Source organism: Loxodonta africana, chromosome 21 (assembly GCF_030014295.1).
Source record: "Loxodonta africana isolate mLoxAfr1 chromosome 21, mLoxAfr1.hap2, whole genome shotgun sequence".
Classification (NCBI taxonomy): domain Eukaryota; kingdom Metazoa; phylum Chordata; class Mammalia; order Proboscidea; family Elephantidae; genus Loxodonta; species Loxodonta africana.
Genome location: NC_087362.1, coordinates 58,711,699 through 58,783,383, shown reverse-complemented (window position 1 = coordinate 58,783,383; position 71,685 = coordinate 58,711,699). Strand labels below are relative to the sequence as shown.

General features: G+C 43.0%; 2 protein-coding genes across 2 annotated transcripts; one reads left to right on the top strand and one right to left on the bottom strand.

The window, feature by feature from the left end:
- Window positions 1-24,673: 24,673 nt before the first annotated feature.
- On the top strand, window positions 24,674-40,628 carry CFAP263 (cilia and flagella associated protein 263). The gene is made up of 8 exons (XM_023556512.2): window positions 24,674-24,774; window positions 27,587-27,713; window positions 30,482-30,637; window positions 31,723-31,803; window positions 34,565-34,720; window positions 35,187-35,294; window positions 39,389-39,544; window positions 40,542-40,628. The coding sequence occupies exons 1-8, from the start codon at window positions 24,674-24,676 to the stop codon at window positions 40,626-40,628; spliced, it is 972 nt and encodes a 323-aa protein (XP_023412280.1).
- A 153-nt stretch (window positions 40,629-40,781) lies between these two features.
- Window positions 40,782-53,038, bottom strand: PRSS54 (serine protease 54). Its single transcript, XM_064273508.1, is given in 7 exon segments — window positions 40,782-41,148; window positions 41,150-41,626; window positions 45,869-46,000; window positions 46,612-46,870; window positions 50,624-50,795; window positions 52,914-52,962; window positions 52,964-53,038. Coding segments are annotated over 7 exon segments (1,431 nt in total). The 3' UTR covers window positions 40,782-40,881.
- Between the last annotated feature and the right edge of the window lie 18,647 nt (window positions 53,039-71,685).

Here is a 71,685-nt window from a genome sequence, read left to right as displayed (position 1 = left end):
ATTCCAAAGAAAGGTGATCCAACAGAATGCAGAAATTATCAAACAATATCATTAATGTCACACACAGGTACAATTTTGCTGAAGATCTTTCTAAAGTGGTTGCAGCAGTACATGAACTGCCAGAAGTTCAAGTCAGATTCAGAAAAGACATGGAACAAGGGATATCATTGCTGATGTCAGATGATTCTTGGCTGAAAGCAGAGATTACCAGAAAGATATTTACCCGCGTTTTATTGACTATGCAAAGGCATTCAACTGTGTGGATCATAACAAATGATGGATAACATTGCAAAGAATGGGAATTCCAGAATATTTAACTGTGGTCATGAGGAACCTGTATATAGAATAAGAGGCAGTCGCCCAAACACAACAAATGGATCCTGCGTTGTTTAAAATCAGGAAAGGTGTTTGTCGGGGTTGTATCTTTCACTATACTTATTCAGTCTGTGTGCTGAGCAAATAATCCGAGAACCTGGACTACACGAAGAAGAATGGGGCATCAGATTGGAAGAAGACTCATTAACAGCCTGCGGTATGCAGACGACACAGCCTTGTTTGCTGAAAGGGATGAGGGTTTGAAGCACTTAGTGATTACACCTCAACATAAAGAAAACAAAAGTCCTTACAACTGGACCAATAAGCAACATCATGACAAATGGAAAAAAAGGCTGAAGTTGTCAAGGATTTCATTTTACTTGGATCCACAATCAATGCCCACGGAAGCAGCAGTCAAGAGATCAAACAACACATTGCTTTGGGCAAACCTGCTGCACAAAAATCTCTTTAAAGTGTTAAAAAGCAAAGATGTCACTTTGAGGTCTAAGGTGCGCCTGATCCAAGCCATGGTATTTTCAATTGCTTCATATGCATGTGAAAGCTGGACAATGATTAAGGAATTCTGAAGGAGAATTGATCCCTTTGAATTATGGAGTTGGCAAAGAATATTGAATATACCATGGGCTGCCAGAAGAACAAAAAAATCTGTCTTGGAGAAGTATAGCCAGAATGCTCCTTAGAAACAAGGCTGGTAAGACTTCATCTCACCTACTTTGGACATGTTATCAGAAGGGACCAGTCCCTGGGGAAGGACATCATGTTTGGTAAAGTAGATGGTCAGCAATAAAGAGGCAGACTCTCAACAAGATGCATTGACACAGTGGCTGCAACAATGGACTCAAACATAGCAATGATTATGAGGATGACGCAGGACTGGGCAGTGTTTCGTTGGTTCTGCTATGAGTCGGAACCAACTCAACAGCACCTAAAAACAACAACAACCCCCTTTCAACCAGAGCACTCTCATATCCTTCCCCCACCCTTCCCAGTGAGTCAAAACTCCCACTTGCTCCGAGCCCTGTCCCTACAGGGTGTGAGTACATCTGATAAACTGATTTGAAACAAGGTACTGACTTCTTGCAAGATACCTACCCCTCCCAGGAGTGTTCACATTTTTTAAAAGGCGGCAACTTATTTACCACTGGGAATGTGGTGGAATCTCTGACACTGTCATGGGTTGGTGAAGGAAGTCATTTTGTTCTGGACAGCCCTCAAATCACACCTTACAGAGCTCCAGGACCTACTTGGAGGGGTCCAGCCCAGGGCCAGGCTGCATTCCTTCACTCTCCTGCCTCACATCCAATCCTAGGCAATTCCCTCCTCTGTTTACCCCAAGAACATGACCCATTCATGCTAGATGCTTTGGAAGCCCCAATCTGTGGCATGCTCAGGGGGACCATCTTCACTTATCAGTCAGACCCTCCCACCACCCTCCCCACTCCCACTGGTAGAGGCTCATGGTCTACAGGACATGGCTGGGAGCATCTTAGAATGTTGTGCAAAATTGGTTTCTGTGGAAGATTGGCTTAAGAAGTGCGACCACAAAACCACACTGAGGTATAATTTCATACTTGCTAGGATGGCTAAAATAAAAATGATAATAATAAGTGTTGACAAGGACTTGGAGAAATTGGAATACTCGTAGACTGTTGGTGCGAATATGAAATGGTGCAGCTACTTTTGAAACTGGTTTGACAGTTCTTCAAACTGTTAAACATACAGTTACCAGTTACCATATGATCCAGCAATTTCACTCCTAGGCATATACCCAAGAGAATGAAAAAATGTCTCTACAAAGACTTGTACATGAATGCTCATAGAAGCATTATTCTTAATAGCTAAAAAAGTAGAAACAACTCAAATGTCCATCAGCTGATGCGTGGATAAATAAAATGTGGTTATCCACACAATGGAATATTATTCAGCCTCACACAAAAAATGAAGTGCTGATATATGATACAACAGGGATGAACTTTGAAAACATCGTTGTTGTTGTTGTTAGGTGCTGTTGAGTCGGTTCTGACTCATAGCAACCCTATGCACAACAGAACGAAACACTGCCCAGTCCTGCACCATCCTCACAATCCTCGTTATGCTTGAGCTCATTGTTGCAGCCACTGTGTCAATCCACCTCATTGAGGGTCTTCCTCTTTTCTGCTGACCCTGTCCTCTGCCAAGCATGATGTCCTTCTCCAGGGACTGATCCTTCCTGACAATATGTCCAAAGTATGTAAGACCCATTCCTGCCATCCTTGCTTCTAAGGAGCATTCTGATTGTACTTCTTCTAAAACAGATTTGTTCGCTCTTTTGGCAGTCCATGGCATATTCAATATTCTTCGCCAACACCACAATTCAAAGGCATCAATTCTTCCTCAGTCTTCCTTATTCATTGTCCAGCTTTCACATGCATATGATGTGATTGAAAATACCATGGCTTGGGTCAGGCGCACCTTAGTCTTCAGGGTGACTTCTTTGCTCTTAAACACATTGAAGAGGTCCTTTGCAACAGATTTGCCCAATGCATGCATCTTTTGATTTCGTGACTGCTGCTTCCATGGCTGTTGATTGTGGAGCCAAGTAAAATGAAATCCTTTACAACTTCAGTCTTTTCTCCGTTCATCATGATGTTGCCCATTGGTCCAGTTTTGAGGACTTCTGTTTTCTTTATATTGAGGTATAATCCATACTGAAGGCTGTGGTCTTTGATCTTCATTAGTAAGTGCTTCAAGTCCTCTTCACTTTCAGCAAGCAAGGTTGTGTCATCTGCATAACGCAGGTTGTTAATGAGTCTTCCTCCAATCTTGATGCCCTGTTCTTCTTCATATAGTCCAGCTTCTCGGATTATTTGTTCAGCATACAGATTGAATAGGTATGGTGAAAGAATACAAGCCTGACGCACACCTTTCCTGACTTTCAACCAATCAGTATTCCCTTGTTCTGTCCGAACAACTGCCTCTTGATCTATGTAGAGGTTCCTCATGAGCACAATTAAGTGTTCTGGAATTCCCATTCTTTTCAGTGTTATCCATAGTTTGTTATGATCCACACAGCTGAGTGCCTTTGCATAGTCAATAAAACACAGGTAGACATCCTTCTGGTATTCTCTGCTTTCAGCCAGGATCCATCTGACATCAGCAATGATATCCCTGGTTCCATGTTCTCTTCAGAAACTGGCCTGAATTTCTGGCAGTTCGCTGTCAATATACTGCTGCAGCTGTTTTTGAACGATCTTCAACAAAATTTTGCTTGCGTGTGATATTAATGATATTGTTCTATAATTTCCACATTCGGTTGGATCACCTTTCTTGGGAATAGGCATAAATATGGATCTCTTCCAGTCAGTTGGCCGGGAAGCTGCCTTCCATATTTCTTGGTATAGACGAGTGAGTACCTCCAGCGCTGCATCTGTTTGTTGAAACATCTCAGTTGATATTCCATCAGTTCCTGGAGCCTTGTTTTTTTGCCAATGTCTTCAGAGCAGCTTGGACTTCTTCCTTCAGTACCTTTGGCTCCTGATCATATGCCACCTCTTGAAATGGTTGAACATTGACTAATTCTTTTTGGTATAATGACTCTGTGTATTCCTTCCATCTTCTTTTGATGCTTCCTGCATCATTTAATATTTTCCCCATGTAATCCTTCACTATTGCAACTCAAGGCTTGAATTTTTTCTTCAGTTCTTTCAGCTTGAGAAACAGCAAGTGTGTTCTTCCCTTTTGGTTTTCCATCTCCAGCTCTTTGCACATGTCATTAGAATAGTTTGTCTTCTCGAGACGCCCTTTGAAATCTTCTGTTGGGTTCTTTTACTTCATCAATTCTTCCTTTTGCTTTAGCTGCTCGATGCTCAAGAGCAAGTTTCAGAGTCTCCTCTGACATCCATCTTGGTCTTTTCTTTCTTTCCGGTCTTTTCTTTCTTTCCGGTCTTTTCAGTGACCTCTTGCTTTCTTCATGGATGATGTACTTGATGTCATTCCACAACTCATCTGGTCTTTGGTCACTAGTGTTCAATGGGTCAAATTTGTTCTTCAGATGGTCTCTAAATTCAGGTGGGATATACTCAAGGTCATATTTTGTCTCTTGTGGACTTACTCTGATTTTCTTCAGTTTAAGCTTGGACTTGCGTATGAGCATTTGATGGTCTGTTCCACAGTTGGCCCCTGACCTTGTTCTGACTGATGATATTGAGCTTTTCCATCGTCTCTTTCCACAGATGTAGTCAATTTGATTTCTGTGTGTCCTGTCTGGCGAGGTGCATGTGTATAGTCGCCATTTATGTTGGTGAAAGAAGGTATTTGCAATGAAGAAGTTGTTGGTCTTGCAAAATTCTATCATTCGATCTCCGGCATTGTTTCTATCACCAAGGCCATATTTTCCAACTACTGATCCTTCTTCTTTGTTCCAAGTTTTGCATTCCAATTGCCAGTAATTATCAATGCATCTTGATTGCATGTTGTTTTGGCATTATGCTGAGTGAAATAAGTCAATAACAAAAGATCCATATATTGTATGATTTCATTTATATGAAAAGTCCAGAAAAGACACATCTATAGAGACAGAAAGCAGATGAGTGGTTTCAAGAGAAGGCTGGGGGAAAATGGGAAGCGACTGTTAATGGGTACTGGGTTTCTTTTTTCCTGTACAGTTCCAGTTGTCATTGAGTTGATTTTGACTTATGGTGACCCCATGTGGGTCAGAGTAGAAATGTGTTCCATAGAGTTTTCTTTCTTCTTTTTTAAAAAATTTTATTTATTTTGTTGTTGTTGAGAATACATACAGCAAAACATATACCACTTCAACAGTTTCTATGTGTTCCCTTTAGTGACATTGATTACATGTTCAAGTTGTGCAGCCATCCTCACCCTCCTTTTCCAAGTTGTTCCTCCCCCATCAACGTAAATTCACTGCTCTCTAAGGCCCTATCTAATCTTTCAAGTTGCTGTTGTCAGTCTGGTCCCTTATAGTTCTTAAAAGAGCATAATGTTCAAAGCAGACATTTTTTTACTAGTTAAGCTAAACTATTGTTCATTTTCAAGAAGACTCCAGGGAATAATTTTGGTTTAAGGTTTAAAGATTATCTAAGGCAATAGTTTCAAGAGTTCATCCAACCTTCATGACTCCAAGAAGTCTGGAGTCCATGAGAATTTGAAGTTCTGTCCCATATTTTCCCCCTTTTGATCAGGATTCTTTTATAGAATCTTTGCTCAAAATGTTCAGTAATGGTAGCCAGGGACCATCCAGTTCCTCTGGTCTCATGGCAAAGGAGGCAGTCATTTATGAAGGCAATTAGCCACACATTCCATATCCTCCTATTCTTGACTCTCCTTCTTCTGTTGCTCCAGGCAAATAGAGACCAATTGTTGTGCCTTGGATGGCTACTTGTAAGCTTTTAAGACCCCAGACACTATGCAATGAGCTAGGAGGCAGAACAGAAGCACTAAATATGTTATTTGGCCAAGTAACTGGGATGGCCCATGAAACCGTGATACTAAACCTCCAAACCAAGAAACCAAATCCCATGAGGTTTTTGGTTGCACATAATCAGCCTTTTTTTTTTTTTTTGCCGTTTTTGTAAATATAGCTATCACACTTTTGCCAATTCAGCTTTTTACAGGTATACAACTTATCGACAGCAATTACAACAATTGTGCAACCCTACCCTCAATCAATGCAATATTTTCGTTGCTGTTGAATACCCCTGCCCTTTTCCCCCTCCCTCTCAGCCCAGGTAGCCACTAATAAACTTAGTTCTCTATACATTCTCCTTTTCTTGTGTTTTTATATAAGTAAAGTCATACGCTATTTGTCCTCTTGAGAGTGACTTATTTCACGCAGCATAATGTCTTCCAGCTCCATCCATATTTGTAGCATGTATCAAGTCATTTCTCCTACTGGTTGAGTAGTATTCCACCGTATGTATGTACCACATTTTGTTTATCCAGTCATCTGTTGATGGGCATTTAGGTTGTTTCCATCTTTTGGCTATTGTGAATAGTGCCGCAGTGAACATTGGTGTACGAGTCTCTTCTTGAGTCTCTCCTTTGGGTATATACCTAGGAGTGAAATTACTGGGTCATATGGTAGTTCTATTTTTAATTTTTTGAGGAACCAACACTCTATTTTCCACAACAGCTGTGTCATTTTGAATTCCCACCAGCAATGGGAAAGGGTTTCAATTTCCCCACATCCTCGCCAACATTTGTTATTTTCTGCAGGTTTTAATCTTACCCATCCTAGTGGGGATGAAGTGGTATCTCATAGTGGTTTCGATCTGCATCTCTCTGATGGCCAATGACACTGAGCATCTTTTCATGTGATTGGTGGCCTTTTGAATGTCTTCTTTGGTAAATGTCTGTTCAAGTCCTTTGCCTATTTTATGATTGGGTTATTTGTCCTTTTTTTCATTAAGTTTTTGAGGTTTTATATAGATTTTGATTATTAGATTCTTGTCAAATATGTAGTTTTTGAAGATATTTTCCCAATCAGTAACTTGTCTTTTCATTTTTTTGATAAAATCTTTTGATGAACAAAAGTTTTTAATTTTTGTGAGGCCCTATTTATTTATTTATTTTGTTTTTTGCTGTTTTCCATTGATGGTTTTGTGGAAGTCGATAGCCAGACCTTTTTTCTGAGGAACCTCTGGATGGGCTTGAACCTCCAGTCTTCTGGTTAACAGCCAAGAGTGTTAAACAGTTGCACCACTCAGGGACTTCAAAACAAGAATAAGATTATATATATAATTATGTATATTTGAGGTTCCCCCAAAGCAGACTATGAGAAAAAAATTCCAATTGCAAGTAATTTTTGGGAGCTAATCCCAGAAAATGATGCATTGCATCGGGCAAATCTACTGTAAAAGATCTCTTTAAAGTGTTAAAAAGCAAAGATATCACCTAAAGTGTGCCTGACTTAAGCCATGCTGTTTTCAATCGCTTCATATGCATGCAAAAGATGGGCAATGAATAAGGAAGACCGAAGAAGAATTGATGCCTTTGAATTATGGTGTTGGCGAAGAATATTGAATATACCATGGACTGCCAAAAGAATGAACAAATCTGTCTCAGGAGAAGTACAGCCAGAATCTCCTTAGAAGCAAGGATGACTAGACTTCATCTCACATACTTTGGACATGTTATAAAGAGGGATCAGTCCCTAGAGAAGGACATCATGCTCGGTAAAGTAGAGAGTCAGTAAAAAAGAGGAAGACCCTCAAGGAGATGGATTGACACCGTGGCTGCAACAGTGGTCTCAAGTGTGACAAGGATCATGAGAATGGCACAAGATCGGGTAGTGTTTTGTTCTGTTGTACATAGGTAGGGTCACTACAAGTTGGAACCAACTGGATGGCACCTAACAACAACAACAATCCCAGAAAATACTGTTTTGAGGAGTGGAGAGTGAGATAGGGAAGGGAAGGAAGCCAATAAATGATGCGTTATTAAGTCAGTTACCACTATGGGCAAGTAGATCTTGGTCTCGCTGAGGCAATCTAGGAGAATAGAAAATGCCTCAGAGTTATGCCAACAAAAGCATGATGAACCTAGGGCACTTACCGCCCAACTGCTTCCAAAAACATTGACTTTAGCACTCCTAGCTCTGTACTTGAGCCTGCGCTCAGGCCGAGGATGCTACCTGGAAGAACAAAGACTCCTCAGGAAAAGAGTGAGAGACATTCGCAGTAAAGAGCCTTGGATGGCACACAGGAGTAAATGCCAAGGGTTTATGGAAAGAATACCAGCAGTGTCTGCCACAAGAAGCAAACAGAAAACATATAAGAATTATCATAAATTAAAAATGTAAGAGCAGAAATAAAGCATTCATTGGAAAGCTGAGAAGGAAAAAGTTGAAGAAATGTTTCAGGAAGTAGAATATAAATCCAGAGAGATGAAAGAAAGGGGGAAAAAAAAAATCCAAGAAGCCCAATATCCAACTAATAGGAATTTCAGGGAAAAAAAAAAAAAAATAGGCCAGGAAATTGTTACAAAAGCAATTCGTAAAAAGTTGCCAAGAACACTATTTTCCAGATTGAAAGAGACCATCAAACACCAAGCAAAATGAGTAAAAAAATCCACATATAGGGCAGATCATCATGAAATTTCAGCTCACAGGGATTAAAGAGAACAGCCTAAAACCTTTCAGAAGTACAACATAGACCTTATACATAAGATTGGGAATGAGAAATATATTGAACCTGTCAAAAACCACACTAGAAAGCAGAACAAAACAGCTTCAAAAAAATTCTTAGAGAAAATAATTCCCAACACTGGAATTCTACACCAAGCCAAAGTCCTAATCCATTAAGTTTGGAGGCAGATTAAAAACATTTCCAAGCATAACAGGTCTCGAAAAATATACTTCTCATGCATCCTTTTCTAGTTACCACAACGGTACAGCAGTAGGTCATGTCCGTGGAGTCCCTAGGTGGTGCAAATGGTTGACACACACAGCTGCTAATCTAAAGGTTGGAGGCTTGAGTTCACCCAGAGGCATCTCAGAAGAAAGGCCCCGTGATACACTTCCAAGAATATTGGCCATTGAAAACCCTGTGGAGCACAGTTCTACTCTAACACACTTGGGGTCACCATGAGTCTGGGTCACCGTGAATTGAGGTAGACTAGACGGCAACTGTTAAGTAAGTGGTAGGTCATGTCTAACAGTGATAAACTAAGAAACAGCAGGATAAGTATCTTCTTGGGAAACATTGAGATTAAATCCCAGAAGAAACAGCTGAAAGAGCTGCAAGTCATTTTCTCAGTGGAGCAGAACTCAGAGGTAGGATGTATAATTGGGGGCAAAGAAGGCATTACTGAGTTTTATATAAACCTTGGAATATTATTTGACTAATATCATGAGCATGCATCCATCTGATCAAATTTGAAAAAAAGTAATTTTTTTAAAGGACAAAAGAAAAAATTGGAAACAACCTAAATATCCATCAATAGGAAAAGGCTAAATAAATTGCGATATATTCATTTGTCTCAGTGACAATGCGGTAGAGGTATTGATGGTTCAGTGGCAGAATTCTCGCCTCCCATGCTGGAGACCTGGGTTCAGTTCCTGACCAATGCACCTCACATGCAGCCCGTTGTCAGCGGAGGCTTGTGTGTAGCTATGATGCTGGACAGGATTCAGTGGAGCTTCGGGATGAATATAGACTAGGTGATTTACCTCCGAATATCACACAGCGAAACCCTAAGGATCATAATGGTCCATTCCACAACTGATCATGGGGGTGGCTTAGGGCCAGGCAGCATTTAGTTCTGTTGTACATGAGTCAGGGGCCAACTCCAGGGCAGCTAACAGAACACAATGATATAGCTTAGGACGTACTGATATGGAGGGATGGTTGAGAAACAGTGTGACTGCAACTGACAAATCATAAGCAGAATATCTCAGCATTTATATAAAACAGACACACACATACAAAACACAGCAATATATTTCTTATAGGAATAGAAATATGCACAATTAGAAACACACAGAGAAAGGCGGGCAGGAATACATAACCGAAGGTGAAGGAAGATTTTGTTCCGTTCCTTTTTATTTTTTTTCAGATAAGATCAATTCCTGCATTGCTTGCAAGATTAAAATTTAATTAAAAAAAAACTGAATATACATTATTAAAAAAACCTGCAAGGTTACACACCAAACTGCTAATAATGGTTTCCTGTGGAGTGTGGACTGAGATGGGAGCAGGGCAGGAAAACTTTCTTTTTTTACTGTATGTGATTCAGTAATATTTGTTTTTCTTTTACAAAGACTGTGATAATCTGAAAGACCTTTTGAATAGAAGAGGATCCTGGGGTCCTGGTAGTTCTGCCTTGGCAAGCTGACACGTGTCTCACACTTTTGACTCGGAGGAGGATGAGGGTTCCAGCTTGGCAAGGGCGGAGCCCAGCTCCAGGGGGTCTGGTAGAACCAGCTGTGAGGTCAAAAGAGCATGTTGACAGAGTGACTCACTTTTCAGGAGGGGTGGAGATGGCTCCCTCCTCTCTTTCCCTGTAAGCCGCCAGTGGGGCTGGAGCCTACAGAGCGTCCTGTTTCAGCAATCCTATAGAAAAAGGGACAATTTGAAACTGGGCCTTTGCACAGAACTCTCTTCAAGCCAGCCCTGGGTATTGTGCAAGGTTCATTGATTAGATCAAAGAGTGAACAGAAAGGAGTGGATTGGAGCCTGGGAAGAAGCTTGAAAATGGGAGTCTGGAGGCCTCTGGGTCTGCAGGGAAGAGAAGAAAGGTATTAATCATCCCTTGAGCTTCATTTGTTGTTGTTGTTAATTGCTGCCAAGTTTGCTCCAACTCACCGGGACCCAACATACAACAGATCAAAACATTGCCCTGTCCTGTGCCAACTACGTGATTGTTGGCAATCAGACAATGTTGTGTTGTAATCCATGGGGTTTTCACTGGCTAATTTTTGGAAGTGGATCACCAGGTCTTTCTCCCTAATCTTAATCTGGAAGCTCCACTGAAACCTGTCCACCATGGATGACCCCACTGGTATTTGAAAAGCCAGTGGCATAGCTTCCAGTGCATAGCAACATGCAAGCCATCACAGTATGACAAACTGACAGATGGGTTCCAAGAGCTTTTAAGTATAGCCATTTTCTTATTTGACCTTCAGGACCACCTGTGAGGTAGATGGAGTTGGTATAAATATTTCCATTTCCAGGTGAGAAGACTGAGGCCTAGAGAGATTAGATCCTTTACCTGAGGTCACAGGGCAAGTTAGTAGCTGAACCCAGTGTCCTCCCAACCTGGACCATAGCCTCTTTTGCCTTTTTACCTGTCACATAGTCCCTCCTTGAGAGCGAAACAGAGACAACACTGCCTCCAAGACTACAGTCTCCCTCCTTGGGATCCAATATGTCCTAGACCTATTCAGCAGCTGGTGCTGGGCTGGCAGGAATGGAGGAACTCTCATCCCCACATAGGCCTCTGAGCCAAGCACTTGCCTCCTTGAGTGAGTCATTCTGCCTTAATCCACTCAGCTTTAACTGAGCACCTCCTCTAGGCTAGGCAAGGCACGCAGTGCTTTACAAAGACAATCTTGGGTCAGTCTCACAACATGTCCATAATGTAGGCGACATTATTAACTCTAGGATGTCCATAAGGAGCCTGGGTGGTGCAAGCAGTTTGAGACTGGTTACTAACCCAAAGGTTGGCAGTTTGAACCCACTCAGAGGCTCCATGGAAGAGAAGACCTGAAAAACTGCTTCTGTAAAGGTTATAGTCAAGAAAACCCCATGGAGTAGTTCTACTCTGTAACGCATGGTGTTGCCATGAGTTGGGGGCTGGCCAGATGGCAGCTAACACCAATAGGCTGGCCATTACATCAATTTTTATAACCTCGTTTTTTACGTTTTTTCTTTTTTTAACAAGCAATAATAATAATAAAAGCAGTGACCCGATCTTTTTTTGATTCCTGTCTGAGTCTGTTCATTCAACACATGCTTTTTGAGCACTTGGTCTGTGCTGGTCTCTTGCAGGCATGGGGATACAACAGTGGACAAAACATGGTATCCCTGCTTCAAGGAGCTTATAATCTTCTGGGGTGGGTGTGGGGCAAAGAGAGCATAAACAAAGGTCATCATTCTTTGTCTTCATAACATCCGCATGGGGCAGATGGCGGGGTATAGGTTGTTACCTCTAGGGTCATGCAGAAAGCGCCTGGCAGAGAACTCAGCTCTTCTGTGGCCAAAATGGAAACAAATGGAAGCAAGAGGGAGAAGGAAGGGGCTACCTGTGGGTGCTCCAGAAGTCCTGAGGCCCCATAACACACAGTGAGTGGAGAACCCCAGATCCAGCAGTCAACCCCTACAGCCATGGCTTAATCTGACTCTCTCAGCAAAACTTTGGGGAGGGCAGGCAAAGTTTCTTCATTTAAGGGAGGCTCAGAGAAGCTGAGTAACTTGCTTGAGTCCCACCGCTATAGGAGACATAAGGGACAGAAGAGGGTTGATTGGCTTTGGACTCCAAATCTAGTCCCCTGCCTCACACCGTCACTCAATAGAACTCAGAGGAAGGTGGACAAAACCAAAATTAAGTGGGACTCTGACTTCCCAGCCTAGCTCCCTCCAACATGGTCTGGTGCTTTGAGGTTTACAAAGCACCCTGATGCTTACATCTTTGTGGCAATATTCTGTTCCTTCTTTCGTGGTTGATTAAGGCGGACCTCACCTCTACTCCAAAGGTAAAAGTGTGTATCAACAGGTGGTGCACTCCACTGGGTCCCCGAGGAGAATATGATAAAAGGCCTTTTTACCATGGAGAAGGTAGGGTCTAGGAAAACCAAAAAGAACTGGGTAACCAAGTATTCAAAAAACTTGAGGACTGGTCAAAAAGACACACGAGTCAGCTTGAAAGGGCTCCCACTGGCCAAATTTGGGGCCATTCAAGCATCAAATTAAATAATGATGGTAAAGGATTACAATTTATAGGATAAAAGAAGAACCCCCAAGTCCATACTTACATAAATAAACAAACTATAGTCTTGACTAATAAATGTAAAAAGAATGATGGAATTAGAAAAGTCACCATTTGGCGGCTGTCATAGTAACCATTTATTCCGCACGAATCATTGGTGAATGCTAAAACTGGTGGGTGAAAGTATGAGGGGAAACAGGATATTTAAAAAGTCTAAAATTAGCTCCCCACAAGATACTTACAAATTACAAAGGGAAAATAGTACCTTTATGGTGGAGGAACCTGGCCAACCTCAGTCTAACCAAGTGAACAAAGTTAAAATCACCACATAGGTCCCATGGGCCTCTTGATACACTGCAATGACAAGGACATACAGCTTCAGGTTTATTCCTGCCAAAGGCACAGAGCCTGAATCTACTCCTGAGGAAACATCAGACAAGCCCAACTTGAGAAGCATTGTATAAAATAACTGGCCTTTACTCTTCAAAAACCTCTAGGTCAGAAAAGACAAAGAAAGAACTCTTCCCAGTCAAAGGAAAGGAAAGAGATGTGACCACTAAATGAAATCCTGGGCCAGGAAAAATCACCTATTTTACTATAAAAGCCATTAGTGGGGCAGTAGACAAAAGTTGAATAAAGTCTCTTAGGTAACAATATTACATCAATGTTAGTTTCTTGATTGTTTTATAATCTTACGGTGGTTATATAAGAAAATGTCCTTGTTTTTAGGCAGTTCACATTCAGGGATGGGGGCAAAAGGACATTAGGTCTGCAACTTTCTCTCAAATGTTTCAGAAAAAAATATACATGTATACTAAAAAAAAAACAAAAACTCACTGCTGTCAAGTCAATTCCAACTTCCAACTCATAGCAACTGTAGAGTTTCCAAGGAGTGGCTGGTGGATTTGAACTACCGACCCTTTGGTTAGCAGCCGAAAGCTTAATTACTGTTCCACCAGGGCATATATATGTGTATATATATATATATTTGTATGTGTGTGTATATATTGTATAATAGTGTGTATGCATGTATATATATATATACACATTAAGATATGTGTATATACTAGGATACATATAGTACATGTTCCCCACGTGTCTGTCAGTTTGTCGTACTGTGGGGGCTTGTGTGTTGCTGTGATGCTGGAAGCTGTGCCACCGGTATTCAGATACCAACAGGGTCACCCATGGAGGACGGGTTTCAGCTGAGCTTCCAGACTAAGAAAGACTAGGAAGAAGGACCTGGCAGTCTACTTCTGAAAAGCATTAGCCAGTGAAAACCTTATAAATAGCAGTGGAACATTGTCTGATATAGTGCTGGAAGACGAGCTCCTCAGGTCGGAAGGCACTCAGAAGATGACTGCGGAAGAGCTGCCTCCTCAAAGTAGAGTCGGCCTTAATGACATGGATGGAGTAAAACTTTTGGGACCTTCATTTGCTGATGTGGCAGGACTCAAAATGAGAAGAAATAGCTGCAAACATCCATTAAAAATCAGAACCTGGAATGTACAAAGTATGAATCTAGGAAAATTGGAAATAGTCAAAAATGAAATGGAATGCATAAACATCGATATCCTAGGCATTAGTGAGGTGAAATGGACTGGTACTGGCCATTTTGAATCGGACAATCATATAGTCTACTATGCTGGGAATGACAACTCATAGAGGAATGGTGTTGCATTCATCGTCAAAAAGAATGTTTCAAGATCTATCCTGAAGTACAACGCTGTCAGTGATAGGATAATCTCCATACACTTACAAGGAAGACCAGTTAATACGACTATTATTCAAATTTACACACCAACCACCAGGGCCAAGATGAAGAAATAGAAGATTTTTATCAGCTGCTGCAGTCTGAAATTGATCGAACATGCAATCAGGATGCGTTGATAATTACTGGTGATTGGAATGCGAAAGTTGGAAACAAAGAGGAAGGATCAGTAGTTGGAAAATACGGCCTTGGTGATAGAGACAATGCTGGGTCTCGAATGATAGAATTTTGCAAGACCAACGACTTCTTCGTTGCAAATACCTTCTTTCACCAACATAAACGGTGACTGTACACATGGACCTCGCCAGATGGAACACACAGAAATCAAATTGACTACATCTGTGGAAAGAGATGATGGAAAAGCTCAATATCATCAGTCAGAACAAGACCACGGGCCAACTGTGGAACAGACCATCAATTGCTTATATGCAAGTTCAACCTGAAGCTGAAGAAAATCAGAACAAGTCCACGAGAGACAAAATATGACCTTGAGTATATCCCACCTGAATTTAGAGACCATCTGAAGAACAGATTTGACCCATTGAACACTAGTGACTGAAGACCAGATGAGTTGTGGAATGACATCAAGGACATCATCCATGAAGAAAGCAAGAAGTCACTGAAAAGACAGCAAAGAAAGAAAAGACCAAGATGGATGTCAGAGGAGACTCTGAAACTTGCTCTTGAGCATCGAGCAGCTAAAGCAAAAGGAAGAATTGATGAAGTAAAAGAACCCAACAGAAGATTTCGAAGGGCCTCTCGAGAAAACAAAGTAAAGTATTCTAATGACATGTGCAAAGAGCTGGAGATAGAAAACCAAAAGAGAAGAACTGAAGAAAAAAATTCAAGCCTCGAGTTGCAATAGTGAAGGATTCCATAGGGAAAATATTAAATGATGCAGGAAGCATCAAAAGAAGATGGAAGGAATACACAGAGTCATTATACCAAAAAGAATTAGTCGATGTTCAACCATTTCAAGAGGTGGCATATGATCAGGAACCGAAGGTACTGAAGGAAGAAGTCCAAGCTGCTCTGAAGGCATTGGCAAAAAACAAGGCTCCAGGAACTGATGGAATATCAGTTGAGATGTTTCAACAAACAGATGCAGTGCTGGAGGTGCTCACTCGTCTATGCCAAGAAATATGGAAGGCAGCTTCCTGGCCAACTGACTGGAAGAGATCCATATTTATGCCTATTCCCAAGGAAGGTGATCCAACTGAATGTGGAAATTATAGAACAATACCATTAATACCACACGCAAGCAAAATTTTGCTGACCATCATTCAAAAATGGCTGCAGCAATATATCGACAGGGAACTGCCAGAAATTCAGGCTGGTTTCAGAAGAGGATGTGGAACCTGGGATATCATTGCTGATGTCAGATGGATCCTGGCTGAAAGCAGAGAATACCAGAAGGATGTTTACCTGTGTTTTATTGACTATGAAAAGGCGTTCAACTGTGTGGATCCTAACAAACTATGGATAACACTGCGCAGAATGGGAATTCCAGAACACTTGATTGTGCTCATGAGGAACCTTTACATAGATCAAGAGGCAGTTGTTTGGACAGAACAAGGGGATACTGGTTGGTTTAAAGTCAGGAAAGGTGTGCATCAGGGTTGTATTCTTTCACCATACCTATTTAATTTGTATGCTGAACAAATAACCTGAGAAGCTGGACTATATGAAGAAGAACGGGGCATCAGGATTGGAGGAAGACTCATTAACAACCTGCATTATGCAGATGACACAACCTTGCTTGCTGAAAGTGAAGAGGACTTGAAGCACTTACTAATGAAGATCAAGGACCACAGCCTTCAGTATGGATTACACCTCGATATAAGGAAAACAAAAATCCTCACAACTGGACCAATGAGCAACATCATGATAAACGGAGAAAAGATTGAAGTTGTCAAGGATTTCATTTTACTTGGATCTACAATCAACAGCCATGGAAGCAGCAGTCAAGAAGTCAAAAGATGCATTGCATTGGGCAAATCTGCTGCGAAGAACCTCTTCAGAGTGTTGAAGAGCAAAGATGTCACTCTGAAGACTAAGGTGCACCTGACCCAAGCCATGGTATTTTCAATCGCATCATATGCATGTGAAAGCTGGACAATGAATAAAGAAGACCAAAGAAGAGTTGCCATCTTTAAATTGTGGTATTGGCGAGGAATACTGGATATACCATGGACTGCCAAAAGAATGAACAAATCTGTGTTGGAAGAGGTGGGGCCAGAATGCTCCTTAGAAGCAAGGATGGCGAGACTGCGTCTTACATGCTTTGGACATGTTGTCAGGAGGGGTGAGTCCCTGGAGAAGGATGTCATGCTTGGCAGAGTACAGGGTCAGCAGAAAAGAGGAAGACCCTCAACAAGGTGGATTGACACAGTGGCTGCAACAATGAGCTTGAGCATAACAACGATTGTAAGGATGGCGCAGGACTGGGCAGTTTTTCGTTCTGTTGTGCGTAGGGTCACTATGAGTTGGAACCAACTTGACGGCACCTAACAACAACAACAACTATATAGTACATGCATACATATATAGATACACATACATGAAAAGGAGAGATAATGATAAAGCAAATGTAGAAAAATATTAACATTTGGGGAATCTGGGTAAAGGGTGTATGGCAATTCTTTATTCTGTTTTGCAACTGAAATGATTTTGAAATAAAAATGTAAAAATATTGCGGTATTAAAAACATGTCTCCTGTATTGGGATTATTAATGTGATTACAAAAGGGGCAATTTATGATCTGAGGCAAGTGCCTGGCAAATTCATCATACATATTATTTTATCATAAAATAAGCTAATTGTCATCCCTGAAGGTTATAATTTGTTTTCAGGCCATTATTAATCATCGATAAATAAGTGGTGAACACTGTTGGGTCCTGTGTCATCCTCACAATCGGTGCTGCATTTGAACCCATTGTTGCAGCCACTGGGTCAATCCATCTCATTGGGGGTCATCGTCTTTTTTGCTGACCCTCTACCAAGCATAATGTCCTTTTCCAGGGACATGTCTTTCTCCAGGACAGGTCTGTCCTGCTAATATGCCCAAATAAATAAGTACATGATTGAAAAAAAATTGAGGTGTAATACATATTCAGTAAAGTACACATCTGCATTAAACGTATACAGTATATAGAACATGCATTTTATATGTGTGTGTATATATGTATATATACACACACACACAAAGAAACCAAATCGGTTACTGTTGAGTTGATTCCGACTCACAGCGACCCTGCATATATGGTGGTGTAGTGGTTAACAGCTTGACCGCTAACCCAAAGGTCAGGAGTTTGAATCCACCAGCAGCTCCTTGGAAACCCTATGGGGCAGCTCTACTTGCTATGAGTCAGAATCAACTCGATGGCAATAGGTTTGGGTTTACATATACATATATATATACTTAAGAATATATATCTGTTTGCAAACAGTAGAAGTATTCCCAGCCTCTCTCTGTCCCTCTGGCAGGCAGTACTACCATTGATGCTCATTCATTATCTAATCCTTACAGGAACCTGGACAGGTGAGCACCATTATGTTCATTTCACAGAGAAGGAAACTGAGGAAGGCCATACACTAGCAAGGGACAGAATCCAGATTCAAACCATGGTCTTTTGAATTCCAAAGCCCATGCTTCCAAGCACTCTGCTGTACTGATTACCAATGCTATGGTCCTCAACAAACTGAGTACCAGCTGCTTTATTTTCCTGTGCCTCAGTTTTCTCATCTGTAAAATGGGGATCATAATAACCTATGCTTATTGAGTTAAGATGAGTCACGTGCTCAGAACAGAACTATGTGCCTGCCCATGGTAAATGCTCACATGTGACTTATTATTACTTAGTGTTATAGATTGAATTATGTCCCCTCAAAACATGTGACTCCTAACCCCTGTACCTGTGGAGGTAATCCCATTTGGAAGTAGGGTTTTCTTTTTTATGTTAATGAGGCCATATCACTGTGGGGAATGACTTAAGCCAACCCTTTTGAGATATAAAAAGAGCAAATTAGACACAGAAGCAAGCAAGCACAGATGGGGGAAGATGAAGATCGCCAAGGAACCGAGGAACAGAAGGTGAAAAGAGACAAGGATCTTCCCCCACAGCCAACAGAAAGAGAAAGCCTTCTCTTAGAGCTGGTGCCCTGAATTAGGGCTTGCAGCCTCCTAAACTGTGAAAAAAATAAATTTTTGTTTGTTAAAGCCACTCACTGCTGGTATTTCTGTTACAGCTGCGCTAGATACCAAGACAGTTACTGTGCACAAGGCAGTGGGAACAGCATGAGGTCTAAGATGCATGCCCCTTCCTGGGGCTACTCCCCAGCCAGGAAGACTGCACGTGCCCACAAGGCAAACGTGCTGGACTGGCCTGCAGATCTCTCTTGCATAGAACCAAACAAAGGGATGCCTGGGAGGGAGCAGGACACTGAGATGGACACCCCAACATTGATCTTGGTCTGTGAGGAGCTATTCCTATTTGGCAGCAGTTCTCCTGGTGACACCCCAGGCAGCCTACAGCATTTCCAGTTCCACCTCACCCCCAACATGACCGTGACCATCAGTACAGTGGTCCTGGTAAGAATTACCCATTTGCTTGGAGATCCCCAAGGTGGCCAGGGAGGTCCCAGGGTCCAACAACGAAAACAACCTATTCTAAAGTGTGATTGCAGAAAATTGGACACACAGATGACGGAAGAGCGGGGAAGTCAAAGAGGCAACAACAGCAGCAAGCTACCCACCAGTTAGAGGTACAAAGAGAGCAGGTAATGGTATTGGGGCCCAGGGTGGGGGCCACCTGCAGAAGCTGGAACCCTGACAGGCCTGTCTTATGAGAACTGGAGCCATGGAAGAGATGCACCACAGCACAGAGTGGGGAAAACTGCCCAAGTTTTCCCTTCCTCCTGCTCCCTGGCTCGAGATGGTGCCTTCCAGTAAGGAGTGGCTGTCAGGGCACACAGGCCCAGGACCCATCCGTGGCCGTTCTGCCTTGGCATCCCAATGGCACAACCAGTGCCTGACCCAGATCTGGGCTTAATAAACGTACACAAACAAATGATTGTTTGGGAAGGAGGGCCTGATGCCCCACATCACTGGTGGTTTTTAAAAGTCAATGCCTGTTATAATCACTTTGGAAAACTGTGTGGCAGTACTGTATTTATTAAAGTTGAACCTACTATGACCCAGAAATTCCACTCAAGTATGTACCTAACAAGCCCCGGTGGCGCAGTGGTTAAGAGCTAAGGCTGCTAACTAAAAGTTTGGCATTTTGAATCCACCAGGCACTCCTGAGAAACCCTATGGGGCAGTTCGACCTTGTTCTATAGGGTCACTATGAGTCGGGTCTGGTTTTTTGGTTTTTTATGTACCTAACAGAAATGTCTATGTATGTTCACCAAGGACCTATACTAGAATGTTCATAGCTGCACTTATTGCAATAACCTCACACTGGACATTCCTGACATGCTTGTCAGCAGTGGAATGGATAAACATATTGTGATATAGTCCCTCAATGGAATACTGGACAGCAGTGAGAACGATCTATAAGTACCTGCAAAAATTCAGATGACTCTCATAAACATAATGTTGAGGAAAAGAAGCCAAACACAAAAAAGTAGGTGCTTCATGATTCTATTTATAGATATAGAAAAACCGGCAATGCTGATGACGGGCATCAAAAGTTAGGGTAGTGGGTAACCTTGGGGGATGGGGTGCGGGCGACTGTACGGGAGTATTTGGGGGGCTCCAGTGGTACAGGTAATGTTCTACCCCTTTCTTTTCTTTTTTGGCCTGTGGGTTTTTTTTTTTTTAAACAATTTATTTTATTTTTTGGTGTTGAAATATACATACAACATACACAAAGTGAACACTTTTTACATGGAATGTCTTGTTTCTTCACCCCTGTCCTGCTTACACAAGTGTGTTGAGTTTTTGAAAATTTGTCAGGCTGCACACTTACGATTTGTGCACTTTTTTTCTTCTATGTTATTCTTTATTTAAAAAGTTTACTTTGAAAAGAAAGTGAATACACCCTCATGGAGGGACCATGTTCTTTTCCCACTTCCTGCTTCATCCATCTCAGCCCACAGAACTTCCCTGGACACTGGATGAAGGAGAAGCTTGGGCCTGGGTCTGTGATTAAAGATGAGAAAGAAACAAGCCCAAAAGACTGGTCCATTCTTGCCTACCTAGACCCTGTGCTGAGCTCCTACCCGAGTGGTCCCGTGACCTCTTCTGGTGTGTGGGTGCACATAGGCATCTCTAGGTGGCAGCACTCTGATTCTGAGGAAATGAGGCTTAGCCAGGTGAGGTGGCTTGCTAGTAAGTGGCTGGAGCAGGATTTGAACCCAACTTTCGTTGGCTCCAGAGCCCAGGCTCTTAACCCCTTTGCTCTTTTATGATCCCAAGAGAATAGGAGACATAAACAATGCCGGCTAATCTCCTAGCACTTAGCTATGTACTTCCTGATTACTATTTTCAGAATGGAAGCTGCCTCATCAGCTCTGATGCTTTCCTGGGACTTCCTGCCTGCCTTACTCTGGATGGGACAAAGCAATTCCTAGACATTTTATGAGACACCAAAGACTCTGGTCATGCCTGATGTCCCCTCTGCTTCTGGATGAGAACTAAAGGCTTTGTCCTGGCCTTTAGATCAAGCCTAGGCAGAGCTGTAACTCTGAGAAGAAGGAAATTGAGGTCAACATAGACACCAAGAGAGCATGTAAATGACTCACACTAGAAATGGAGGTCAAAGGGAATACCAGAGTATGGAGAGGAACCCACTGGAAGGTGTGTACTACTAATCACCTTCTCTGCTCTGCTCTGCAATTTCCCAAGCTTGCTCTCTCTCTGCTCTGGGCCTTTGCATAAGCTCTGCTCTCTCCCCATATCACTCCCCCTTGGTCTCTGCTTGGGAGCTAAGGTAGCGATTAGTGTTTGTCTAAAGAATGTGACTCACCTGGATTCGAATTCTACAGTCTTCACATCTCAGCTTAGGCATCTCTTGATTAAAGAAGACTTCCATGGCCCCTTGGAATCTGGGGCACCTTGTACTTGGCCTGTTGTAACGTTTATCACCTGTTAACCTGTTGCCGTGGAGTCAAGTCTGACTCATAGGGCCCTATAGGACAGAGTAGAACTGCCCCATGGAGTTTCCAAGGAGTGGTTGGTGGATTTGAACTGCCAACCTTTTGGTTAGCAGCCAAGCTCTTAACCACTACGCCACCAGGGCTCTGCCCTTATCACACTGGGCGGTAATTGTTTATATCAGAGTGTAAGTTCCATGTGAGCAGGGACACCATCTGCCTTGCTGCTCACTGCTGTATCCAAGCACATAGTAGGCGCTCAACAAATATTTGTTGAAGAAAAAAAGTGTTCTTGTGGCCATCACACAATGGTTCACCTCATAGCACCAGGCTGTTTTCCATAGCTTGCAAATAGTCACTTGCCCTTGAGCCCAAGTTCCTTTACCTGATTTTTGAGCACCTTGCCCTTGGGGGAAGATGAAAACAGGCCATTCTTATTTGCGGTTGAAGTGTAATAGTTTGGCTGGATCTGATTCCATCATTCCTAAGTCAAAAGATTTCATGCCTCTAAAGCGCTGCAACAATGCCAGGCAGGGGCCAGTGTCCACCTGGAGATACTGGAGGCTGAGTCACAGAAGAGGGTACCAGAAAAGTGGAGGGAGTGGGAGGATGGGAGAGGGTGCCCTCTGAACTTGATGCTGCTCCAACAACCTTTCTGTCTGTAGCTGTTTGGATTAGCAGAGGCACATTCTCACTGCTTCCTGAGGAAGAAATGCTTCCTCCTAAAACAGGGCTTCTTGAGCTCACACTGCAAACATTTCAAGCCAGGTAATTCTTTGTTGTGGGCTGTCCTGTGCATTGTAGGGTATTTAGCAAGCAGCCTTGGCCTCTACACACTAGATGTCAGTAGCCCCTCCCTCTAAGTTTTGACAACCAAAAATGTCTCCAGACATTGCCAAATGTCCCCTAGGAGGCAAAATAGCACTCACTTCCCCCTACCACCTGATTGAGAGCCACTGGTGTAATGGGGACATATAATGACAGGGCAGCGTGGGATAGCCCTGGGTAAGAATTTTAGCCCCACCCCAAAATAGCTATGTGACCTTGGTCAAGTTGCCTAACTTCTTTGACCCTCGGGTTTCGCACGAATGAACTGGGGGACAACCAAGGTAACTGAATCTCACAGAAACATGCTGATGAAATCCATAAGGTGTAGGACGTGCTCAGCACAGCGTTGAGCACACAGCTAGCACCAATGAATAGTAACTGAAACAATAATTGTTATAAGTGGTTTTGTTAAGCAATAAGAATATTACCTAATTAGTAATAAATATGTTAAGAAGTAATAATGGCAATTACCATTGTCGTGATTTGAAGCCTTGCACGCTGAGTCAGTTTTTCACGTAATTATCTATTATGAACAGCTGCAAGCCGGGGCAGGGGCTCCTCCCACATGGAAGAGGTGCTGGGATGCCTATCTTGCTGCTGTACTTAGCAAACTACTACTTTCTTTTACTCTGTCTCATTTGAGCCTGATAGTAACTTTGCAAGATGTACAAGGTAGCCACTGAAAATGTGTAGTCTCCATGTTACAGAGGTGGAAACTGAAGGACAAAAACGTTGAGTGATTTCCTCAAGCTTGAGTGGCCAATAGCCAACCCAGGGCTGGAACGCTGGGTCAATAAACACACCCTGTTATCAACTCAATCCCTGGCAACCAACCACTTATCCTTTTACTATCTCTGTAGTTTTGCCTTTTCCAGAATGTCATATAGTTGGAATCATATAATATATAATCTTTCCAGACTTTCTTCCACACAGAAATATGTATTAAGTTTCCTCCACGTCTTTTTGTGGCTTTATAGCTTATTTCTTCTTATCACCGAATAATACTCCATTGTATGGATGTGCCATAGTCTGTTTATCCTTTCATCTGTCAAATGACGTCTTGGTTTCTTCCAATTCTGGCGGTTATGAATGTTGTTGTTGTTAGTTGCCAGCAAGCAGATTCCGACTCCTGGTGACCCCGTGTGTGTCAGAGCAGAACTGAGCTCCATAGGGTTGACAAGGCTGTGACCTTTTGGGAGCAGATCTCTAGGCCTGTCTTTCACTGTGCTTCTGAATGGGTTCGAGCTGCTAACCTTTTGGATATTAGTTGAGCGCTTAGCTGTTTGCACCACTCAGGGACTCCTGCAATTATGCGTTAGTGTGCAGGTTTTTGTGGGGACATACGTTTTCAATTCATTTGGGTAAATACCTAGGAGCATGATTGCTGGATCATACAGTAAGATTATGTTTAACTGTCACAAACTGCCAAACTCTCTTCCAAAGTGCCTGGACCATTTGACAGGTCCACCATCAATGAATAAGAGTTCCCACTGCTTCGCCTCCTCACCAGCATTCGGAGTTATCAGTGTTTTGGATTTTAACCATTCTAATGCATGGTTGGGAGCCCTGGTGGTGCAGTGGGCAAGAGCTCCTCTGCTGACCAAAAGGTCGGCAGCTCAAATCCCCCAGCCATTCCTTGGCAACCCTATGGAGCAGTTCTAACCTGTCCCATGTGGTCTCTGTGAGTTGAAATGGACTCCACGGCAATGAGTTTTTGCTTTTTGATGTCTGAGAAAAACTACAATTAGTATGTATGAAGCACCACATGGTGCACAGAGCTGGGGCCCCACAGGGAGGCAGGGGAAAGAAGACACTTCTACAAATTGTCCTAACTCTCTGGGTTTCAGTTTCCCAATCAGAGAATAAAGAGAATCGTATTTATTAGAAGGTTGTTGCAAGGATTTTCAAGATCTGTGCTTAACACGGCCCCAAGGACATAGTGCTTGGTAAACCGTGGCTGCTATTATTATTATCAATTTAAACTGTATTGTTGAAGACGTGAAAGTGTAAGAGTCTAGTCACCGCGAGCTCTGGTTAGCACGCAGTTTGGCAGAGGGTGAGCCGGGCGGGGCCCCCAAAAGCCCCGCCCGTCACTCCCGAAAGCGTCCCGTCGCCCCGGCAACGCGCCACCTGGTCGCAGCCTGGGTGACGCGCCGCCCCTAGCAGTAGGAGCTCCAGGGCGCACTCGGCACAAGCAAGGACCGCTTTGGCAGCGTGATGACCGATGAAGACTCCGAGAGCAACCTCACCGACTCCCAGACCGGGGACGAGAACGAGTTGCCGGTTATCCAGCTGTGCGGGCTGGTGGAGCAGCTCAGGTACCCGCCGGCCAGTCTCAGCCGGCGCCCTCTCCTCCCGGTGGGCCCTGCACCCTAAGTGGGCTTGGATCTATGGTCCAACATGGTGACGATCCAAGTCCGCGTTGACGTTGGGGAAACTGAGACCTCCAGAGTGGGACAGGAATTTCTCTTTGCCTCTTTACCCCTGTGTCTGCACCGCCACTGAGCTAACAAGCCGGAGATGGAGCCACATCAGGGAGGTGACAGGGGCTGAGGCCTGTGGTGGGAAACACCGAGAATAATTGATGAAGCCAAAGTTGCTAGCCTCAGCCCAGGTGGGTCTGTCTAGTGCTAGGCTGTGTGCTTAACCGACCTCCTAATCCATCTGAGGAGCCGGGTGGGACCAAGTGATCTCTGAGGCCCTTTCCAATGCTAAGATTCTATGATAAAATTAATGTGGCAGCAAGATAGAAAGGAGGCTATTGAGATGAACTTACTGTGAGGCCACTGTGTGTCTGAACCATTGGTGCAAGCATGGGACAGACCAATACCCTATATTTTTAGCAGCCTGTGTTATAGCTGCCCAAGCAAGTAAAACAAACCAAAAAAAACCCCAAACCTGTTGCTGTCCAGTGGATTCCGACTCATAGCAACTCTATAGGACAGGGTAGAACTGCCCCACAGGGTTTCCAAGGAGGGGCTGGTGCATGCAAACTGCTGACCTTTTGGTTAGCAGCTAAGTTCTTAACCAATGTGCCACCAGGGCTCCAAAGCAAGTAAAGGGGATATCAAAATTCCAGCATGTAGTTGAGGTAAATTGTACAATTTATTGGTCTCACTTAGAATATCCTGGGTCTGGAAGCTGAACTGATGTTACTTCTACAATCTGGAAATAGTTTAGATCAGCACTGAGGTATTATTACGATTTGTGGTTATTATTGTTATGTGCTGCCAAGTTGGTTCCATCTCATAGCGACCATATGTACAACAGAACGCAACACTGCCCGGTCCTGGGCCATCCTCACAACCATTGGTGTTTGAGCCCGTTGTTGCAGCCACTGTGTCAATCCATCTCATGGAGGGTCTTCCTCTTTTTCGGTGACCCTCCACTTTACCAAGCATGGTGTCCTTCTCCAGGGACTGGTCCCTCCTGACAATGTGTCTCAAGTACGTGAGATGAAGTCTTGCTCCTCGTTTCTAAGGAGCATTGTGGCTGTACTTCTTCCAAGACAGTTTTATTATGAATAGCTACAATTACGTGCCAAGTGTTTTGTGTCTATGAACTTGTTTAATGACACAGTAACCCTAGGAGGTAGGTATGGAAAGGAAGAGACACAGAGGTTAAGTCACTTCCCTAAGGTCACACAGCTAGTCAGTGGTAGTGTTGAGATTCAAACTCAGGCATGACCTCACAGCCCACACTGGGAACATGATATATACTGAAGAAGAAAGGTGCTTTGATTTATCGGGCTTTCCAGTCAGCCTTTTCACAATCTTAAAATTCAGCCAAATAGGAATCAGCTCAATAGTATATGAAAACATCAATGCTACTCTCTTCTTCCTCTCTTTCTTTTATATATGCTGCTGCTGTTGTTGTTGTTAGTGCCATCAAGCTGATTCCAACTCATGGTGACCCCATATGTGCCAGATAGAAATGTGATCCATAAGGTTTTCAAGGCTGTGACCTTTTGGAAGCTGATCGCCAGGCCTGTTTTCTAAGATGTCTCTGGGTGGGCTCAAACCACCAACCTTTCAGCTAGTAGCTGAATGCAACCGTTTGTGCTACCCAAGGACTCCTTCTGTATGTGTGTATTATACGTATATATATGTACACACACATACATAACATACATGCTATATATAAGAAGTTTAAATGGTCATAATCTTGGCATAAACAGGATGAACTAGGTTTGTCATCTCTAGTTGTTTAAAAACCATCTGTTCAAATCTTTCCCACCATTTATAATAAACTTCCTGTGGATTATGCATCTGTTGGGTACTGAAAATAAAAGAGCTGAGAAACAAACCAAGGGAAACATCTGAAGGCTGTGGGTGTGTATAACTTCGAGAATATAGTAATTCGGGAGGAATTTCACACATGAAGATGAAACAATAGCTCCGTTTCAGCGACAGTTGTCCATATAATCCCAGTATTCTGAATTTTGTGGCTCATTAAACACTGCAGGGTCCCTGGGTGGCGCAAATGGTTTGTACTCAACCACTAACCTAAAGGCTGGTTGTTCGAACCCACCCAGCAGTACCATGGAAGAAAGGCCTGGTGATCTGCTCCTGTAACAATCACAGCCAAGAAGACCCTATGGAGCAGTTTTACTCTGTAACACATGGGGTTGTCAGGGGTTGGAATTGGCTTGATGGCAACGGGTTTTGTTTTTTATTAAACATATTAATAAACACATCACATAATTTAAATAGCACTTACTATGTGCCAGTCAGAGTCCTAAAGACCTTACATTCCTTATTGCAACCCTAAAAAGTGGGTGTTGTTATTATTGCCATTTTACAGATGAGAAAACTGAGGCACAAAGAGATTAAGTGTCTTGCTAAATTGATGGTTACACATGTCTAGTAGGTGCTGTTGTTGTGTGTCACTGAGTTGATTCCAATTCATAGCAACTCTGTGGAACAGAGTAGAACTGCCCCCGTAGGGTTTCCTAGGCTGGAATCTTTATGGGTGCAATCTCCAGATCTTTTCTCCCATGGGGCAGCGGATGGATTCAAACTGCTGACCAGTTGAGTGCTTAACCATTGCACCACTAGAGCTAGATACTAGTTATTTGGGGTTTAAACTCTTGTATCAGAAGAACTTACTTGGGTACCCCCTGTCTTGCAGCTATGGAAACTCCGTTCTCAGAATTGAGACAGAGATGTTTGAGAAATATTACTATAAACTGGAGCCTGGGGCTCATCGACATCCACGATTATCCGATATTAAAGTATCATCCTCTGAATTTTCACAGGTACCCAACGGAGGCCTAAGGATTCCTTTATTCCACTCTACTCTGTAGTTGTGAGTTGTGTCTGACCTTCTTAGTGTGCCTCTTTGGCCAATGGACAATATGACTCTCTCCCTGTTCTACTCCTTTTTGTCTCTCTGAAAATTGCTTGATGTTTTTTCTCTCGCTCTGTTTATTATCCTTGTTAAAACTTATGTAACACAACAGTTCAACGTTTTCATGTGTACGATTTAGTGACACCTATTCCCTGTTCTTCTTTGGATTCTTCCTTGCCCTCCAAAGTTTCTCTTTCAAGTGAATGTGAAGGGAATTGGGTTCAATCAGTGGACTGACTCTCCCAGAATACCTTAGTCTGTTAAAAGAATTCCCTGAAATTGGGGGACTCAAATGTTCTCAAGGGCCAGCCAGCCACATGAAGGAGCGAAGTAGGCCTAGCGCGACTGCTGAAAACACTTCCCTTGTCAAAAAGGCTCAGCCAGGCGACCTAGTGTTGTCAGAGGAACAGATCTTTCAAAAGAAGCTGGAAATCTGGATTTTTGGGGGGGGGGTAGAATTTCCTGATTTTAAAAATGTGGGCGCTTAAAAAAAAATCAAAACTGTGTAGGTCTATCATTTAAGGGTCAAACAAACCTATCTTCAGGCCACGTATTCCCTGGGCCACTGCTTTAAATGTATAGAAAACCCAAGGTTTGTATCTATTCACTTGTTTTTTCTGGACTCCATGCCCTGAGATGCAACTTTTCTTCTGTGTTCAGTGTAGGAATCAAATGCTGGTCTGCATCAGGTCACATCCTGCCCATCCCGGAGACATTCTTCCCTCATTTATTTTCAGTTCATTGTCAAACATAGGCCTTTGAAGCATTTGGAGCAGGGCTTTAGGGTGGTTTGTGAAATAGTTGCCACCTCAGGCCTAATACCCAGAATCCTTTTATCATGAGTTCCTTCTCCGTGGCTGCCGTTCAGGGTAATTTCTAGTAGGTCTGGGTGATCATTTTTGATGTCCATCTTGGGATGCTTTATGACTGATTCCTACTCGAAGATGGCTTTATTTTTCTTGGGTTGCAGTTACGAGGCAAGCGGAAACCCAAAGCCCGGTTGGATCGTGTAATAACCCTCACCGTTGACCAAAAATGCGAACTTGTACAAAAGGAGCTGGAAGACACAAAGGAAGAATTAAGGCACCTGAGGGCAAATGCTGAACGGGACCTGCAGGATCAAGAGGTATACCAGTCTCTCAGTGTGGGCCATCCCTCCAACCTTGGCTCCCTACTTCTGCCTCTTCGAGAAGTACCTGGAATATGTTCATGTAATTGTTGGTGTTTTGGAGGAAACAAGACAAATTGAAGGCCTATCTTTAAGAAACTTGCTACCTGCTTGACTTTTTAAAAAATAATTTGTTTTATTTTCTTGTTGTTGAGAATGTACACAGCAGACCATACACCAATTCAACGATTTCTACGTATACAATTCGGTTTTGCAACCCTCCTTTTCTGAATTGTTCCTCCAGCATTAACATAAACTCACTGCCCCCTAAGCTTCCTTTCTAACCTTTTGAGTTGCTGTTGTCAGTTCGATCCCATATAGATAGTTCTTTAAAGGAGTACAATGCTCAAGGGAAACATTCTTTAGCAATTAAGCTAAACTGTTTGGTCTAAAGAAGACTTCGGGGATATTTTTTGTTTAAGGTTTAAAGATTATCTCAGGGTAGTAGTTTTGGGGGTTCATCCAGCCTCCATGGTTCCATAAAGTCTGGATTCCATGAGAATTTTAAATGGAAAATCTTAAAAATACACAAAAGGAGAGAGGCTAGCACAATGAACCCTTCCCTGTGTTCCCATCACCTAGATACAACAATCATCAATGTATGTCCACTTCTGTGTGTGTATGTATGGGAAGCATTTGCCATTTCAACATTCTTCAATTCAATGACATTAGTTATGTTCATCATGTTGTTCAACCATCACCATTATTCGTTTCCAAGTTTTTCAGTAACCCTTAACTGAAGCTTAGTGTTCCCTAAGCATTAAGTTCTCTTCCCCTTTCCCTCCTGCCTTCCCCTGGGAACTGCAAATAAACTTGGTCTCTATACACTTGCCTAGTCTAGGTATTTCATGTAAGTGGGATCATATAATATTTGCCCTTGTCATGGATTGAATTGCATCCCCCAAAAATATGTACATCAATTTGGCTAGGCCGTGATTCCCAGTATTCTGTGATTTGCCACCATTTTGTCATCTAATGTGATTTTCCTATGTGTTGTAAATCCTACCTCTATGATGTTAACGAGGGGAGGTAGGGGGCAGTTATGTTAATGAGGCAGGACTCAATCTACAAAATTGGGTTGTGTCTTGAGCCAATCTCTCTTGAGATATAAGAGAGAAGCAAGCAGAGAGAGAGGGCGACCTGATACTACTAAGAAAGCAGAGCCGGGACCAGAGCGCATCCTTTGGACCCAGGGTTCTTGTGTGGAAAAGCTCCTAGTCCAGGGGAAGATTGATGAGAAGGACCTTCCTCCAGAGCAGACAGAGAAAGCCTTCTCCTGGAGCTGATGCCCTGAATTGGGACTTGTAGGCTACTAGACTGTAAGAGAATAAACTTGTTTGTTGAAGCCATCCACTGTGGTATTTCTGTCACAGCAGCACTGGATAATTAAGACAGTCCTTTTGTGACTGGCTTATTTCACCAAGGGGCCTGGGAACTTCGGTGTCCTTAGGGGATATATCCTTTAGATTTTTGGAAACTCTATTTTTTCTTTGTGCTGACTCCCCTAGGCTATTATTGAGGAAGCTGAAATCCGAGGGGCTGAAGTTCAGAAAGCAGTGTACGATTTTGAAAAAGATATTCTGGAAACCATATCCAAGAAGAAAGGGAGTATTTTGGCCACTCAGAAAGTGATGAAATATATTGAGGACATGAACCGCCGGAGGGTGAGTTGGTAGGTGGTTAGAGATTAGAAGGGAAGAATAAATTCATAGAATAATGACACAGAAATTACCCATATTAGACAGCCCAACTCCATTTGGTCCACCATAAATCTGTCATATATGTACATTTTTTATATCCCCAAAAGTGTGTGTGTGTAGTGTGTGTTTAAAATGCAAGTTTATCAAGGCTAGAATCAAACAGGCAAGATGAATATTAACAGTATATGTGTCGACTTCTTTTTTGTTGTTGTTTCAAGATCTGATGTATATTCATGAGAAAGTTGTGAGGCTGGGCTGGGTCAGCCTGTCTAGTCAGATGACTGCACAGAGTGGGACAGGTACATCTTATGCTCTTTGGATTCCCTTATTATGAGGACATTGACTGTACCCTAGCATGGGAAATGAAGGAGAATGTTGGGGGTTCTCCCCATGTCCAAAGGTGCCTGGCAGTGCAGTGGTTAAAGCACTCGGCTGTTAACCAAAAGGTCAGCAGTTTAAACCCAACAGCTGCTCCGTGGGAGACAGATGTGGCAGTCTGCTCCTATAAAGATTACAGCCTAGGAAATCCTATGTGGCCATTCTACTCCATCCTATAGGGTCACTATGAGTCAGAATCGACTCGACAGCAATGAGGTTTTTGTTTTTCCTCATTTCCAGAGGCTGTATAGCATGTCAAGCTTTGACCCTGGAGACGGTTTAGAAGGATTACTAATCCTTAATTGTTGTAAGTAGTAAAAATTGTATAAGCTACCAAGAGAAAAAAAGACCCAAGAATTATAAGATTGTTTCGTGAAGAAAGGCCTCAAGATACCATCTGATCTTGCTTCTACCCTCGAAGTAGCAGTACACCCAAGAAATCATGAATTTAAGAGCAATATAGCATTTGCACGTGGCAGACAAGCTTCCTCTGCTTCTTGGTCAGGAGGGAAATGCCACAGCAACACCAGCATGGGCAGAAATAAAAGGACCTGAAAATAAGGGATTGAATATTAGGTCTTAAGGTTGGTCTGCAGCCCCAAACCTACCAACTTTTCAAACCAACAGGGAAGAAGAAGAGAAGTTGCTTAAAATGTGCTTTTGTTTTTTAGGATAATATGAGAGATAAATTATGTTTGAAAAATGTTTCTCTCAAAGTCCAGAGGAAAAAAATGCTTTCGCAACTGAGGCAGGTATGTGGATTTTCTCTCTTTCTTTCTTTCGAGATTACTGTGGTAGGTAGAATAATGTCCCCCATCCTCCAGCTTCCAAAGATGTCCACATTCTAATCCCTGGAAACTGTGAATATGTTACTTTACAAGGCAAAAGGGCTTTGGAGATGTGACCAAATGAAGGATCTTGAGATGGGGAGATTATCCTGGATTATCCAGATGGGTCCAATGTAATCATAAGGGTCCTTATGAGAGAGAGGCAGGAGGGTCAGAATCAGAGGAGGAGATGTGAGGATGGAAGCAGAGGAAGGAGCTATGAGCCAAGGAATGCAGGCAGCCTCTAGAAACCAATTCTCCCCTAGAGCCCCCAGAAAGAATGCAGCCCTGCCAGATACCATGATTTTAGCCCAAAGACCCATTTTGGACTTCCGACCTCCAGAACTGTAAAATAATAAATTTGTGTTGTTTTAAGCCACCAAGTTGGTGGTACTTTGTTACAGCAGCAACAGGAAACTCATACAGTTACTGTGCTGGTAAATCAGGGGTTTTCTGTAGACAGAGTTGGCTTGACTTGAAAAGGCCCTTCATATTTATTGGTTATTAGGGGAATGTAGTCTGGGAGGTACAATTACACCATTGAACAGCTTGAACCTAAAGACTCCTGGAAAGGTAGGCATGGAGCAGGGCCTCTAGAATGTGATATGTGGCTCTGTCCTTTCCTAGCTCAATATTTTTATTATTAACTCGAATATGAGCACTGCTAGCATGCCCATCAGACGTGACCACTGACAAATGACGCAAAGCTGGGCTGGGCCATTAACATGTTCAAGGACTACTACTTGATTGACTTGGAACCCAGAAAGACCTCAAAAGGTTGAGACAGCATTAACAACATGAAATGCCCAAGGACAAATGTAAGTCCTTCACTTCGGTCCCCAAAAGTATCTGCATAGGTACAGATGGCTTAGTCATGTTATTGTGGTTAGGTGCCGTCAAATTGGTTCCAACTCATAGCCACCCTACGTACTACAGAACCAAACACTGCCCAGTCCTGTGGCATCCTCACAATCGTTGTTATGCTTGAGCCTATTGCTGCAGCCACTGTGTCAGTCCATCTCGTTGAGAATCCTTCTCTTTTTTGTTGACCCTGTACTTTACCAAGCATGATGTCCTTCTCCAACAACTGGTCCCTCCTTATAACATGTCCAAAGTATATGAGACAAAGTCTCGCCATTCTTGCTTCTAAGGAGCATTCTGGCTTAGTCCTAGGTGCGTGATAAAGTCAGCTCACCTGAAGGTGATAAGGTAGAACAAGAAAGGGGTGATCTTGCTCTACTCTTCTCTGAGTAGTCCCGATCTGGAGTCTTGTGTCCCAGTGTGAGCTCCATATTTGAAGAAAGAACTGAGAAATTAGAGTTCATGTAGAAGGGTGAACTGAAGGGCAAGGGGAGTAGAAGCCATGTTTGAGGAGGAGTGGTTGGAGGACCCAAGACTGATGATCCCATAGAGAAAGGGCCTGGGAGGGCCACGACTGCTGTCTGAAAGTGCTGAGGGCTGCCGGGAGGACAGACAGACTGACTGGGAGGGTCCAGAGGGTAAAACGAGGGGTGGGGATGTCAGAAGGAGGTTTGAGTTCAGAGTAAGAAAAAAGTTTGCCCCAGTGGAGCCACCCAGAAATGGAGGGGAGCTGCCCCCAGTGGGAGTGAGTGCCTGGTACCCTGTGGTTCATGCGAGGTCAGGCATATTGGAGAGGGAGGTTAAACTTGAGATGGAAGTAGATGGATGACCCTTAACCCTAAAAAGCCTTTAATACCCAGAGATGACACTGTTGTGAGTCCTGCTCTTGTAAGCTTACAGAGGAGTGGGGAGTGGTGATGGTGAGAAAAAGTCAACGTATACAGAGGCACCAGTAACATGGACCACAGGCCAAAGCCTTTCAGAAGCTCGGTGGAGAGTGGGCTTACCCTTCAGTGTTCAGGAGCTCGGGGTAGAGAGAGATTACCCTTGGGTGTGGAAAACAGGTTGAGAGCATTTGAGCTGGAGGATGGGTCATATTTGAGTTTAAGGAATCGTGTTGTTTTGGGGAAGGGGAAGAAGATATATCCCAGGAGGTAGATACCACATGAGTAGAGCATTGGGGTGGGCAACAGCAGCATGCACTGAGTTCGGCTGTTGCATACCATGAATATAAGATGGCAATGACCTGGCGGGGAAGGTAAAGTGGGACCAGGTCAGGGGGGGACCTGGAGGGGAACCCAATACATCTGCAGTGCAGAAATGTCAGATGATCAAAGATGACGGTTTATGGGCTAGTTTTCCTGGGGTTTCCAGGTTAAAAATAACTCTTTCTTAAATAGCCCAGCAGACCAGCTTTCTCTGTTCCTTCAAAGCCCTGTTTGGTCACCGCCCCCACGCTCTGTGAGAAGCCTTCCCTGACCCAGTCTTCCATTCTTCCCTGGTCTGTGTGAGAGGCCTCTCTCTGTGTGTCCTCAGCCCCTGCCCACCTCACTGTGTCATACTTTTTGTAAATACCTGCCCACCTGTCTGTGAACCCAGGTGAGGTATGCATTCCTCGAGGCTGGGGGGCATCTTATTTACTCCAATCTCTATCCCCAGTGCCTAGCACCATGTCTAGCATCAAGCAGATGCTCAGTACATGTTTGTTGAATGACTGCATGATGACTGACTTCCAGAGACTCACCAAGAGTTGCAAGGTGTGAGCCATACATTCGGAAGTCACAACTGAGCAGGCCATGATTTCTTTCTTCTATCTGAGCTGTAGAAGGAAGAGGTGGGCGAGGCCCTCCACGATGTGGATTTTCAGCAGCTGAAGATTGAGAATGCTCAGTTTTTAGAGACGATCGAAGCAAGGAATCAAGAACTGATCCAGCTAAAGCTAGCATCTGGAAACACTCTGCAGATCCTCAACACATACAAAGTAAGGCTCGCCCCGATGCCCAGGCCCTGAGCCTTCATGCGCCACCTCCCAGGTCACCCACGGTTCCCACACACCACTGCAGGCTCCCACAGGAGCTGAGATGTCCTCCACTGACTTAATGTCACCTAGCAACAACAACACAACCCTACAAAGTGACAAAACCAAATTTAGAGAAAATCTGGGACTTGCCAAAGTTTCTGTTAGTAAGTGGTGAGGCCAGAAGTTGGGTCCCAGTGTGTCTTACCACTCTGCCTCTACAGTGAGGATAAGACCCCTGAGGCCCTCCTAACCCTGCTTGGTCCCTATCACCAGTTCCCAAGACACCAGGATTCTGTACCTGTTGGAAAGGCAGACCCAAGTTCCTAGGCAATCCTGCTTTGCTCCTGCTTAATGAAGAGCTGTCTACCCATCCCATAGTTCTGAGAGATTGTCTTTGCTCAAGTCTTGCTGTATTATTATATTTCAGAGCAGGCTTCACCGGGGATTGGAAATGTCCATCAGTCTGGACAAGGAGATGGTGCTGAGAAATGAGTTACTTGAAAAAGTTGAAAGAGAAACTGTACAAGCAGAGGAGGTAGGAGAGGGTAAAACATGCCATTTCTGATGTTTGTCTCTACCTACTCCTTCCGACTCAAGGACTTGAGTCAATGTCTACTAAGATCCAAACCATCTTGATTTATTGTCCAGAAAAGACTAGACCATAAAAATCAAAATAGCTCTGGGTTGTTGTCTTAGTCATCTAGTCCTGCTATAATGGAAATACCACAAATGGACGGCTTTAACAAAGAGAAATTTATTCTCTCATAGTCCAGTAGGCTACAAGCCCAAACTCAGGGGAGGGCTTTCTCTCTCTGTCGGCTCTGGAGGAAGGTCCTTGTCATCAATCTTCCCTTGGTCTGGGAGCATCTCAGAGCAGGAACCTCAGGTCCAAAGGACATGCTCTGCTCCCGGCCCTGCTTTCTTGGTGGTTTGAGGACCCCAGGTCTCTCTGCTCGCTTCTCTTTCATATCTCAAAAGAGATTGGCTTAAGGCACTATCTAATCTTGTCGATCTCATCAATATAACTTCTGCTAATCCATCTGATTACATCATAGTGATAGAATTTACAACACACAGGGAAATCACATCAGATGATAAAATGGTAGACAATCTTACAGTTCTGGGAATCATGACCTAGTCAAGTTGACAGATATTTTTGTGGGATGCAATTCAATCCATGACAGTCATCAAAAAGAGATTGGTACATGGAAACTTATAGTGCAGTAGCGTTGCATTTTACTGTATGGGTAGGTTCTTGAGTCAGTTCATAAGATGAAAATCGTGTAGAGTCCATATAACCCTCAAGAATTCCTTAACTGACCCATAAAGTTTGGTGTTCAAAGTGGCATATACAACCCAGTAATAAACGTATTATGCATTAAAAAAAAAAAAAAGCCACAAACCCATTGCTGTTGAGTGGATTCCAACTCATAGCGACCCTGTAGGACAGAGTAGAACTGCCCCATAGAGTTTTCAAGGAGCGCCTGGTGGATTCGAACTGCCAACCTTTTGGTTAGCAGTCATAGCTCTTAACCACTATGCCACCAGGGTTTCATATAGTGATATAATTTCTACGAGAAAAAGTATGCATGTCAAAATGTTTTATGTAATGGAGAGAGAGAGAGCTCTTTAAACACATAGCTCTCACTCAAACAGTGGATGCTCACAGTGAGAGAAGCCTCTAGGCAGAGACCAACTGAAAGATGGCAGAGCTGGGCTCTGTCCTGAGCTTACTCTAGGGTCTGTGGTCAATGGTGAAATGGTGGGTGGGATCATCGGAGCTCCTACATCTACGCTGTTATTTAGCTCTTTAATTCACTGTGCACATATAGTTGAATTTCTATAATGTGCCTATAATGTGATGCAAAGGGGACTTTTTCATGAAGGAGAAAGAGCGTTGGATTCAGATTCAGAAGGCCCGGCATCAAGTTTGCTGCTGCCAGTTTCCAGCCTTGAACAAGCGTTTTAATTAGACAAGGCTCAGGTTCCACATGTGTGAAATAGAGGTTACAACTCTTGTTATGGTGGCCAGATGCAACCACATATAATGGTGCTTTGTCAAACTGTAGAATATTATTGTCTTGAATGGGTGCAGAGTGTCTCCATCACTACGTATGGCCCCAAGCCTACCTAACGGCCAAAAAGGCACAGGATTGCTACCTCTAACTCAGTTTTGTCAGGATATCCACTCATATCCTTGATGGAGAACCCACACCCTCTGCAAAAAAGCCAGTCTCAGTGCAGAGTGGCAGGAAGCAAAGTGAAAGCAAAACCCTGTGAGCGTGCTCCGTGTAGAATTTCTCTTAGCCCTTCTTTATTTTTCCTTTGGGTTGATATTCATTAGATTACAAGTAAGACCTGAAATCAGTTTTTAAAAGCCTAGCATTTACTATTTTGTATATTTGGGTTTTCAACAGCTTTATTGAGCTATAACTCACATACCACATAGTTTGACAATTTAAAGTTTATGATTCAGTGGTTTTTAGTATATTCACGGAATCATGTATATATCACCACAATTATTTTAGAACATTTTTGTCACCCAAGGAGAAACGCTGGAACCATTAGACTCTCTCCTCATTTCCCTTCTCCATCATCTCCAGCCCTAGGCAACCACTAACCTACTTTATCTATGGATTTGCCTGCTCTGTTGTTGTTCGGTGCTGTCCAGTTGGTTGCAACTCATAGCCACCTTAGGTACAACAGAAGGAAACACTGCCCAGTCCTGCACCATTCTCACAACCATTGCTATGTTTGAGCCCATTGTTGCAGCCACTGTGTCACTTCATCTCATTGAAGGTCTTCCTCTCTGCCACTGACCCTTTCCTTTACCAAGCATGATGTCCTTCTCCAGAGACTGGTCCCTCCTGATAACGTGTCCAAAGTACATGAGATGAAGTCTCGCTATCCTTGTTTCTAAGGAGCATTCTGGCTGTACTTCTTCCAAAACAGATTTGTTTGTTCTTCTGGCAGTCTATGGTGTATATTCAGTATTCTTCACCAACACCATAATTCAAAGGCATCTATTCTTCTGTCTTTCTTATTCATAGTCCAGCTTTCACATTCATATGAGGCAATTGAAAATACTATGGCTTGGGTAAGGCGCACCTTAGTCCTCAAAGAGACATGAAGACTTCAAAGAGGTCTTTTGCACCAGATTTGCCCAATGCAATACATCATTTGATTTCTTGACTGCTGCTTCCATGGGCATTGATAGTGGAGCCAAGTAAAATGAAATTCTTGACAACTTCCTTCTTTTCCCTGTTTATCATGATATTGACTATTGGTCCAGTTGGCTGTTCTAGACATTTTATAAAAATGAAACCATACAATAGGTGGTCTTTTGTGACAGGCTTCTTTCACTTAGCATACTGTTTTCAGGGTTTATCCATGTTGTAGCCTATAGCAGTATTTAATGTCTTTTTATGGCTGAATAATATTCTGTTGTATGGATATACCACATTTTATTTGTCCATTCATCAGTTGATGGACATTTGGGTTTCCACTCTTTCACTACTATGAATAGTGCTTTTTTGAATATTCCTAGACAAGTTTTTGTGTGAATGTATGTTTTCTTTCCTCTTGGATTTATATCTAAAAGTGGAATTGCTGGGTTATGTATCTTAAGTTTATGTTTAACATTTTGAGAAACAGTTGAACAGTTTTGCAAAGTGGCTGCATCATTTTATATTCCTATCAACAATGAGAGTTCTGATTTCTCCACATCCTCGCCAACACTTGTATTTTAGTCATCCTTGTGGTTGAGTGGTTAAGACCGTGGCTGCTAATCAAAAGGTCAGCAGTTCAAATCCACCAGCTGCTCCTTGGCAACCCTTTGGGGCAGTTCTACTCTGTGCTATAGGGTTGCTATGAGTCAAAATTGACTGGATGGTGATAGGTTTTTTGGGTTAGTAGGTGTGAGGCGGCATCTCATTTTGATTTGTATTTTTGATTTGTATTTCCCTAAAGACTAATGATATTGAGCACATTTTCATATGTTTATTGGCTTATATAAGGTTATGTATCTTATTTTCTCTACTTTGGAAATATATCTGTTTGGATCCTTGGCTTATTTGTTAATTGGGTTGCTTCTCTTTTTACCATTGAGTTGTAAGAATTTCTTACATATTCTGGATTCAAATCTCTTATCAGATATGTGATCTGCAAATATTCACTCCCCTTGTAAGGGTTTTCTTTTTTTCTTGATTGTATTGTTTGTAGCATTAAAATGTTTAATTTTGATGAAGTCCAATTTATCCATTTTTTTTCTTTTGTTACTTGGGCTCTTGTGTCATACCTAAAAAACTCTTACCTATTCCAAGACTGTAAAGATTTACACCTATGTTTCTGTCTAAGAGTTTTAGAGTTTTAACCCTTATATTTAGGTCGACCCATTTTGAGTTCATTTTTATGTACGGTGCAAGACAGGGGCCCAAATCCTTTTTTTTTTTTTTTTTGCATGTGATCATCTAGTTGTACAAGTCTCTTCTTCCTGGGCCAGAAAGAACAGACTTTTCTTTCGTTGAAATGACTATTCTTTCTCCCCACCCCCATTGGACACCCTTGTTGAAAATCCTCTGAGCAGGAGCTGTCAGGGTTTCCTGGGTTGAATTGTCTTTCCCCACCCAGGACCGGGCCAAAGCTGAGTTTTTGAACAAGAAGTTACGGAAGCAGCTGGCCGAGTTCCGAGCACCACCGGTGATGGCATATGTCCGGGAGAAGATCATAAATACAGAGCTGGAGAAGAGCATCAAGACGTGGGAAAGGAAAGTTGAGATCGCAGAGGTACATCACGGGAGAATCCCGAGTTGGGCAGTCTTTTTCGCCCTGAACATTTTTGCTTAGGACTTTGTTTTTGGGGGTAAGAACATAGGAGTTTGCAACATTTGTGAGAAATCTTAGCCGTTGCTTTATTATACCAAAATGAAGGGTGGTTTTTGGCTTTCAAGTTCCTTTCTCATTGTTCAGGGTGGGGTCTTTTCAGGGACCAGGGAGAGACTCTGTAGTAATGGATGTTGTTAACTTCTTGTTTTCTTAATGAACTCTGGAAACTTACGAATTCCCCCTGCCATTGGTAATTTAGTGATTACTACTTTATACATAGATAAGCCATTTCTTAAAAAATGAGATAAGAATGGATTTTTAATATCACCCAGCACCCAATTCCATGCATGTACATAGTGTGGGTCTGTTTTTAACTAATCCCACAGCCCAATAAGATACAGTCTGCACAGTAGCACCCTGGCTCCTTGTGAGTCTTGGAGGAGAAGCAGGCAATGTGGAAATGATCTGCTGACAGCAGAAAGAAGAAAAGGAAAGCACCGAGATTGCCGCAGGCTTGGCTGCACGCTGAGGTCACTTCAGATATCATTTGAGTACCTTAAAATCACCATTGGGTTACTCGGGAAATGAGTGGGAGCTTGGCACATACAGGCCTTGGCCCAGGTCCCAGGGTACTTTCTCCTGCCTTTCCCCTGACCACATGGTGACAGGGAGTGAACTGGGATCCAAACTTGGGCCACATTCGGAGCTGAAAATCAGCAAGGAATCGTAGCAGGCACCTGCAACTTCTCACTTTATTAAACGGAAGCATGCTTCTTGGAAGAATCTCCAGGATGGGTGCTACTCATGGGTGGCCCCGCCCAGCTGCCTGCACAGCAGGACACTGCCCATGCAGGGTCACACGCACAGTCAGCAGGGCTGGATGAGAGCTGCATCCTGGGTGGTTACAATCAGTGGCAAAATGACCTCCTTCCCCCCACCCCTTTTTCCTCTTTTGCAGATGTCCTTGAAAGGCTACCGAAAGGCTTGGAATAGAATGAAAACCACTTGTGAGCAGTTGCAGGCAACCGGCCCCCCTGGGAAATAACCAGAGGAAGATCTGGGCTCGACCACAGCTGCAACCCAAGAAGTGATCCATTAAAGTAATCAGTTCTTTTCTATTCAGGGTTCCTGTCACTGTTCCCTGTGCTGTCTGCTGTCCCCAACTCTCCAGCCAAGCTGCCCTTCACCTCCCGGGCCATATCTGCCCATGGGGAGGTCTTACAGCCTGGCCCCTGGGACCGTCAACACTGAAAGAACCACAGGGCACGTCAATGATTTGACACTTGTTAGCCCACTTTTTAGTTCACAAGCACAAATGAAGGTGACTTTCTCGCATGTGGGATGGGACAGAGGAGGGAGAGCCAGCCCAGCATGTGCCGTGGGCCTATCCGTGGCAGCCCAGGTATACAACTATCAGAAATACAAAAATAGACATCAGTACTGCCCGGCAAGTGCCTGGCACTCAGCATTCTGAGCTTACTCTTCAGTTGGGTGGGTGAACCCTTAGACCAGGTACCACTGCAAAAGGAAACCAGCAAGAAGAAAAGCAAGGTAGTCTCTTGGGGGCTGATGTAAGCTGTTCTGACCCGCAATGAACCCCCCCTCCCCAGCCTCCCCCCCATAGTAGTCGTAATACATGGGTTGCATGGCTATCTCTGAAGACCGGCCTGCCTCCCTCAGGCCTTTTTCCCTAAAGTCAAGACTACTTCTAGAGTCATTTGCTGGCATCAAATGACTGGAGGGCCAGTTTCGTCCTTGGTGGCGCCCTCGGTGCCATCCAGCGTGGCCCGGCCCAGCATGTGTTTTCTCTGCCATGAGGCCCCTCAACCCGCCAGAGTAAGGGAGCACCTTCTCCCAGTGGTGGAGGGAATACAGGACGGGGCCAATCCTCTTGGCCTTGGCCATGATCCAGTCACTGTAGTCTTCCACTCTGGTGTACAGAAATGGGCCAACGCATTTCTCACCACCCTTGTTCAGGACTCCTCTCAAGACCCACAGATCCGATTGCTGTAGCTGGCAGATCATTGGGTTTCCTGGGTCCCCCTGTAACAAAGGACAGAAGGCTTCAGGTTTCAGAAAAACTTGCTCTCTTTGTTAATATACTCTTGTGCAATTTGGTGCACGAGGCAATTTGGCAATATATCCTGAAGCAATTAGGAATGTCTTACACTGGTTCTCGCTGGGACCAAACCTGCTACTGTCTAGTTGATTCCGACTCCCAACAACCCTAGAAGACAGAACAGAACTGCCCCATGGGGTTTCCAAGGAGCAGCCGGTAGATTTGAACTGTTGACATTTTAGTTAGCAGCTATAGCTCTTAACTACTGGGCCACCAGGGCTCCTCTCACTAGGAATGGGGTACAATTATAGTATACTATTTCAAATCAAGGCATAGGTGGCAGCCACCGTAAATTCCAAGGTGACTTTTTCTCATATTATGCAAATTATTCAACAACTTCTGCAGTTCACCTGTAGCTTTGTGGTTTGAATTTCATTTTCTTGCCCCCTTCCTTCCAGAACTTCGACTAAATCCTTCCTCTCTTTTGGTTTCTCATTCCTCAGATCCTGACATATCTTTCCTTTCTGGCCTGGAATGCCCATGTTTCTCTTTCTCCTTTCTCTCTTTTTCCCATCCTTAGATTAAGCTGCCCCCTCCCACCCACAGGTCTTGGGCGTGGGGGGTCAGCACCGAGTTTCTCAGGGAGCACATGGGACAGGTCCATAGCTTTCCACCTGGCACTTCCTGTCCCTCCACCTGCTCACTGGCCATCCCCTGCTCCTATCCTCCCCTGCTTCCGTGGGAGCAGGCAGCTGGCATTCTGGAATTCTGTGGCACAGACCATATCTTCCTTACAGTGAGTGGGTAGAAGCTTGGCACACTTAGCTGGATCTGTGACCCTGGGCAAGTTACTGAATCTCTGAGCTCAGGTGGGGATGACCTGTTGCTGTCGAGTTGATTCCAACTCATAAGGACCCTATAGGCCAGAGTAGAACTGCTCCATAGGGTTTCCAAGGCTGTAAATCTTTACGGAAGCAGGCTGTCACATCTTTCTCCCGTGGGGAGGCTGGTGGGTTCAAACTGCCAACCTTTCGGTTAGCAGCCGAATGCTTAACCACTGTGTCACCAGGGCTCCTTAAAGCGGGGATATTAACAGTTAACGCCTGTAACACATGCAAAGCACTGAGCACAGTTCCTGGCACACAGTGAACACTCAGTAAAGGTTGCCTGTGATTATTTCCACGTCTCTAAAAGGCCATCATTTCTATGTGAAGAGTTAAGGAATAAGAGGAAAACAACACAAGTTACTAGGTATAATTTGCCTTAGCTGCTCCCCCCCTTCTTTGGAAAGAGGGCTTTTTGTTTGTTTATTTAAGTCTTTACGGAAGCAGATTGCTAGGCCTTTCTTCTGCGGAGTCACTGTGGGGGAGGGGTTTGAACCACCAACCTTTAGGTTAGTAGTTGAGCAAAAACCGCTTACACCACCCAGGGACCTTCCCAACACACAAGCCCCCAGTTAAACAAATAGGCCCCTCCCAGGTGGTCCATCTTGGCCCAAGGAAGGGGCTGCCATCCAAAGGCTGGACAACAGCCCTTGACCTGTCTGGCTAGAAGAGAAGAGCCGGGCCACCCCATGTTGCTCTTGGCTGTTTGGACTGGGACGCGGAGGGGGTGTGCAGTGACAATAGGAAACACTCCTGAAGAGACACAACAACGAGAAGCATTAAGAGTGGCCACCTCGGCCCCTGCCCGTCCCGAGGTGTGGGTGTTTGGTCTCTTTTGGGTGTCTACACACAGGTATCCTTTTCAATAGTCCACCCTTTTTCTGAGAAAGCCACACCGAACAAAAATTAGGGTGAACGGGGAAAGAAAGGAGCAACTCTGCAGAGCGTAGCAGCAGGGAGGCATGCTCTGCAAAGCTGGTGATCCCTCAGAAGGCCGAGGCCAGACCCACGGAGTTCATTCTGCGTTTCTACTTAGATGTAAAGGAATCCTACCGTGTAGACTTCTGAATTTTTCAGCTTTTCACTCTCTACTGTTCTCACCCTCTATTGTCAAACAGTGGTAGTGATAACAGAGCGTCAACATTTTTCACCGGAGTTCTGGCTGTTATACTATCTGGGTAGTTCAAACAGTTAAGTGCTTGATTACTTACAGAAAGGTTGGCGGTTCGAACCTGCCCAGAGACACCTCGGAAGAAAGGCTTCCAAAAGTCAGAGCCTTCAAAACCCTATGGAGTACACTTCTATTCTACACACGTGGGGTTGCCATGAGTCATAATTGACTTGATTGCCACTGGTTTAGTTTGTTTGTTTTTGGTTAAGCAGACTCCTTGCCTGCGCCCGTCACATCTGCTTGGTGCAGAGAGGCTCCCTGGCCAGAATGATGTGCTTTCCTCTCCTTTTTACCAGTCCCACCCCTAGTTTGTTTTAACTGTGATCTTATACCTTGAGGAAGAAAGAATGCAATTTAGAACAAAGAGTTGGATGAATGATTGTGTGGTGGATGTCCCCAGCTATTGCACCACCTTGCTATTCTACCTGGGGAGCAGAACATGCCACTTTTGCTCTTCCCGGTGATCCTATGGGGCTGTGACTTCTGAGCACAAGCAGCTGAGACAAAAGGTACCAGGTGGTGGCTTCTCTGAAGCACCACCATCTCAGCTCCCAAGGGGGGACTCTTTCATTTCATAATCTTTTCCTTTGAGATTCAGCAAAAGCCCTAACAGTTGTTAAAAGAAAAAAAAAAAAAAAAGGGAAGGGGGGTCTAGAGTGATTCTGCTTTTGTTGGGTTTCTGGGGAGACTCATTAGGCAGATACTAAGTCTGGGTGGTTTATACTAGACATGGGGCTCTGGGGTGCTGGACACTAGGACACATATCTGATGAAAGAATCCTGGGTAGGCAAGTGGCTGCCTATTTGTCTGAGGCAGTTTTGCAAGCACAATTCTACTCAAAAAACAAAGAAATGTCTACAGGCGTGCAGCAGTTAAAAGCAACCTGAATTTTGCAGGTAGATTTTAAAAAGATGATTATTTAGAAAACAAACAACTTACCATATTTGACTGAGTCTAAGACACACTTAAAAAATTTTTTTAACATCTTTGAAATTGGGATGTGTCTTTTAACCAGTAGGCATCAGAGTGTAACTGGCAGCCTTTTTTCTTCATATTATATAAAGTAATGGTGCATCCTATCAATAACGACATCGCAGATTTGATGAAGTACAGTATTGGATTTCATTAAATGGCTACATTGTCTACTGAATTTAAACAAATTATCAAACTGAAGGAGCCCTGGTGGCACAGTGGTTAAGCTGTTAAGCGGTTAAGTCGGAATTGACTAGACAGCAACAGGTTTTATCTGACTTAAGAAGTTGTTAAGACCCTGTACCTAGCAGGGGGTCCAGTACCAAGTAATCGATCAACAGTGTTGGACAAACTTTGGGAGGGCAAATGTACTGACTAATGAGAGGCAGTCCTTCATGATTTAGGAATAAAATGACCTTAAAAAAGAATTGTCTACATACATGCACATTTTTTCCTCTCTTTCCCTAAAAATCTTGTCCTTCTAGATCCTTCGGAAAGGGGGGGATGTTTTCCTTATCAGGGAGCCCTAAAGGTTATTTAAAGGAGAGTAGGTGGTTAGCATCTTAGACAATTTTAGCATAGAAGAAAGAACCCTGGTTGGGAACCTGGTAAACGTGGTTCTAGTCTTTTTTCTAAGCTAACATTTATTAACTGTGTGACCTGAGTATGGTACACTTTCTATGAGTATGGACACAGAAGGCCTAGACCAAGTGTTCGTGAATTCTATCCATTTTCCTGAGACAGCAAGACAACCACATCTGTCCAGTGCTCATCTGGGTAGGGGCAGGGCCTTTTTACAGGAATAACCCCTCATAGCTGACAAGTGTCAGCATCAGGGTTGGGGGGAAGGTCCAGGTTCCATGGAGATTAAATGTGGCAATCTCACATTGTAGACTTACTCAAAGAATATCTGCATGTGTGGTTAGGACTCACACTTTCAAGTGTTTAGCTAGTTAAAAAAACATGTGACTTAGCCAAGCTTAACCATGTTACACTGAAAATGGTGATTAGTTAGTCCATTCAGTAGAGTTTTATTGCTGACTGCCAAGTGCTATTCACCAGGAAGACAGCTGCAAGTGCCAAGTAACGGTCTTTGCCCTCAGACACCTCACAATAAAGCCAGGGGGAGTCCCAAGGCTCTCCTGGGAGTGACCAATGGTTACTGTCAGCATTTAGCTTCTACTCCATCATGTTCTTACCAAGCAGATGTTCTCTGTTTTCTGCTTTCTGTGACTGCAGCAGGCTGTTTTCGGAGGTTTGTATAAAGGACACACGTCAAGGTCTTTCACGGAGATTTTCCTCAGGACACTCATCGTCATGTGCTTTCCTGTCTGGACCATGCAACAGAGAACCTGAGAATTGTTAACAAGAAGGCCCCTCCAGCATCACCTCAACTGCAACTCAGATATCCAAATGGGAGTGAGTAGGAAATGTCCTTGTAAACCCCTTTCCTCACAGAAATCAGAACCTATGTCTCTGTTTCTACTGAAAACCACCTTTGCTTTGAACTTGAATATGAAAATAGGCAGAGGACATATTTGCTCTTCCTCTGCATCTACAGAGTATACATTTCCTATTTTTCTTTCTTAAGAATAAAAGAAAACAAGGATGGCTTAGATAAAAGAACAATCAACTCCTGTTCAGGGAATAATGTCCCCCCCTCCCCTCCATAACCTTGCATTCCGTTCAGGCTGTCTTTTGCCTACTTGCTTCCAGTTTCAGTATAGAGCTAGAGTGAAAAGGGTCAAATATGAGAATGGCCACAGAAAGGGCACACACTGGAAATCTTCAAAGAAAAGCTGTTCAGGTGAGGGTTCCAGCCTAACTCTAGAAGCTCAAGCAAATTAATTATTAAATTACGATAAGCCCTAATACTGTTCCTCCAAGTCACCCCCACCGCTAGCACACACACAGCCTCCTCTAGGAGAAGGAAGGCATTAACTGCAGACGTGGGGTTCCATCCTGACACCCAGCAGTTCCTCAAGGCTGGTGGCTTATGCAGCTTCCTGCCAAGGAAACAGATGGGCTGGACCAAGTCGTTGAACTGCATCGCCGTGTCTGTCATCAGGAGGGCTATATTGTTTCTCATGGAGCGGTTATTAAAGCCTTCATGGATGATGATGGTATTGACTGGATACTCTGTGTGGGCTTTCCTTCTGGAATCCATGTTAGCTATACCAACTATAACGACCGCGTTCTTCCTGGAAAGAGAGCAAGGGAAGCTTGAGAAGCCAAGGCCGGGAGGGAGCTTTGCACCTCCCTGTTTTCACAGTTAGTATTCCTTGGCCCTGGAATGCTAATCCAACTCATCTTCCCTGAGCTAGTTGTACCCCTTCAGACCCGGTCTTCAGGAAATCTTCTCTGAACCCCCAGGTATGTACCCTTTTTTGTGAGCCCGTAGAATCTTGAGAAGCCTTCTCTCTTAACACCATTTGCTCCAACCCAGAGATAATCTGTTAACATGCTATTGTTGGCACTTTTTTTTTTCTCTGCATAGTTGTTGTTGTTTGTAACATAGTTGTGGTTATACCAAATATGTAATCTTGACTCCTGCCTAACATTTTAATATAAGCATCTTTCCATTTTTATATACTGTGGAAATACACAACGGAGAAATTCCAGTTTTAATGATGATGGAGCAAAGGCAGGTGTTCTTCTCATCTCCTTTTGGGACTCACCCAAAGAGCTATGAGAATGAGAAACAAATGCAAACACTACAAAACTAAAATACACTAGAGAATTCTAACCTCAAAATCAGAGGAAGGGCTGACAAAAGCATGAAGGACAGCAAGAGGCAGGGAGTCAGAGATGACACTTACTCCCTCAGGGCTCAGAAGAAGTTTGGCTGAGCATGCTTCTCAGCAAAGAAGTGAGAGGGAAAGAAATAAAACCATCAGAAAAACGAAGGCCAAATTGGAAGCTGCATAAAGTAACTTAGAGACCACAGAAAACACAATTAGGGACATAGAAAGCAGGACTGAGAAAAGTGACCAAAATGAAATGGAAATCAACAAAGACTTTTAAAGACTAGAGGCAAAAGTGACAGACATGATGGTTGAAGGGGAACCAACATACCACAAAGACTTTAACCAAAATAATGAAACAGGAAAAAAAATTTTTTTTTCAAGAGATAAATTAAGAAAGATTTCCAGAAATGAGACTTAAATCTATAATTTGGAACAATACTCCATATCCAAGAGAAAAAATGATACAAAATGGTCAACACTGAAACATATCCTAATCGGGACCCTGCAGGAAACAGGCGGCAACTCACATCAGGAAAGCTGGGGTGAGTTAAATAAAGGAGCTCTTTACAAAGGTATTAGAATGTAGGGAAACCACAAGGAATAGTGCAGAACCTTGGGACTAGTAACAGCAAGGTGCTAATGCCACCTCCATGTTCTAGGAGAGGGAAAAGAATGGTCAGAGCTCTGCAGAGAGGGCCAGTTGGTTGAAAGAGGAGCCAGTCCACAGTGTGCCTCAAGGGAATAAGAACCCTGGCCTCATAGCCCGTGGATGTAACCCACATAGGTCAGCCTCCTGGGATACAGAACAGGGTGGAAAAGGGCAGAGGGTGGATCTGGAGAAGCAAAGGGAAGAGACTCAGCATAGCTAGTAGATTTCAGTGACAAAGAAGAAATCCCTGGGCATCCAGATAAAAAAAGATTAAGTCATCTGAAGTTTGTCGGTATAATTCATTGTCCAACCCAGAGAACTTGTGAGAGTGAAAGGAGTGCTAACCGGATTCTGGGGTAATAGGTATAAGTCAGGTACCTCCCAACTATTTAGGATATATAGTCACTCTACCTGTATGGAAGAAAATCAGAATGATCTCAGACTTCTTCTCAGCAAGATTTAATAACAGGAGCCAAGGATTGATGCCTATAATGTCCTCAAGAAAAGGTACGAACCATTGATTCTATATTTAAGTGGTCCTTCAAAAAAAAAAAAAATTTTTTTTTTTCTGATTTAAGGGCAGCACAAAAAATTTTGAATATGCAAAACCAGGGAAACATGGTTTTTTGGGGCCCTTTAAGACAGACTTCAACCAAGTCTAGTGTTGAATGAGAAAAGCCAACAAAAGGATGGTCAATGTGTGGAATCCATTATAATACTAGAAGAAAATTAAAACAAAAGAAAACTGTTTTTAAAGTTATAGCTCTGAGTAAAAATGTTATAAACCCTTCCAATAATCAATTGATGTAACTAAAGTTAGAAAGAAAGTCAGAGGTAGTGTATACACAATTTTTTTACTTTTTGTATCCAGGAGTAAAAACATATTATTTACAGCTAATATATGAAGTAATAAGGGTTACAACTATATAAACAAATACAGGTTAACAGTAAAACACATGTATAATCTATTGAAATTGAGTGGTCAAAGGGAAGGAAGGAGGAAAGAAGTGATAAGGCACAAATTTTGACCGTGGCCACAGTAAGTAGTCAAGTGAGGACTACCCAGAAACTGAATTTAGGTGTCTTATGTGAAATTATTTCATGTAATTTCATGTTGGATCATAACAGAATATTGCCTAATACGCTGCTGGAAGATTGCTCAACATAGTGCTGAAAGAAGGCACTCAACACACAGTGACCACAGCAATGTAATTGTGAAGATGGCACAGGACTGGGCAACATTTCATTCTGTTGTACTTGGGGTTGCTATGAGTCAGTCAACTTGACAGCAACTCATGATAACAACTAACGACAAAAACACATGAAATGATAAGGCTAAGATGAACCCTGAAACAGAAATAGAAACTCTCCAAATTTATCAGAAGGGAATTACAGAACAAAACAGAGGCCATATAGTGAAAAAAAAGACAATAAAAACAGAAAGTATAACCTAAATCAAAAACAAAAAGTAAGAGTCATGTTCTTAGCATCAAACAAGCTTGATAAATTCAGAGCAAAAAAAGCCCTAAATAAGACAAAGAAAGGCCCTTTAAAGTAATAAAGAATTCAGTCCCTAGTGACGATCTCACAGTTATAAACATATGCAGAAGTGACATAGTGTTCACAAAGTAAAAACTACAGGAAATATAAGGAGAAAAGACCAGCAGCTTGTTCAAGGTAGGAGATCTTAATTCAGTTCTCTCAGCCTAGGACAGATCAAGTAGGGACCCCTACCCCAGTTTTATATGTAAAACTGGACACCAAGGACAGAGAATACACTTTACAATTTATTAGTGGAAAACATTCACGTGGACCACATACATTAGGCCACAAGGACAACCTCAATGAATTCCAAAATAGATCACCATGTGGTATAACTCAACCTTAGTAGCATTAGAAAACAAAAGAAACAAACAAAACCCTTACTACCCAGTACATAGTACGTATGTATTTACGGCTGGAATATTTTTAAGGCCTAAGGAAAGCGTTTTAAGAAAAATAATATGATTCCAGGACAGCGGGACAGAGCTGGCTGTGGTGGCGAAACAAGATAAGCAATATGGACCTCTAGTATTAAGAGTTAGTGCCTTCGTGACTTTGATAAAATCAGAATAAATAGAACAAATGCACTCCCCTTCCCTGCAAATACAGAATGGAAGGAGCCCTTGTGGCACAGTGGTTAAGTGTTTGGCTGCTAAATGGAAGGTCGGTGGTTCAAACCCACCAGCTGCTCCAAGGGAGAAAGGTATAGCAGTCTGCTTCTGTAAAGATTCCAGCCTTGGAAACCCTATGGGGCAATTCTACTCTGTCCTATAGGGTCACTATGAGTTGGAATTGAATTGACAGCAAAGGGTTCTATAGCGTGGAGGGCTAATCATTTCACTGTTCAGCTTCACAGCCCACAGCCCTCCCAGCAGAGAAGACAGCTGACAGAGCCACCCCTTGGTGACTGGTGATTTTAGGAGCCGAGAATCAACCTTTTCCAGCCTCCCAGGCTGAGAAGGGAATGGAGCCCCGCCCCCGGGAGCTGGGTGGGTGCCAAAGGCAGGGGTACTGGCCTGTGCTGAAAGGTGGACGCGATGCTGAGGATCCAGAACTCACTCAGGACACAGCCGAAAGCCAGGTGGGTGTACTGGGAATCCTGCAGGGACACCACCCACGGGAACATCTTGCTGTGGACCAAGTTGTCCTCGAGAGTGTCCGGAATGAAAGCTTTCTGGATGCCACAGTCTGCAGAGGGAATGCGGGGCCTCACAGCTGGGTCTGGATTTGGCTGGCTGTGGGCGCCACTACCCTGCCAGACCTCAGGAACCCCTCTCCTGCTGGTCCCCCCACTCCTCCTGGCTCATCAACCTTGCCATTACTCAACCTACTACCCCGTTCCTTTCCCTATCCGAGTGAGTCTTGGTGGTATCTATGAGCCTGTAAATAGTGTTAGACTATTGATAATAACTCCCATCTCTTAAGCACTTGGGAGTTCCTGGGTAGTGCAAATGGTTAATGCGCTTGGCTCGTAAGCCAAAAGGTTGGAGGTTCAAGTCCACCCAGAGATGACTTGAAAGCAAAGCCTGGCAATCTACTTCCCAAAAAACAGCCTCTGAAAACTCTATGAAGCACAGTTCTATTCTGACACACATGGGGTCACCATGAGTCGGATTTGACTTCACATCAACTGGAAGAAAAAAAAAATGAGCATTTATGTGCTAGGCTGTTATGTAAAATCTCCTATGTACATTAGTGCTTCTCAAAAAGTATTCTAGAGACCTCTGGGGGTTCTAAGACCCTTTGGGAAGCCTACTAATAGTTAAAAAGTATTTTCATAAGAATACTAAGACATTATTTGCTATTTTTCACTCTCATTCTTTCACTCACATTTTCCAGAGGCTACTGAAGTCATCACATAACTGTGTATCCTGTGTTTTAAAATCTTCTCTGTTTTAATTTCAAATATGGTGAATATAGACAGATAGGACCTTTACAATCTTTTACAATCGCTAAAGGACTATAGAGGACCTCTCCACTGTAAGCCATCATGTCAGCCAAACATCTATTAATTGACACTTGGAGACTTTGCTGGAACTATAAACAGAGCTGGTTGTTGGCAAGATGATGTCTGCAAGGCCATTAAGTGCCTCAGAACGGCGAAAAAACAGGTTCTTCATCCTCAGTCTGATTTTTTCTTAGGACATTGGTGACCTATGGCAAGTAAGGCATTAACCAGCCTTTCCAAACCCAGCAACAGGTTTGGCCTTTTTGATTCTGAACCCAGCAAGAATCTACGCACGTGCTTTTTCAAAGCTCTGGTCAGCCAGCTCATCTGACCTCACAAAACCCTTGGAAGGCCAGGACGTAGTGAGTAAATCTGACCTAAAGACAAAACGCTGGCCCTGGGAACCTTGGCTGTGGCTTTTTTAAGAAGGGGAGAGGGCCCAGGGCCCTTTCTGTGTGTTTCTGGGCACCCTCTGGGCTCCTTGGGGCTGCCAAGAGGGCAAGGAAGTGGAGAAGACTGAGGAAGGTGGAGAGTTCCCTCCTTTGTGTGTGACTGTGTGTGTGTCTGTATGCGGGGGTTCTCTTGTGTTTCCCATCCAACCCCAGAAAAGTGGGACAGAACCAGCTGTGGTGGCATAGAGAGGGACAGAGCCTGCTTCAGGATGCTCCCTCTTCACCTGCCCCTTCTAGGCTGGGATCCTTAGTCCTGGACAACCTGGAGGGAGGGGAGGGGACTATAGCATAGTTGTCACTTCTGCCATCTCAGAGGCTCCAGCAGTCTCCGTGGCGTGAGTCACAGTAGAAGCCCTAGCCGCCTGCCCTTCCTGCTCCTAGGACCAGCCCTGCTGTTGGGGGCTAGATGCCCTTTTGATTTAATTAAAAAGGCTTCATTGCAACAGCAGTGCTGAAGTGTAAGCAAGCGGAGGAGCTGGTTCCCAGGTGTACCAGGTACATCCCACACCCCACTCTCTGCCCAGGTGTGGGGAGGACGCCTCCCTCCCATCTGACAGCACTTGGGGGATGAGCCTGGGAAGAGCAGGTCAAGGGCTATGAGCAGGGAGACAGGTTTCTTGCTGATCCTCTTTGTCCAGGGAACCTATGGTTTACTCCCCTAGCCCCACTCTCGCCCTAAGGACAGACCTGACACCAGGCTGCTGAGGCCACAGTTTCCTACATCCACGCCCCACGTCTTTCCCTGTTCCTGCCACCAATGCATGCTGCCCAGAGCAAAGCTGTGAGTCGTCTTCCCCCAGAGTCCCTCCCTTTCTGAGCATTAAGGACCAATTTCGTTTTCCTGATGATTTCCCCTCACCATGTTACATTTTCAACCAAAGCCATCCCAGAAGAAGCCCCACTCACCGGCAGAAGAGTAGGAAAAATAGAGCAGTAACAAGAGCACCCCTCTCATCTCTGCCATCCCCAAAGAGAACCGCAGTAGACACCGTGTGCAGCTGTGAAGTTAGAAAAGCCAACGGCTCTGTCATCTTCCCTCCCTCCCCCAACATCAGAAGCCCTGCCTCCTCCCTTTCCACTGACAAGGTTCCAGGACTTCAGAAATGGACCTGTCATGTCCCTACTGTGTGGTTCCGTGCAGTAAAGAGGCAGGGACCAGCTGTCCAACACTGTATTCGGTTAGCAATCTGTAAGACTGGCCCAGTGAGAGAAGGCAGCACACGCTGGTCTGTTGTCTCCTCAATCCAGCCTGAGCCCTGGGCTTCCTAGACAGTTGGGTTTCTGGAAAGGGTTGTTTTCTGACTCCTGGGATTCAACCTTAACTCTGTCACCATGAAACGCTGCTGAAAAAAAGGCAGGGGTTTAGCACAAGGCCCCACCAGGCTTAATGTCAACACTGGGGTTTTACCACCCAGGCTAAACTCTGCTGGCTTAAATAATACTGGGATTGCTTTTAACTAGTAACCAGTACTTTTAAATAGTAAAAGCCCAGCGTGTAGTTCAGGTAATTCACACAATAATCCCCGTGAGGCAGCACTATCATTATCCCCATTTTACAGATTCAGAAACTGACGTTTGAAGATATCGAGTAGCCTGCCCAAGATCACACAGTCAGTGGGATTCCAACTCAGGCCTGTCTGCATCCAAAGCCCAGGCGTGCTTCCCCACCTGCCATACCACCAGGCCTAAACCCTTGCCTCAAACAATGCACAATACCCTAAGAGACCTGCTGGTGCGGCCCCAAGTCACCACAGTCCACTCATGGCACCAGGTGTTTCTTGTCGTCAGGGTGGTTCTCAGAGTTCTTCCGTGAACTGCTTCTGCTAACGGAGAAATGAACTCACTCTGGCCTTACACAGCAGAGCTCCAAACAGGGATTTCTTCTACCACCTTGTGAAGAACTTTCCATTGTGGCATCATGGTTACCATGGTGTCACCAAGCAAGCGTCTGGACATGGGGACTGAAGAGAAGCTGGGAAGAAAAGCCTGACTGTTACCTGTTCCCAAAGCCTAGCTCTCCCCGGGTCTGGCTGGATTGAGAAGACACCTCTTCTGCTGAGTCACAGAGTCCTGCCCAGTTGCAGCCATGGCTTGTTTAACCCCATTAGCACCTACACCGCAAATGTCAGGTGTCTACAAGAGTTTGTCTTGTAGGCCTGAGGAAGCCCACAGCTTGGGTGGATTAGGTGTTTCCTATCCCTATGAGCATTCTCACACTCCCAGCGTGGTTTGTTTGAGGCTCAACCCTATTTCCTTTAGCTCCTCTGCTGCAGGTTCAAGTTGGCTACCAGACCAGCTCTGCCAAACGTAGGACTCTAAACATCGGGAGCAGCTCTGACTTCAGTACAAGTGCAGGACTCCAGAAAGGCGTTGATAGCTTTGTGGTAAGACTCAACTCCGTGGAACCACAGAAGGCTTGCTGGCTCTTGCACATAATAGGCGCTTAAGAGATATTTATTAGGCAGGTAGATGAATGGCTGATGGAAGGCAGGATGGATGGATAAAAAGTAAAGCCTGAGTCAGACCCAGCCAGTTGCTCTCAGGTCTACTCCAACTCATGGTGACTGCCACACATGTGTCAGAGCGGAGCTGTGCTCCATAGGGTTTTCAATGGCCGATTTTTGAGAAGTAGATCAGGCCTTTCCTCCGAGGTGCCTCTGGGTGAACTTGAACTGTCTCACAGTTTTAGAGGCTAGAAGTCCAAATCAGGACATCAGGTCTAGGGAAGGATCCTTCCTGGCCATAGTCCCACGCATTCCTTGGCTTGTAGATGGTTCCTCAGATGGCCTCTTCCCCCTGTGAAGTGCCACTGTGTCTATTCTGCCCTTTTTATAAGACCTCTCTTAGAAATGATTGGGTTTAGAACCCACTTTACTCTGGTATGGAAACCCTGGTGGGATAGTGGTTAAGTGCTATGGCTGCTAACCAAAAGGTTGGCAGTTCAAATCCACCAGGTGCTCCTTGGAAACTCTATGGGGCAGTTCTACTCTGTCCAATTGGGTTCCTGTGAGTTGGAATCAACTGGAGAGCAAGATGTTTACCCTGGTATGGCCTCACTGACACAACAAAAGAAAATCCCCGTTTCCAAACAGGGTTCTGTTGACAAGTACAGGGGTTAGAACTTTCAGGTAACTCTTAGGAGGGGACACAATTCAATCCATAGCAACTGATGACTGCTCTTGGGGTGCTCATGAGCCTGCCCCCCATGCTCAGAACCTGGGAGGCTGAGCGTCTCACCCTGGGAGAGGGTGACGGGTGGAGTCTTAGTCTACTTGGTTGTTTTCCATTCTGGAAAGTGTGTCTTCATGTTCTGTTGGCAGTTTTAGAAAATGGTTTTTAAATATGCCAATATTAGCTTCTCCTCATTTAAAAATCTCTTATGAAATTAACCAAACAAAAAATAAGCAAATACTTCTCCCTCTTTTGTGTACCAAGCATTTTCTAAACATTGGTTCATACTCGTCACTGGTTTGTTGAACGGTGAAGCAAAATACCAGCAGAACCATCAACAAAACGTCTCCTAGTTGCTGCTCTCCTTCGCGGTACGCCTTTGACATTAAGGTAACACTCTTTGGAGCAGAAATTTTGTCCACAGCTCACGCTGCCACCTCTTTACATTATTTTTCATTAACATTAAAGCTTCTTGGTCACGGTGCAATGTGTCCCACGAGGAGCACAACTTTGAATCAGGTTTTTTGCTATTAAAATATCTTCTCTGCTTAGTGAAAAAAAAAAAAATAAGAACTTTTTGGAAAGCATTATAATGCCCTCATTCTGGAAAGAAAACATGATTTGTTTATCTAAGAGGTCATTGTACTTGTCTGAAAGGGACAAAAATGCTTTGATGTCTTCATGCCATTATTTGGCACTTTCATTTGCAGAGATCTGTGCTAATTTGCAAGTCTTCAGTGAAATAGATCATCTACAGAAAGCTTTTTATCTTCCTAGCAGAGTGTTTAAGACAGAATAGCATGTTCACCATATGCTTAACCTCTAAAAAAAAAAAAAAGAAAAGAGCTTATGTGCAACAATTTTAAAATTTTTATCAAAACGAAATGCATTTCATTAGCCACCACCCACTGAAGGTCAAATGACTGAATCATCGGTTTTTTGAGACTAGTGAATTTTGAATATTTGTACCACATATACCTCATGTTTATTAAAGTAAATTTTGCCAATGACAACTTTGGATTTTTAATTATTTAATTAAAAAAAAAAAAGGAGCATCTTTTTTAGCAGGGGGAAGCTAAAAATCTTCCTCTTAATTTATTAGGAAATCAGCAGTCGACTAAAACACCCATCAGACCTCAGACTCACAGTTCAGGGACAAATACGAGACCCATCCTCAGCATTACCAGAATGGAAAGTGTGTCCTTCTGTGGATAGTAACTCATTAATTCAGTCATTCATTCAAAAACATGTACACTAAGGTGAGCAAGATACGATCTATGGTATTAAAAACCTTCAGATGTAGTTGGAAGTGACAGAAATGAGAAATACTACCCAAAAAGTACCATAAAGGGTCATAAGGAGCTCCACAGCAGTATGCACATGTCACTCTGGGGTATGAGGGAAAGAATCTATATATTGGGAGGGGCTGCAGGACAAGCAGAGGTTTGGGGAGGGCAGGAGACCAGAAAGTAATAAGAGAATGAGAAGGACCACCTTTTTTCATTTATTTAATTAAATGAATTGAATCTATTTCATTTATTTATTTCCTATAGGGCTGCTATGAGTCAGAATCGACTCAACAGCAATGGATAATGGGTATAATTTATTTCCTTATACCATCAGACATGCCGCACGACATAAGAAAGAGAACAGTGCCATTATCTTGCAGGTACCCACATGTCTCCCTTCCCTACCTCCTTCTCTGGCTTCCAGGGAAGTCATGCGTTCCTTATTCCCTTGCTCTTTATTTGATAGTTCTATCCATGTTTAAGTATGCCTAACCAATATATATTGAATACACTTGCAAGAGTTTCTCTAGGGTGTATTAGCTAGGAGTAAGATTGCAAGGTCAGAGGGTATATGAATGCCCAACTTTACAAGATGTTACCAAATCGTTCTCCAAGGTGGTTGTACCAATTTACATTCACACCAGCCATGTGTATGATTTCCTACTGATCCATGTCCTCTCCAAGACATGTTACTGTCAGCCTTAATTTTTTGCGAGTCAAATGGTTACATAATGGTATCTCATTGTTAATTTGCATTTCCCTGATTACTAATAAATTAAAGGATTTTTCCCCATGTGTTTATTGCCATTTAAATTAATGCTTGTATCTTTTGCTTTTCTTTCTGTTGGGTTTCTTGTTTGTTTTGCTATATAGAAATTCTTAAAACATTCTATGTATTAAGTCTTTGTTCACCATATGTATTGCAAAAAAAAAAAAACCCTAACCTGTTGCCATCGAGTCAATTCCAACTCATAGTGACCCTATAGGGCAGAGTAGAATTGCCACATAGAGAGTCCAAGGAGCACCTGGTGGATTCAAACTGCCGACATTTTGGTTAGTAGCCATAGCTCTTAACCACTACACCACCAGGGTTTCTGTATTGCAAATATCTTCTATCAACTTGTGGACTGTGTTTTCAATTTCTTGCTGGTGTTTTGAATAAACAGAAGGCTTTAATCTCAATGAAGTCAAATGTGCTAATCTTATACAGTTAGGACTCTTAATATCTTATTTATGAAACCCTTCCTTCATCCCAAATCAGAGGACTATTCTATTTTCTTTTCACATTTTTAAAATTTGTTCTTCACACCTAAATCCTCAACACATCTGGAATCGTTTTTTGTGCATGATGTCAATCTACTTCCCTCCCTCATGGAAGCCAGAGAATAAGGTAGGGAGGGAGACATGTAGGTACGTGCAAGACAATGGCACTGGTCTCTTTATTACGTAATGCAGCAAGTCTGATGGCTTAAGGAAATAAATCATACCCATTACCCATTGCTGTTGAGTCTATTCCGACTCATAGAGACCCTATAGGAAATAAATAGATTCAATTCATTTAATTAATTAAATTAGAAAAGATGCTCCTTTTTAAATTAAATAATTAAAAATCCAAAGTTGTCATTGGCAAAATTTAATAGGCATAAGATATATCTGGTACAAATATTCATAATTCATGAGTCTCAAAAAACCAATGATTCAGTCATTTGACTTTCAGTGGCCAGTGGCTAATGAAATGCATTTTGTTTTGATAAAAATTTTAAAACTGTTGCACATAAGCTCTTTTTTTTTTTTTTTTTAAGAGGTTAAGCATATGGTGAACATGCTATTCCGTCTTAAACACTCTGCTAGGAAGATAAAAAGCTTTCTGTAGATGATCTATTTCACTGAAGACTTGCAAATTAGCACAGATCTCTGCAAATGACAGTGCAAATAATGGCATGAAAACATAAAAGCATTTTTGTCCCTTTCAAGCAAGTACAATGACCTCTTGGATAAACAAATCATATTTTCTTTCCAGAATGAGAGCATTATAATGCTTTCCAAAAAATTATTATTTTTTTCACTAAGCAGAGAAGATATTTAAAAGGCAAAAAACCTGATTCAAAGTTGTGCTCCTCGTGGGACACATTGCACTGTGACCAAGAAGCTTTAATGTTAATGAAAAATAATGTAAAGAGGTGGCAGCGTAAGCTGTGGACAAAATTTCTGCTCCAAAGAGTGTTACCTTAATGTCAAAGGCATACCGCGAAGGAGAGCAGCAACTAGGAGACGTTTTGTTGATGGTTCTGCTGGTATTTTGCTTCACCGTTCAACAAACCAGTGACGAGTATGAACCAATGTTTAGAAAATGCTTGGTACACAAAAGAGGGAGAAGTATTTGCTTATTTTTTGTTTGGTTAATTTCATAAGAGATTTTTAAATGAGGTGAAGCTATTATTGGCATGTTTAAAAGCCATTTTCTAAAACTGCCAACAGAACATGAAGACACACTTTCCAGAATGGAAAACAACCAAGTAGACTAAGACTCCACCCGTCACCCTCTCCCAGGATGAGACGCTCAGCCTCCCAGGTTCTGAGCATGGGGGGCAGGCTCATGAGCACCCCAAGAGCAGTCATCAGTTGCTATGGATTGAATTGTGTCCCCTCCTAAGAGTTACCTGAAAGTTCTAACCCTGTACTTGTAAACAGAACCCTGTTTGGAAACGGGAGTTTCCTTTTGTTAGTGAGGTCGTACCAGGGTAAACCCCTTGCTGTCCAGACGATTCCAACTCATAGCAACCCTATAGGACAGAGTAGAACTGCCCCATAGAGTTTCCAAGGAGCACCTGGTGGATTCGAACTGCCAACCTTTTGGTTAGCAGCCGTAGCTCTTAACCACTACCACCATCATTTCCCCATGGAGCTGCAATGTGACTTCAAGTACTTAGCAAAATTCCATATATGCCTGGCACTGTTTCTAACATCTCTCCTCTGTTGATCACTTTGTCTATCCCTGTGCCACTTCCACACAATCTTAACTGTTAGAGCTTTATAACAAGTCTTAACATATAATAGAGCAAGTTGTTGTTGTTGTCAGCTTCGTTGGAGTTGGCCCCCGACTCACGGCAATACCAGGCACAATGGGTACAAACACTGCCTGGGCCTGCACCAGCCCCACGATCAGTTGAAGCATAAAGACTATTGTACTATCTTTTTACTCTCTATTATAAAAATGGAGCCCTGGTGCCACAGAGGTTAAGAGTTCATCTGCCAACCAAAAGGTCAGCAGTTCAAATCCACCAGCCACTCCTTGGAAATCCTATGGGGCCATTCTACTCTGTCCTGTAGGGTCACTATGAGTCATATTAGACTCCATGGCAATGGATTTTTTTTATATATATATAAGTTAACATCCTGTTTTCAATCTTAATATTGGTTACTCACGCCCTCTGACTTTATTCTTTACCGTTCTCTGCAGAGTTCCATTTTATCTGTATCTTCAGGATAATCTTTTGTCTTTGTTGATCTTTATCTTTGTTTTTTAATGTATTACTCTTAGTCATCTAGTGCTGCTATAACAGAAATACTACAGGTGGGTGGCTTTAACAAACAGAAATGTATCTTCTCACAGTTTAGTAGGCTAGAAGTCCAAATTCATGGCTCCAGCTCTAGAGGAAGGCTTCTTTTCTCTGTCGGCTCTGGGGGAATGTCCTTGTTCCTTGGTGATTTTCATGTGGCTTGAGATCTGTCTTCCCCCATCTCTGCTTGCTTCTCTGTGTCTAATTTGCTGTTTTTATATCTCAGAGGTGATTGGCTTAAAACACATCCTACACTGATATGGCCTTTTAACGAAGAAAACCCACTAGCAAATGAGATTATAACCACAGTTATAACCAAACCTACTGCTGTCAAATCGATTCTGATCCATAGCAACCCTATAGGACAGAATAGAGCTGCCCCAGAGGGCTTGCGAGGCTGTGTGAGCTTTACGGAAGCAGACCGCCCATCTTTCTCCTGCAGAGCAGCTAGTGGGTTCAAACCACTGAACTTTTGGTTAACCACTGCACCACCAAGGGTCCTGAATGAGAAGATAACCCATTTCACCCATTGCTGTTGAGTCGATTCCAACTCATAGCGACCCTCTAGGACAGAGTAGAACTGCCCCATAGCTTCCAAGGAGCACCTGCTGGATTTGAACTGCTGACCTTTTGGCTAGTAGATGTAGCTCTTAACCACTATGCTACCCTAAATCCTATACTAGAACAAAATGGGGGTGTGTCTTAACTAAGTAACTGACTAACTAACAAAGGGCTCCAAGTGCCCTCACTATAAAATAAACCAAGTTAAAGGACTAGGGACCCATCTTTCACACCCAATGTTGCAGAAAGTCATCCTGGACCCATCCACATCACACACAGGTGGGACAGGAAATTCTGGGCAACAAATACCTCAACTGGCAGTTGCAAGACCTGGGAAAAAAGCAAGAGGAGTGTCCTAACTGTAGCATCCAAAATAATAAAAATCAGAGCAGAAATCAATGAAATTGGAAACAGCTGGCAATATAATATCCATGGTAAGTGCTAGGAAGAAAAACACAGCCATGGGTCAGGGAGTGCTATTATGGATAGGGTGGTCTACGAAGGAGGCTGCTGGGTAGAGAAGGGACTGTCAGGGGTGGTAATTGTGAAAGCAGAGATTCCAGCTAGAAGGCTGGTGCAGCAATCCAGAGGCGATGGCAGAGGCTTGGACCAGGGAAGTAAAAGTGGGTTTTAGTGAGAAGTGGTCAGATTCGAAATATATTTTAAATGTAAAACAGACAGGACAGAGACCCAAAGACAAACTTGGTCTGGTTCTTCACCACTACAGTCTCATAACCCAAAAGCCCATTGCTGCCCAGTTGAACTGCCCCACAGGGTTTCTAAGGCTGTAAGTCTTTACAAAAGCAGATTGCTCCATCTTTCTCCTGCAGAGCAGCTGGTGGGTTCAAACTGCCGACCCTTCGGTTAGCAGACGAGTGCTTAGCCACTGCACCACCAGCACTCCTCCCACGTACTCACAGGAAGAACAAAAAGAAAAAAGCCCGTTTCACTTAAGAATGCCTTTGATGAAGCTGTCAAAATTATTTATTAAATCTTGACTTTTGAGTGTATGTTTTTTTAAATATTCTGTGTAACGAAATAGGAAGTACAGGTAAAGCACTTTTTCAGCACACCGACAACGATGGTCACATCAAGGAAAAGCTCTTGGTGACAGAGGTGACAGCTGAACTCATCCCTTTTTTTATGGAACATGATTTTTACTTGAAGAATGACTGACAGGCGAACTGTGGTTATTCAGACTCCAGTATTCGGCAGAGATTTTCCTGAAAATAAATGAAGTAAGCCCATCACTTCAAGGAAAACAACTGAAGTATTTGTTGGCAACAATAAAATTTGAGCTTTCAAGTGACAATTAGAATTTTGGAAAATTTGTATTCACTGCTGTGTGCTTGACAGTTTTCCAATACTTAAATACTTTTTTAATGAAATGGGTGGTGGTGTTAATGAGGGCGATTTTTAAATTTTTGTATAATGAAATGTGTCAACATTTGGAAAATCTGCATAACTCAATGAGCCAACATTTTCCAAGTGACTAAAACATGATGTTACAAAATTATGCATGAGTAAAATATCCATCCAAAGGGCAAGGCAGATCAATGGATTTTAATATAACAGAAACCAAAACCCCATTGCCACTGAGTCAGTTCTGACTCATAGCCACCCTATATGAAAGGGTTTCCAAGGAGTTTCCAAGGAGTGCCTAATATAAGAGTATGAAAAATTAATCAGCACGGTTTCTGATTCCATACTGCAACTAACCTTTAAGGGAAACTATCACTTGTTGAGTTTTGGTGTAGTATCAAAAAGAGATATTCATAATTACCTTAAAAGGCCATTAAAATAGCCTACTTTTCCAACTACATCTGTGTGAGACAAAATTTTCTTCACGTACTTCAACTAAAATTGCACATGGCAACAGATTGAGTGCAGAAGCAGACGTGAGAATTCACCTGTCCTCTAGTAAGCCGGATAGCAAAAAGATTTACAAAAAGGTAGAAAAAGGCCACTTTCCTCCCAAATTATTTTTGCCCTGGAATATATAGTTATTCTCACAAAAATGTATTATTTGTGCTACCATGTAATAGATTTATTATTTTTAAAGAATTATGTGATGGTTGAGATTGTATGTCACCTTGGCTGGGCCAAGATTCTCGGTGTTTTGGCAGTCATATAATTTTGTGATCACTTCCCCATTGAGATTTGATATATGATCACCTCTATGATGGAATCTGCTATGAGTATCCAATCAGTTGAAAGAGAATTTCCTTGGCCGTGTGGCTTGGATCCAAACACAAGCAGACATTCTGGCAAGATTCTAGGGCTTTTTCTCGTTCTGGATCCTGCAGCTGGTTGCTGTTCATCTGACCTCCAGTTCTTGGGACTTGAGCTAGCAGCTTGCCCGTGGTCTCGCCTGCCAATCTTGGGATGCATCAGTCTTAACAGCCTGTGAGCAAGAGTCCTGCTTTCCAACCTGCTGATCCTGGGATCCCCAGCCCCTGCAGCTACGTGAATCGGGAGAAACTTCTATCCAGTCTCTACAACTGCGTGAGCCATATCCTTGATATAAATCTCTCTCTATGTATATATTTATACGCTCTACTGGTTTTGCTTCTCAGAGAACCCAGTCTAAGACAAATCAATAACTTCAAATTGAGGTATAATCCACACAAACAAAAGCTCTTTGGGGTCTCCAATAATTTTTTAATATACAATTTTATTAATTTTGTTATTGTTGAGAATATACACAGCAAAACATACACCAATTCATCAGTTTCTATAAGTACAATTCAGTGACATTTACTACATTCTTTGAGTTTCAAATGCTCCATTCTCACCTGATTACAGTCTCGAATCATCTCCTATGCAGAAAATGCAGTACCATTGTTCAGGCCGTAGTTTAAATATCACTTCTTCAGGGAGGCTTCACCTAAACCCTTTCTCCTCCACTCCGCCCTGTATCAGAAATAGGCTCTCAGGGCACCCTGTGCTCTACCCTTACAGCACCTAACATGACGGGACTGCAGAGTTACTTCTGAGAGTATCAGTTTCATGTTTGCCTATCCTGCTAAGCCTAGCTCCATAAGGATAGCTTCCTTGTCTCTTTTGTTCACACTTGCATCTTTGGTTTTGTCATGGATTGAATTGTGTCCTCCAAAAATATCTATCAGCTTAGCTGGGACATGAGTCCCAGTATGGTGTGATTGTCCGCCATTTTATGTGAATTCCCTAAGTGTTGTAAATCCTATCACTATGATGAAGTGAGATGGATTAGTGGCAGTTATATTGATGAGGTCTACAAGATTAGGCAGTGTCTTAAGCCAATCTCTTTTGAGATATAAAAGAGACAAGTGAGCAGAGAGACATGGGAGCCTCATAACACCAAGAAAGCAGTGCCAGGAGCTGAGAGGGTCCTTTGGACCTGAGGCTTCTGTGCTGAGATGCTCCCAGACCTAGGGAAGATTGATGACAAGGACCTTCCTACAGAGCTGACAGAGAGAGAAAAGTCTCCTGGAGCTGTTGCCCTGAATTTGGACTTGTAGCCTGCTGGACTGTGAGGGAATAAATTTCTCTTCTTTAAAGCCATCCACTTGTGGTATTTCTGTTATAGCAACACTAGATGATTAAGACAGGTTTCTGTCTAAACAATGAATAAATGAATGGAGATGTGTGTCCCACTGCCTGTGGATCAGCTGAAGCTACGGGGTGGGGTGGGAGCTCTGCAGCTGTGCAGATGGACGTGCGGCATGGGAACATGGCTGGCACCTGGCGGGGTTTGTGGGGATACTTAAACAATTTTTTGAAACCGCAGGAAATTTCGTCATAGAATTATTTCCCCAAAGTATAAAACAAGATTCCGCTGTGTTGAACGAGAGAAACAGGAAGAAATGGAGTAGGCTTTGTGTCATTACAATCTCCCCCTCCTACCTTCTTTGCCCCTGACAGGTGACCCCATTGAAGGAGAAAGTGAGGCACAGAGAGAAGGAACTAGGCTACCTTCTTCCTTGGACAACCTTTCACTCCTCCTCTCCAGGGATAAGGCAGGGCACAAATAAGTTTTGTCTCATGTGGATTTGGAAAATGTGCCGTTCAGAGAGGTCCAGTGTGGATTCAGTGGCAAACCCCAAACCAAAAACCAAACCCACTGCCGTCGAGTCAATTCCGACTCATAGCGACCAAACCCAGAAAGTCAATTTTAATGACAAGGAAAGACGAAAATGATTGTCAAAACATGAATTCATTACAGCGTTGTCCCCGGGGTATTGTGGCAGTCAAGACAGTTGAGCTTACGTTTTAAAGGTCAGTTTTAAGCAGCTCGGGAGGCAAATGGCAACAGTCACATCGTCCTAGTCTAACGTGTTTTGGGCAACTGAATTTCTGAGCTGTGACTAAGCATAAAACAAGAACTACTGTATTGGTCCAAGCATTAGCTGCAGATAAACATTTGCAAACCAAGTTCTCTAAGCTTACACATCCTTTTGGGATATTTGGCTCTTTACTGAGAAAACAAGCCATAGGATCTGCTGTTAAAAGTGTCTGCTTATGAGGCCAGGACGCTGGCCCCCTCCCTCCTCTGGGGCCTTTTGTAAGAGGAAGATGGACCCCAAATCAATTGCTTTTCATTCATATATTGCTTTTGAGTTGGAAGCAAAGGTAGCACAAGAAGATGATTACTTGAGTATTTGAGCTACCTTAGTAAAACTTTAATAAACTGTAAATAAAATAAACTTTAATAAAATGACTTTTTTTTCTAAATTAAACCACAGGTATGTATATGTATCTACATGCACCCCTTAATAATAAAAAAAGCTTTTTTTCTAATTATGAAATTATTTTAAAAAATATCTTATTGCAGAAAGTTTCTAATTCGGAAAAATACCAAGAAGAAAAAGAAAAAGTGGCTGAAATCCCAATTGTATTTCCCGTCTCTTTTTTACATGTATTTACTTCATAAAGTTAGAATTAAACATATGTGTAGTTTTGTGTTCTGCTTTGTAGCCTTAGCATTGTGATCTTTTTTCTTTATCATTCTTCAAAAGTACAACTTATAATAATGACATAAAATTCTATCATGTGAACCTACTATAAATTATTTTTATACTTTTTCTCATTTAACCCTAAGTGTAAGATTAACTAAAGGGTAGTTTTTACACTTCACATTTTCACAGCCTCTCAGCATGTAGCGGAAACCCTCGTGGCAGAGTAGTTAAGTGTTACAGTTGTTAACCAAAAGCTTGGCAGTTCAAATCCAGCAGGCACTCCTTGGAAACTCTATGGGCAGTTCTACCCTGTCCTATAGGGTCACTGTGAGTCAGAATCGATTCAACGGCACTGGGTTAACAATGTAGCTGCAAGCAACTGCCTTACTTTAGAAGGTGGGGGTTCTTGGCATCTGTTGGGTTGATCTTACCCAACTTTGGGCCCTCAGCTGAAGTTGAAATGAGAGGACCCCATGTTAATGTCCTGTTACATACATAAAGACAAATTGCAGAAAATAACTAAGACAATTGATAGAACTATAACAGTGGTGGTAGACTCTCATCCACTGATTTCAATCTTGTTAGACTAAAACCAGAAACCCGTTGCCATCGAGTCAATTCCAACTCACAGCAACAAAGTAGAACTACCCCACAGGGTGTCCAAGAATCAGTTGGTGAATTTGAACTGCCAACCTTCTGGTTAGCAGCCATAGCTCTTAACCACTGCACGGCCAGGGCTCCCTTGTTAAACTAGAGAGAAAAAAGTAAGGACACAAAAGATAAGAATAATATCCTAAATAATCTGAACTCTACCCCCTGAAAAGAGTAGACTTCTTTTCCATCATGAATGGAAATTTTTAAATATTAACCAAAAGGAAACAGAAATAGTATAAATCACATTGTTCACGCATAATACAATAAACCTAGAAGTAAATTAAGAAGTAGAAACAAATAGTCAACCATTTGAGAATGTCAAGACTTTCTCTCAAACTACTCTTGGACAAAAAAATAATTTATTGGGTATTTGGGAAATGATACTAATGAAAACACTGCATGTCAAAACCCATGGATAGAGCTAAAGCTGTACTCAGAGGAAAATGCCTAGACTTAAAGGACTCTTTATGAATAAGAAACAAAAATAAAACACAGCAGTCAAGCAAGCTTGACCAAGAATTAGGGCTGAGGAACATGGTTTTTCTTTTGGGAGCTCCCTAAGGTAAGACGCCCATTTTATTGAATTTCCAGAGTCAAACACTTAGTTATGTAAAACACATAAAGATTTATTGAGATATACATAATTCACATACCATGCAATTCACCAATTTAAGGTGTAAAATTCGGTGATTTTTAGTATATTCACAAATTTGTGCAAACATCAGCACAATCTTATAACATTCTCATCACCCCATAAAGAAACCCCATACCCATCAGCCGTCGCTCCCCATTTACTCCCATTTCCCCACCCCTGCCCCAGCCCTAAAAAAACAAAAACCCATTGCCGTAGAGTTGATTCCAACTCATAGTGACCCTATAGGACAGAGTGGAACTGCCCCATAGAGTTTCCACTGAGTGCCTGGTGGATTTGAACTGCTGACCTTTATGGTTAGCAGCCATAGCTCTCAACCCTAGCCCCAGCCCTAGCCAACCATTAATCATTCTGTCTTTATGGATTTGTCTCTTCTGGACATTTCATATAAATGAGATCATTCAATATGTGGCCTTTTGTGTCTGGCTTCTTTCATTTAACGTAATGTTTTCAAAGTTCATCCACGTCATAGTATGTATCAGAACTTAATTTCTCTTTATGGCTGAATAATAGTCCATTGTTTGGCCATTCCATGTTTTGTTCATCCATTCATCCATTGATAGGCATTTGGATTGTTCCTACTTGTTGTCTATTACGTATAGTGCTGCTACAAACATTTATGTACAAGTTTTCGTGCATGTACACATTTTAATTTTTCAAGTACATACCTAGGAGTAGAATTGGTGAGTCATGTGGTAACTCTGTGTTTAACCTTTTGAGGGACTGCCAAGCTGTTTTCCACAGTGGCTGCACCATTTTACATTCCCACAACCAGTGTATGAAGGGTCCTACTTCTGCACATCCTTCTTAATTCTTGTTATGATTCTTGTTATTACCTTTTTTTACTCCAGCCATCCTAGTGAGTGCAAAGTGGTATCATACTACGTTATGATTTGCATTTCTCTGGCTAACGATGTTGGGCATCTTTTCATGTGTTTATTGGCCATTTGTGTTATCTTCTTTGGAGAAATGTCTACCCAGGTCCTTGGCCTATTTTTTAACTGAATTATTTGTCTTTTTCCTGTTGAGTTGTACTCTAGACACAAGTTCCTTATCGGACACATGATTGGCAAATATTTTCTCCTAGCACTTTGCTATTTTTAAAGAACATAAAAGACTAAAATATGAATGTCTAAGTGAGGTAGTGTGAATATTTTAATAATTATAATATCTGGAGGAAATTATAATGGCTATATGGAGCATATAAGCATCAGTTTAAAGTAATCTAAATCTTTCCCTTCTGTCAGATTTAAATGATGGCGATGTATTAGTTACTGATTGCTGCAAAATAAATTATCCCACAATTTAGTGGCTTATTCCCTTTCATAGTCGCTGTGGGTCAGGAATTCAGGAGCTGCTTAGCTGGCCCATTCTTACTTGGGGATCTCTCAAGAGACTGCACTTAAGATGTTGGCCAGCGATGCAGTTATATGAAGCCTTGACTATTTCCAGAATATCCACTTCCAAGGAGGCTCCCTACCATGGCTGTAAAGTTGTGCTGGCTATTGGCTGGAGGCCTCAGTTCTTCTCCACGTGGGCCTCTCCCAGGACTGCTTGAGAAATCTCATGGCACGGTGGCTGGTTTCCCCCCAGAGCGAGCCATCCAAAAGAGAGCAAGGCAGCAGCAACAATGTCTTTTATGAGCTGGCCTCAGAAGTCACACTCCGCTCCTTCCACCACATTCTACTCCTTAGAGATGAGTCACTAAGTCTGGCCCATATTCAAAGGAGGGGAATTAAGCTCTACCTTTTGAAGAGAGGAGTATCAAAGACTTTGTAGCCATATTATAAAGCTCCCACAAGTGAATTGCATGTCCAATGCTTGATAAACGTTCACCTGAGGAATGAAGTAAATTTCAATCTGGAGTAAAGGGAACTCTCAAACTTAGCAAATATTTTTAATGTCACTGTTAATGTTTCATAACATTAGAGGGCACTTTTCAGTGGGGTAGATTTAATTTAAATTTTAATCTATTGTCAGGAGGATTACTTAGACATGCAATTGCATTGTGCTATTTGGATAGGAGGACAGATACAGGTGAAAAACAGAAAGGAAGGAACAATTATGAAAGATCGCTCTTTAACACAACTTTAGTACTTTTTTTTTTTTTTTACAATTCCAAGATGACTTCATTTAAGAAAGCTCCATGCTATACATTTTAAAACACTTGTAGCCACAACAAAAAACTGAATGGAGATCCATGTTTAAAATCCAAGATAAAGAAAGCCGATATCTGTAAAGCCATTGGACTGGGATCATATATAATTTAAGAATTAGTCATGAATATTCAAGGAGTTATTTTTATCACATTGTATTAAGAAAAATGACAAAACTTACCAGCAAAATATTTCCCCAAACAACAAATGTTTATGCTTATTTAACGAGAACAAGCCTGGGTATTTTGTTTCTTCAACAACAAGGTATAATAATTTTAATAAAACAAACATAGGGAGTTGAAAAATGTTTAGCTAAAATTATAAAATGTGTTTTTTTTGTTTTTAAATAGACTTATCTAATTGACTCTGAAAGACAGGGAATGTTAGATTGTGAGGCTGGCTTCGCCTTGCTCTTTCTGTTGATTTACAGACTAGGAAAGAAAGACAATCCTTTAGCTTTCTCAGGTCCCTATAGATTTCTCACTTAAGCAGCATTAAGCTGCGTTGACAGAACAAGGTACTGCTTCAGCGGTAGCTGCCGAATTTCTTCCTTCAACCCCCAGAACTGCCTCTTTTAGCCTGTGGATGGAGAAGGTAAATCGTCTCCCCCAGTGGCTACCTGCTGCTGGAAGATAGTAACACTCAATGCCCGGATACCAATTCTAAAGCAAATTCAAGAGGTCTAAGGTAGTTGAGGAGCTCTGGTGGCACAGCGGTTCAGAGCTCGGCTGCTAACCAAAAGTTCAGCAGTTCAAATCTACCAGCCGCTCCTTGGAAACCCTCTGGGGCAGTCCTACTATGTGCTATAGGGTCGCTATGGGTCGGAATCCACTCGGCAACGCATTCAGGTATTTTTGTTTTGTTTTTTAATAGTGGTTGGCACACTGGTTAAAAGCTCTGCTGATGATGGAAGAGTCAGTGGTTCAAACCCACACAGCGGCTCCATGGGAGAAAAGACCTGTCCATCTGCTCCCATGAAGATCAGAGCCTAGGAAACCTTATAGAGCAGCTATACTCCGTCCTCTAGGGTCGCTATGAGTCGGAATCAACTGGATGGCACACAACACAGTGGTTATGGAGTTCCCGAGTGGTGCAAATGGTCAACACACTCAGCTCCTAACCGAAAGGTTGGAGCTTAAAGTCCACCCAGAGGCACCTTGGAAGAAAGACCTGGCAATCTACTTCTGAAAAACCAGCCATTGAAAACCCTATGAAGCACAGTTCTACTCTGACACACCTGGGGTCTCCATGAGTCAGAGTCAGTAAGACAGTTTTTTTGTTTGTTTTGTTTTACAGCAGTTATGCTCAAAGTCCTTTCTATTTCCATGTGAGGGAACCGTAAGGTCAGCTTCTGAATGGTTTGGGACTTTGTAAAATAAAATTACTCAAGAATACTGCATCTAAGCACATAACACAGTGTTTCATGATCTTGGCTGTACTTTAGGGTCACCTGGGAGAGTTTTAAAAACCTCCGTGCCCAGGTGGCACCCTGGACCAATTAAATCACACTCTGGGGGTGTGGGACCTAGGCATCAATATTGTTTTAAAGCTCCTAGATGGTTCTAAAGTGCGTCCAGTTTGGATGTAATGGCATGAGAAGCTTGGCAACTAAGAAGTCTGAAACACCTTCCATCTTCCAGGACTGACTCAGCTTTGCACCTGTGACGGGGAAAGAGGGTCCCACTCCCAAAGGAACCGTTCCTAAGTTCTGCTATGAAAGCTCTGGGAAAGCTAAGTGGATGGAAGAAACACTACAAGAGACAGGTGAGTGAACCATGCTGCCACTCATTCACTCACTCACTCATTGACTCAGTCATTCATTCAATCAACATTTCTTAGGCTCACCTCTGTGTCAGACCCTGTGCTGAGCCTGCAGAAACTGAGCTGGAAGGCTGGCCTGGTACCTGCCCCCAGAAAGCTGGTGGTCTGGGGGAACAACCCACAATGACAACTGAGTGCAGAAAGTGTTCTAGATGCAGGGGGCCCTGAGTGTTATAAAGCATTAAGGGGAGAGGGCACCTCACCCAGCCAGGCAGAGTGAGGGCCCTTAAAGAAGGCTTTCTGAAGAAGAGGACATGTGAGCGAGACCTAGAGAAGAACCAGGTGTGGGCCAAGGGCTGCATTTCTGAGAAATCCCCTGTGACTCCCCTGCAAATGTGGCTTCAGCCCAGCTGCCCTCTGGAATCACATTGGAGCTCTAGGCAAGTCTGTGTCTGGTCCCACCCCCCAGAGACTCTGCTTTAATCAGACTGCATGGGGCCTGGGCAGCTATATTTTTTAACATCATTACAATTTCTAGGCGAGATTCACATAGCATAAAATTGGGCATTTTAAAGTGCACAATTCAAAGGCATTTAGTACATTCACATTGCTGGGCAACCACCACTCCTATGAAGTTCCAAAACTTTTCATCACCCGCAAAATAAAACCTCATATTCTTTAAGGAGTTAATCTCCGTTCTTCTTTCCCCCACCCAACCCCTGGCAACCACCAATCTTCTTTCTGTCTCTATGGATTTAACCATTCTGAATATTTCGTATTAAATGGAATGATACAATATGTGGCCTTTTGTGTCCGGCTTCTGTTATTCGCACAATGTTTTCGAGGTTCATCCACACTGTAGCGTGTATCAGTGCTTCGCTCCTCTTTATGGCCGAAGAGCATTCCCTTGTATGGATATACCACAAGTTGTTTCTTT

Bases quoted from the DNA above. Each gene is read 5' to 3' on its own strand.
- CFAP263 (XM_023556512.2), top strand. From the start codon at position 24,674: ATGACCGATGAAGACTCCGAGAGCAACCTCACCGACTCCCAGACCGGG. The intron at 27,714-30,481 runs GTACCCAACGGA...TGACTCCCCTAG, and splicing joins CATCCTCTGAATTTTCACAG to GCTATTATTGAGGAAGCTGA. The intron at 39,545-40,541 runs GTACATCACGGG...CCTCTTTTGCAG, and splicing joins GGAAAGTTGAGATCGCAGAG to ATGTCCTTGAAAGGCTACCG.